General features: G+C 38.0%; 1 protein-coding gene and 1 pseudogene across 4 annotated transcripts; both read right to left on the reverse strand.

The window, feature by feature from the left end:
- Nucleotides 1–6,169: 6,169 nt before the first annotated feature.
- CDC7 (cell division cycle 7) lies at nucleotides 6,170–33,523 on the reverse strand. 4 transcript variants are annotated; one of them, XM_004473033.5, is made up of 12 exons: nucleotides 33,422–33,523; nucleotides 32,521–32,698; nucleotides 24,525–24,608; nucleotides 22,257–22,392; nucleotides 17,771–17,864; nucleotides 17,546–17,688; nucleotides 16,767–17,016; nucleotides 16,060–16,155; nucleotides 15,109–15,287; nucleotides 14,222–14,304; nucleotides 11,911–12,060; nucleotides 6,170–8,013 (listed from the first exon to the last, which is right to left on the reverse strand). In XM_004473033.5, the coding sequence occupies exons 2-12, from the start codon at nucleotides 32,636–32,638 to the stop codon at nucleotides 7,631–7,633; spliced, it is 1,716 nt and encodes a 571-aa protein (XP_004473090.1). In that variant the 5' UTR covers nucleotides 32,639–32,698; nucleotides 33,422–33,523; the 3' UTR covers nucleotides 6,170–7,630. The 4 variants fall into 4 exon arrangements, with proteins under 4 accessions (XP_004473090.1, XP_004473091.1, XP_004473092.1 ...); XM_004473034.5 differs by having other exon boundaries at nucleotides 32,521–32,715; nucleotides 33,422–33,517; XM_004473035.5 differs by lacking the exon at nucleotides 16,060–16,155 and having other exon boundaries at nucleotides 33,422–33,518.
- Nucleotides 26,563–26,679, reverse strand: LOC111759047 (small nucleolar RNA SNORA31; annotated as a pseudogene).
- Nucleotides 33,524–72,089: the final 38,566 nt, after the last annotated feature.

Raw genomic sequence — 72,089 nt, forward strand, 5'->3', positions numbered from 1 at the left:
GGTATTTATTTGAGGTAGGAGCTTACAGATACCAGGTCAAAAAGCATAAGATACTTCCCTCCAGAATCTATTTTCACATGTTGGAGCAAGATGGCTGCTGACATCTGCCAGGGTTCAGGCTTCCTGGGTTCCTCCTTTCCTGGCGCTTGCTTCTCTTTCCTCTGTGTGCTTACTTCTTGGGGCTCCAGCTTAAGGCTTCAGCATCAAACTCCAACGTCAAAAACCCCCAATTCTGTCCTTTGCCACCCCTTAGTGGGTGGGGACTCAACGCCCTAATGACATGGCCCAATCAAAGCCCTAATCATAACTTAATCATGTCCAGGTACAGATCAGATTACAAACATAATCCAAAACCTATTTTTGGATTTCATAACCATATCAAACTGCTACACATAGTATAATTTTTTCCATCCTTTTGCTTTCAACCTACTTATGTCTTTGAAATTAAGGTGAGTCTCTTATAGACATGATATAGTTGGGCCATGCTTTTCTATCCATTCTGTCAATCTACCTTTTGATTGGAGAGTTTAATACATTTAAAGTCATATTGATAATGCAGGATTTTCTTCTGCCATTTTACTGTTTAGTCTTTGTATTATACCTTTTTTGTCTATCAATTCTTCCACTAATCCCTACTTTCAAATTGATTTGATTTTTTGTATTGTACCATATGTAATTTCATTTCTATCTGCATTCGTTTTTTATATATTTTCCTTGTGGTTACCATGGGGTCGAAATTTAACATGCTAGATATATAAAATTATATTTGGTTTGATATCAACTTAAGGTCAATAGCATGCGCACATATACTTTTCCAATGCCCCTCTGCCCACCACCATTTTTTGTACTTGTTAGCCCTTAAATATTTCAGTACACTGTATGTCCAAAAACATAGATTTATCATTACTTTTTATGCATTTTAGCACTTGTAGGAAATAAGAAATGGAGTTACATACCAAAAACTACAATATAATAGTGCTGGTAATTATAAATACCCAAATGGTTACATTTACCAAGATCTTTTTGTCTTTATGCTGCTTTGAACTTCTGTCCAGTATCTTTTTCTTTTAGTCTGAAGGACTGCTTTGATTGTAGTGGTGACTAACTCCCTCAGCTTTTTTCTGGTAAGGTCTTAACCTCTCCCTCATTTTTGAAAGAAAGCCTCATTGGATATAAAATTCTTGATTGCCAACTGTTTTCTTTCCGCATGGCAATATTTCAACCCACCTGCCTTCTTGCCTCTGTAGTTTCTGATAAGTTGATACGTAATTGAATTGGGATTCCCTTGTTCATAACATGATTTTTTATTGCAGCCTTCAGGAATTTCTTCTTGTCCTTTGCATTCAAGTTTGATTAGTAAATGACAAGGTGTATATTTCTTTAAGTGTATCCTGTTTTGTGTTCTTTGGGCTTCTAGAATGTGTATATTCACATCATTTGCTAAGTTTGGTAAGTTTTCTGTCATTATTTCTTTGAATATTCCTTCTTCCCCTTTCTCTTTCTTCTCCTTCTGGGACTCCCATAACGCACATATTGGTATGCTTGATTGTGTCTCAGAGGTCTCTTAGGCAATTTTTGTTTTTTATATAACTCTGTTTCCATACAGCTCCTCAGCCTGACTCATTTTGTCTTATCCTCAAGTTCACTAATTCTTTCTTCTCCAAGTTCCAATCTGCTGTTGAAACCCGTAGGAATTTTTCACTTCACTTATTGTGATCTTCAACTCCAGTAGTTCTGTTTGGTTCCTTTTTAAATTTTCCATCTCTTTAACGAGGTTTTCAAATTGTTCATTCATTGTTTTCTGATATCCTTTAGTTCTTTCTATTTTCCTTCATCTCCTTGAGCTTATTAAAGTTCATTTTTAAAAAAGTCTTTGGTACATCTACAGTATGGTCTTCATTGATGTTTTTGGATTTTTATCCTTTTTCTTTGGATAGGTCATTATTTCCTATTCTTTGTCTTGTAATCTCCTGTTGTACGATGTGCATTTTAATATTTTATAATATTAACTTTGGGAATTTATTTCCCGAGGTGTCTGTTTCTTGAGTTTGTAACCACCTGGTGATAAGACAGATTTTATTGCCAGCCCTCCTAACAGGAAGCCAGTCCAAGCCAAACGCAAAGTGTAGAGCCCTCCCTGTCTTGTCTGTGTCTTGTTCTGGGCTTATGCTTGCTAGTGCCCTTAGAAGTTCCCCTATTTACGGGAGTTTGAATGCCCCTCTCCCCAGTGTTACACCACAGGACTAAAGCAAGTAAGACTTTGGCCCAAGCCATAGGCTTCATTTGTTTTACACTACTTTTGTTGAGTCAAGTTGCTAACGCCTAGAGGACATATTCTGGGAGGTGGTGGAGCATGCCAGAGCAATCTGTCTTTTGCAGATGGAACAAGGCCAGGGAGCAACAAGGGGAGGGCTGGCCAGCTCCAAACTGCCCTGGAGAGAGAATGAGGGAGAGGTCAAGAAGGCACCAGGGGCTTCTTCCATGGCTCCCCAAAGTTGCACTTTATTGGCCTACCCAGCAAATTTAGCCCTGTTCTCTGCAATCTGAGGAAATGTACCATCTTTTTGTCTTCTCTGTTGCCTTTGTCCCATGCAGGCTGGAATAATGGCCACCCTCAAGCTGGGCCCCCAACAATCCTAAGTAGCCAATGAAGCAGTCATCAGTAATCAGCTTGTGCTTTCCCTGAATGTTGGGGGAAGTGGATTTTTATGTCCCTCTCCGGCACCACCAAACTATGCCAGGGGCTGGACCTCACTGCTGCCTGCAATGAGAGTGTGCCTAAAGTGTGGGGGTAGAGTCTTGCCTTCATTTAAACTTCATTTTTTTGGGGGGGGGGGGAGGGGTAGGGTGCCTATTGGAAAGAGATTATGTGGGAGGAATGAAGTATTCTTTTTTTTACCATTTGTACCATTTGGTGTCATCCCCAAAGATACTGTAAACAATAAAGATGCTTTTTCATAGCACACAACAAAGAGCTGTGTTCTTTATATAATTTCTTACATTAAAGTGATGTTTCCTTTTCATGGGCACACACTTATACATGGCAATTTATCTGTGTAGTTTTAAAATAAATTAAAATGACAAAAAGGACACTCAGAACACTAGGTACCCAATTCAGAAATTTGAAGAACACTTCCAAAGAGCACTCCTAATACTTTAGATGTCTAAAGATTATTCATATACACACACATATAGTGTGACTGGTTTGTTTTTATCAGAACATTTGAGTGTAGGATGTTGATCAGCAACATGCCAGAAGAAACTTCTATTCGGTGAAAAGCACAAGATGAATATCTAGAGAAATTATAGGTGGCTGGATTCCCCACCCCCTGCACTTTTTTTTTTTTTAAAGATTTTTTCTCTCCCCTTCCCCCCTCCCTTGTCTGTTTTCTGTGTCCACTAGCTGTGTGTTCTTCTGTGACCGCTTCTATCCTTATCAGCAGCACAAGGAATCTGTTTCTTTTTGCTGCATCATCTTATTGTGTCAGCTCTCCATGTGTGTGGCACCATTCTTGGGCAGGCTGCACTTTCTTTCGTGCTGGGCATCTCTCCTTACGGGGCACATTCCTTGCGTGTGGGGCTCCCCTACACGGGGGACAACCCTGCATGGCAGGGCACTCCTTGCACGCATCAGTACTGCGCATGGACCAGCTCCACACGGGTGGAGGAGGCCCGGGGTTTGAACTGCGGACCTTCCATGTGGTAGGCAGACGCCCGATCTATTGGGTCAAGTCTGCTTCACTGCACCTTTTTCTTAAGGACAGAGCTAAAATAACAATGTGAGGCTACAGGGCCACACATCTGTTTCTGATTTCCTTTCTTGGTTTTGTCTTAGTTGAGTCATTTCTAGAGCATATACTACAGCCTTCAGAAAAAGTTACAGAAGGAATTTACATAAATACATAATTAAATTCACAAATATAAAGAACCTGCAACAATAGAATGTAGATAAAGAACGTATGCAACAATTCTGGTTACAAAGAAGAATAATCAGATTGTTCTTTAATTTTCTTCTTTACACTACTCATCCCCACAGCTGCTGGTGTTATTACTGCTCTTCTGATTTTAGGATGTCAGAAATGTTATTCCTTGAGTCATTTTCTTGGTTCTCAGAGTGAAATGACATTGGACTTCCTCGAATCTCTAATTAAAGATGACTCTAGAAGCTAAGTTCCCTTACCTATTTGCCTTCAGAAGATAATGTTAAATCTGTTACTTGCTGGAAAGAATTGCTTCGATAGGGTCCCAGTTGGAATCTGCTTAAAGGCTAGGGCAATGCAGTGTTAAACTCCAAAAGGTATTTTACAGATAGTGGAAGCCTACACAAGAATTATAAACCACTAACATCTATATATCCATGTTAGTCTTTCTAGTCATCTTTCTTTCCTTATTACAAATATGTACACACTCCCCAAGTTTTCATTTTGCTCATCCTTATGAATTTTTTCACATATATTAATTTTATAAAGCACTCAGTTCTAAAGTAAAGAGTAACATGATCCTGTATTTTGGTTCATTTTCTTTTATTGAGGAAAAAACAAGCAGCCCGTTGGTCAAATTGAACTCTTGAACTATTTTGCTATGACTTTCTGAATTTCACTTTTATACTTTTTTGCCCAATTTGTAATTGCTCTCCTTAAGATCATGCTTTTGCTTTAGTGCTCTAACATGTCATTATTTATTACTTGTGGTTACGTTGTTGAAAATCTTGCTGCAATTTAACAGTGTTAACTACTTCTGATTACTTATCTAGTACATGAGTGATAATATCCACCTTTTAGGAAAGGATGACAATTCAGATACATAATTTGACAAAATTAGGAAACAGCAATATTAGTTCTAAGAAATAGGAAAAATATCTGAACAGAGTTAACATTTCTGCCTGGTGTTAGTGTTTTTAAAGACTACAGACAGCATGCACAAATGTAGGTGGAAACAATACATCTGCAGATACTGGCAGACAGCATTATTCCCAAATTTGGCCACAGTTTCTTAGGATAAATAACTTTTTGGTGATGCATAGGGCTGAAATTACATAAACAGCAGAAATTACTAAGACCTAAACCCACAAGTTTTGTGGGTTTCAAGATTTTATGCAATCAATATTCTGACATCAGTGACACCATTTATTCCCTAAAATCCTGATGCCAGAAACATTAAGATATTAACATCACTTGATGACTTTTGTTCAGATTTTGAAATCTAAGTTTATTCTTTGGAATAATCATTCTTGAGCCACAGTTTTATTTAGGTCATTAAGGCAATCATAATCATCTCCTTATAAGGAAAAGTTTCATTAAAGGCTGGAGAGCTGCAGCCTGCTTCAAAAACCAGTATTGCAGCTTGTTATTAATAGTTCTAAATGTCTAGGCTTCTTAAATGAAAACACCCCTTACAGTTTTATCTCAAGAGTTGAAGTAACAATTTTTAAAAGCTAACAATAAAAAACAGATGAATATTACAGGAATTTCCATAATAACAGAAAGTGGCATTAACTACTTACCTGAGTTTTTAGAATATTTTGGGGAGACAGTTATCAATATAAAATGGTGTACAGAAGGCTTAAAAGTCTAAAGGATATGCATATGGGAGCTACTTGCTAATTTTGATCTGCATAGCTCCAAAAATTGAGGCAACATTCTCCAGTAGGATTGAAATTCCCTGAGAACTAATTTTTAACACTGGGTATTAATATCTTTTTAAACACTAGCTCCCTTGATCTCCCCCTGCAAATCAACTGATTTCTGTTCTCAGAAGTAACATTAATGGAAAGTGGAAACAACAGCCCTGAATTTTAAACTTTCTCAGAGAATGTCTCTCCCTGCTCTTTTGATAAATTTTTTGTCCTCTTAATTTTCTGAGAACATGTTAATTTGATTGAGTCACAAATCTGAAAAAATACTTCAGCTAAGTAAAAACTCCATTTTGTCATTTACTGAGATGGTCTGTTGTTTTACTACCATTTGTAACAAATATTCTTTAAAGTAAGCCAATGAGCACTTTTCTATAGAAAAATCTATTCCTTTCTTTTATATGGTATTTAAAGCCGGCCAATACTTGTTAACCTATTACTCACTATTTGTTTGAAGAAAGCATTCACCAATCTCAAAAGGAAAATATTCCTAGCAGTTAATATTTTTTGAAAAAAAATATCACTTCTCAAGAGTAGTTTGACATTATGAAAATGTAAAAGTATAACTTTATTAAACATACAAATTCAAAAACATTCAAATTTCTTTTTTTAAAGATTACAGCATGAGAAGACAGAGCAGATGAATGTTAATGGTTTATATACATAGTATTCTAACTTAAGTCACCTGTTTGAGAACATATTATTCAAATAGATTAGGTAGAAATACTGATTTAAAACGCTCAAAATAATATAATGAATATATGTTCTATGTCCCTAAGCTGTTTTTATACTTTATGACTACTACACAAGAAACTTCTCAGCAGATCCACTTACCAAACAGATTTATTTCCCACAGAAAGTTTGATAGCTGTCACTGATATTTATCATTTTGGAATGTAAATAATACTTACGCCTCCATCTTAAGTCCCTTTATATTTTGCCTACTTCATTATCTCCCGTCCCAACCCACCCAAGATTCCAGTAATCACCCTTCTCTGAGTCAAACAACTCAGCCAAAATAGGATATGGAGAACTGGATGGCTCTGGGCAGAGGAACAATCTCCAATTACAGGGTGAATTCTGTGTATCCTTTCCTTTTAGCAGGTACCTGATTACACCTAAGATGGTGTGAGAAAGCCACACTCAGAGAAAGAGAAAAGCATTTATACTATCAATATTCACGTTGGTCCTGTGGCTTCCCCTTATTGTACTCATCATATTATTAAGTTCCCAATTGTAAACACATAAAGCATTTAATAAAGCACTGAAAAACTTCATGGTAAGCACACCAGGTAGTTTCCAAAGAGAATGTATTTAGGGGTAGAGAGGGAAGAAAAAAAATCAAGAGAAATCATTCTAAGAAAAAACAAGGCAATTCACATAAAAATATTTTCATAAAATACTTTAAAAAAAGGATAAATCAAATTCAATTTTAAGTGATATGTCCTCCTAAGACCAATATTTTCTCATTAATTGTTTCAGTGTTTATAAACGGTATAACAGATACTTCTAAAAGGAAATTATCTTCTTTTCCTACAGAATTGTTAGAGTACCAGTATCAGGTTGAGCTTTCCATAAGTACATATAGCTCATCATTCAAGAAACCAGTAAACTAAGTCTTTGATTCATTTAATTCCTATCACATCTATTATTTTTAAAACTTGCACCTTGACCTCCTATGTACTATGCTTTAAAACTGTTCCTTCTGCATAAGATAGTGAAAAGCAATTATGGAAACTAGAGATCTGATTCTACTTGGGTAGATCTAAGACAAAGAACGTTGTTAGTTCAAAGAACTATTCTAAACATTTTCAGTAATCTTAAATCTGCAGCTGTTTTTATATGAAAGTTATTTTAGAACCTGCCAAGAGAGCAAATACTAAAATTTTAAAATAAATTACTGCTACTGCCCTGGTATCCAAAGAACATATGGCTATTGCAAAGAACTTTCCCCTATCTCACAATACACAACAGTAAACATTAAATGAAGGACCACAATCACAAATTCATATCTTTAAAAAATGGATGCAACAAAGCTGCTGCTGCTGTTATTCTTGAAGCTGGATTTAGATCTAGAAGTTTATCAAGCAGGTCATATGCATCATCAGGTACCTCATCCCAGCCTTCTAAATTAATAGTATCCTCATTAAAACAGCCATTACTGTCCCCTTTATGCAATGAACTCCCAGAGTGCTGTGCCTGAGGTGTATGTATGTGGGAAGCTTTATGGTCAATCTCTTCTGAAAGAGTTGGGTTATGAGAAGCAGGTCCTTGTATTTCACTTGTTAATTTGGAAGTCTTAGAGTCTATACCCCGGAGCCTCTCACAGAGTTTTCTCAAGTCTTGTGCTGGGACTTCTTTGCTACATAATATTGACTTACCTAAAATAAAAAACAAAATAAACAACAACAACAAAAAACACATTTTAAAAATGGTATTTGGAATATCAGAAGCCTGTCTTGTGGGAAACCTGCAAATTTAACCAGGTGCTTTATGGATACATCTGCACTGTGTACAATGAAACAGAGCGTACCATGCTATATGTGTGTTTGAACTGCATAGATGAAAGCCAAGTCATATGGTGGAAGATATAGTAAACAGAAAGCAGTAACTCACTGAGCTACATAAGAGACCTGCCTTAGTCCACCAACTTCTCTAGCTATCACTTTTGCTTCTATAATCTTTAACCAGCTGCAGTTCCCTTCACCTCCCTCTTCAGGCCCCTTGCCTGACTACATGGCTCCTACTTTTGCCTAGGATGCCTTGAACCCCTGTGCACCCAGAACTATCCTACTCATATCACCTACCCCAGTTCAAGAATCACCTCTGCCAAGGCCCTGACACTCTCAGAGTTAATCATTCCCATCTTCACTGTAGATTTCTATTATTACTTTTATTACCTCTATTAAAACTGGTAAGAGGTAAATCCATCTGGCCTACTAGACTGTGAACTCTTTTTTGTAATGGGGACTGTCTTATTCATCTTTAAACCCCTAAAACCTAGATAATGACTAGCACATATCAGGTGCTCAATTAATGTTTGCTGGACTGGACAAAAAAGGTATTATTCAGCCTCTCCACATGTCTCTATTCAAATGTCACTTCCTAAGAAATGTTGTCCCTAATTAACCTATTCAAAATAGCTGTGCCCTCTTCACTCCCTTCCCCCTTTTATCTTTCTTCCTAATAGTACTCTTTGACAGTATATATTTATTTTTTCTCCCCCTCTTGAATTTAAGCTCTTTGAAAGCAGAACTTAGAAAAGTATCTGGCACACATTAGATCTCAATACATTATTTTGAATGAATTAATGAACAAACCAGATCTGAGTATTTTAAAATGTAAATGTCTTTGAAACAACTTCCTGACCAGTTTATCATCAGACACCGGTAAAAATAAGTGAAGCATACAAATAGGCCATTGTGTATTATTTTTGCCTTTATATGTATATAATCTTATGTGGAGATAAAACAATGAGTAGCACAGCTTTAAATTCATTTCTGGGGAATGTGGATTGTCAACAGAGCAATTAATCTAGCTCTGGATGATAAAAAAGCTACCTTTAAATATTCTGATCAAACCACTAGACTGGTGTACTAAGAGAGAAGAAAAGGAAAGGCCAGAGAGGAGACAAACGGAACAAATTACCAAAAACTAAGTTTGCTGATACTATAGGCCTATCTTTTTTAAATTTTTAAACCTATTCTATTATTCTTGTTTTGTCCTGGAGAAAGTTATTGCCAGAACAGCCATAGTATCTTATTCCTTAATTTATTAGGCTACTCAGAAGTCATGAAATAATTTTAAAAACGTAGGTCACAACATCTCTTCAAGCTATACGATATTGCCTAAATTATTTGGTAGTTTGATATTTTTAAATGACCAAAGACAGGGCTCAGTTAAAATATTCAGGGAAAATAAATTTTTTTTTTAAAAGATTTATTTATTTATTTAATCCCCCCCCTCCCCCGGTTGTCTGTTCTTGGTGTCTATTTGCTGCGTCTTGTTTCTTTGTCCGCCTCTGTTGTCGTCAGCGGCACAGGAAGTGTGGGCGGCGCCATTCCTGGGCAGGCTGCACTTTCCTTTGCATGCTGGGCGGCTTTCCTCACGGGCGCACTCCTTGCGCGTGGGGCTCCCGCACGCGGGGGACACCCCTGTGTAGCAGGGCACTCCTTGCGCGCATCAGCACTGCGCATGGCCAGCTCCACACGGGTCAAGGAGGCCCGGGGTCTGAACCGCGGACCTCCCATGTGGTAGACGGACGCCCTAACCACTGGGCCAAAGTCCGTAGGGAAAATAATTTAAACTGACATATTAAAAAAAAAAATACTGTTATGGACTACGTGTTACAGTTCAAGATTTTTTTGAATTTATGCAACACAATTCAACAAGTACTTAATTGACAACCTATAATGGGGCCAACTGTAAGGTTTGAGGGTTGGGGCAGGGGCAGGTTAGACACATGGCAAGAGAAGAGAAGGAGAAACACTTGCACTGCTCTCATCTCAGGCAAGGCATTTCTTTGGGTTATAAAAGAGAGGAATTTGTGGTTGTTGAAATTGAGAGTTCTTACTTAACCTAAAATTATGGTTAAGAGCTATCTCATGTAACTATAGAAATCATACTGATAAAGTAGAGAAAAGTGCTATACAGCATTATTATTTCTTAAATATGAGGACAAGATTTACAATTAAAATTCTAAAAGCCCTTGTCTACTCTCCAGACTCAGGGCATTTTGTGTCTGATGCACTTCCACTGTTGACTCTTGTTACAACTTCAACTATATAGGTAGGGGAAGAGTCAAGTTCTTCAATAAAATTTTTCTGTGCTGGCTAATAAACTTCATGTTCACAAGCTTCTCATAAAGCGAGCCAGTAGTAGATAAAAGTATTCTCAGTTAGTTGAGAATAAAATGTACTCACACAACAATACTATTCCCAAGATATCAATTTTACTTTCCATTCATGGTCACTTTTCTCTTTTATGTATGGAATATTCATCCTATTAGCCTCAAATAAAATTTACTTATGATCAGTATGAGATAAACAAAAGCCTAAAGTGCAGCTGTGGGTTGACTATGTTGCAGAAACATTTTATGGATAAGCCTCCATTATGAGGCTCTTCCACAACTGCCACTAAGTGGATTATCTGGTGGATCAGAAAACAACACTGGTGCCTAAGCAACAGACAATCATTTTCCAGCAATAGTTCTTAACTGGAAGTAGGTTCTTGGTCAAAATCACCTTTTTTCCCCAAACTGAACTCTTTCTAAAATTCTTATCTTTCTCAATCATATGTTCCTGAAAGTGATAGGGTAGGGTGAAAGTTCCTCAGATAATTCTGTAACCCAATCCTAGTTAAGACCCACTGATCTTGGGGGCAGCTCAGTCACTTTTGATTAATTGAAACTTTAATTAGTGGGTTAATTGAAACTTTGTCCCAGAGGGATAATCCACATTGCATGATAGCAAGCTGACTCAATCATACCCACTCTCTGGAAAGCATTAATTTTAATTATGCTTGGAGAATAAACACGATATAGGCATTAAGTCAAGGTTGTTGGCAGGACCAGGGCTGAGATTAATCCACAGATGTCCTATGAAGTATACTGCATATCCCAGTCTTGAAGAACAAAAACTTGCGTGACTAAGGAGAAGACTTAACCTTGCCTAACATATTCTTAAAAATAATACTCCATCAGTAAAGATAATCTGTTCTTTTCTATTCTGCTACTTGTACCACAAGGAACCTGATGACTAACAAATATTCTACTCTTTTGTCTATTGAAGTCCTTATTACACTGTATTATAATGACCTGTATACCTGCTGATATAGACTAAGATCATTTAAGGCAGGGACTATTACATATTCAGTACCAAGCAGAGGTACTGGTACATGACACGCACTAAAAAAATTAAAAACATATGTTAAAATATGCCTGTCAGTAAAATCAAATCATAACTACAGAGTGTTAAATAAGGCTGTATTCTGTAGTCTTTTGTTCAAGATGATAAAGTGAAGTTTAAATACCGGAGAAGTATGGCACTTTGTGTTTAATAAGATTAAAATGATTATAAGTAGAAGAGACGATAAATTTCAAGTGATTTTAAATTGTTTCCCTACATGAATGCAGTTTTTCAACTAATTGAGAAATACTCTACCTAAGATTAGAGAACTTTATGAATATAGAATATGTTTATTTATAAAGAGAATTTTGTAATGATTTGTAGGAGATAATCAAAGGCATTTGTTTTGGTCTATATTTAAAAACTGCTTACCAAAAGTTTTAGCAGCCTGGATAGTTTCCCTGGATCCACGAATTGTCATAATTTGAGCCAAAGCAGTTAAATCATCAGTTGCTTTATAAAATGGATATCGTCCACTAAGCAAAGAAAGGAATATGACACCTGCAGACCACATGTCAATTGCTGCAACAGAAAACAAACTTAAAAATCCCAGATCCATAATTTTATTATCTAAGTCAATAGTTCTCCAACCTTACATGCATTAGAATCATTTGGGAGCCATAAAGAATTCTGATGTCCAGATCCAAGCCCTCAGAGATTCTGATTTAATTGTTCTGGAGATACAGCTATTTTTCAAATGTTCCACTGATGTTTTTGATGCACAGCTAGGATCACAAATCCCTCATCTACATCCTTAATATAAAATACAATGTCTTTCTTAAGCAACATATTATTAAGTTTGAGACTATTTCAACAATAGAAAACACAAAGTAAACGCACAGTTTAATAAGGTCAAAGGAAATTTAAAAAGAGCTATGTGGGCAAAACTCTGGGTCCTCCTCAGGAATGACATGCTCTAAGCAGTAAAAATATTTTCATTTTAGTGAAACGTATTGAACATTAGAAGCTTTTCTTCAGCCTAGTGCTAACTTGAACTATTTCTAAAAAATTCTAATCTCTAGAATTTTGGAAATTAAGATTAAGATCAAGCTCAGCCTCACATAAAGAAGCTCATTTTTGTTGTTCTTTCTCTTTTTTTTTTAAGGGGCACCTTCTCTCTCCTTGTTACAGACCTTCAAGTATCATGAAGTTATTTGCTCTAAGGCCATTGTATCACATGCCTTAGTTCCCTCTGTACCTCTTAAAGCTTCTTCATGTTTTTTCTACCTTAAGTGCTGAGGTTCCCCAGAGTTCTAACCTCTTACACTTCAAGTTTTCAACTACCTTTTACATAATGATCACACCCAACTGTATGTCCAGCCCAGACCCCTTCTCTTGAGCTTCACACATATAGCAGTTCTTTCTCCTTTATTTACCATCTTGGTTACTGGTGCCTACCTAAGTCTCTCAATTCACAAGTCTCGTAAACATCCTGAATACTTTTTTCCCTTACCAAATCGCACCCAAATCTCACAACCAATTACCCACCAGGCTCTGCCTTTCCAATTCTTCACCTTTCTTTCCATTCCTGTTATCAATGCCCTCATTCATCATCTCTCAATTGGATCACTGTAAAAAAAATATTCTCTCTGCATACCTCCCAGAATGATCCATCTCGAGTACAGTATTACTCTTTCTCTTCCATAACTTTCCAACACCTACAGGATACAGTCCAAGTTCTTTAACAAGTATGATCTGATCTTGTCTACCTCTGTCCAAGCTTACTTCTTACCATTTTTGGACTTAAATCTTACATTCTAGCAACACTAACCTTTCCTTGCTCATGCTTCAATGCCAACCTCCCATCCCAACTGACATTCTCATCTCAGAGGTAATCTCTTTCATGAACTTCCTCTTGTGATCTCTTCAGATTAGTCAGATACTCCTAGAATACCTTATATAAAGTTCTATCACAATACTCACAGGTAACAAAAATTTAGGGTATGTGCTCACTAGAGTGTGATTAAATTGTCTCATTTCACTAATTTTTTAGGAGGCACCAGGGATTGAACCCTCGTATATGTGAAGCAAGCACTTACCACTGAGCTATACCTACTCCCTCATTTCTTTTTGTATCATTAGCAAGCACACAGTATACATACAACAAATAAACTGAAAGCCCTTAATCTAAGTGCATAGCAGGAGTCATCTTCAACAAGATGTGTACTGTGCTCAGGCTAACATGATAATTTTTTAGATTATAATAGGCTTTTTATCCTTCAAAAAATTTTTTGATGCTATAATATTGTTTTCACCATAACAAAAATTAATTTTAATCAAACACACAATTATATCTGTATCACAGAACATTTTTGAAGTATCAAATAGATGAAATGTAGCAAGTCTTAAACAACAAAAAAACTGGCAAAAACTACTAAATATACAACTTTCTCCACTCAAAGGTGATGTTAACAAAATTTCTGGAAAAATCATTTTGTAAATAGATAAGCAAAATGCAATCTATAAAAAACAAAGGTAAACAAAGGCAACAGTCATTTTAGGATTTGAAAATTTCACAGAGATTAGCATTATCTCAGAAAACACGAATACTACACTACCAGTACTTGCATAATTTAATGAAAAAGGAGAAGAGCGCAAATATTAGTCATAAGAAGAAAAGATCATAAAATATATCTGGGACCATTAAATTTGAATTGCGTTCTCTATTTACAGTGCAACATACCAGTAGTTTGATTGGGGCACTTTGTCAAGACTTCTGGTGCTCTGAATCCTGGTGTACCTGCCCTAGGGGCAACTTGCTGCCGCCTTAAGATAAAGAAATGAGATTTTTCCAGTTATGTTAAAGTTTAACATTTAAGACTAAAAAAAAATTATTTAGTTTGCAGTAAATTTTTCCTTAATATCTATTTAAATAAAAGTCATCATAAAAAAAATTATAATCCAATACACTTAAACACCCTGAATTTTGCTTTCCTTCCCTGTTAGTTCCCTGGCCTTATTCCAGAAAAGTTTTAAGATAACTTCCAACCATAAAAAAGAGGCAGTACATGATAAGCACCTTAATAGAAAAATAAAATACAACAGGAATTCAGAGGTTATTAAAAAATTATTTGTTTGGGATGATTAATTATTGATATGCTTATTCACTTATGTACTTGAGTTAATTAGGAAAGGCTTCATGAAAGCCAAGTCTTGAAGGAAGAGGAATTTATAAGGCAAAAAGTTAGAGGTGGGAGTGAGAGAGGAACTTAATTATTTAGTTCTGGTTATTTCATACAGTTAGGAATAAAGAAGAAAACAGAAAATATTACATCAGCAAGCAAAATATGGTATTCTGTGGTTCCAAAAAAGCCATTACACCCTCTCAAAATTATTCGCACATAAGAACAAATGTGTTTTCCAAAGAGCATATGCATGTCAAAAGCAAAATATGAGATGACACTTATCATTTGCTCTTAGAGGTACTGTTCTGCACCAGTGCCTATGTAGTTCATAGAGTTGTGTTGTTCCTTTTCACTCACTAAATCAATAGCCCACCAAAATCTGTGTAACTTCTCGTCTTGTCTGACAGCATGCTGATGATTTTCTAGCACCATTAAAGCCCATTACCTTGAAAGGCAAATGCTGCAAACTTTATCTGTTGCAAAACAGTCACAGATCAGGCTAGATGGACAAGAACTGGCAGTTTTCCTCATCACACCACTGTTTATAACTTTTGTAGAAATAGTCTTCTTTTTTGTTGCTAACTTTCTAGATAGTACATCCACAGTCTTTGACTGCTTCATAAGCTGTAAAAGAAAAGTTGAATTTTCTATTTTCATGACATTTAACATGATGCCTTCAAAATGCTAGTACAGCAAAAAAGCAACAGTGGAAGCATGACTTTTAAACCTGCTGAATGTGCTACTGGATTTAAACAAACAGTTATCTATTTGAAATTTTAAGGTCTTTCTTGGTAGTTTCTCTGTGGAATAAATGTATATTAAAATCTACTTATTAGTCCTAATTTGGTAAATAGTTGATATACTTTTTATTAAAACTTTTCCTGATACATTATAAAAGGATAAAACAATTACGTCCTAGTGTCTAACTCCATTTCAGAACTGTAGTCTGCACAATTACATTGGCTAAATTCAAGTTTTAATTTGTTGCTCATTGCCTAGCTATCACAGGATAAGTCAATTTAAAAACATCTAACATCTAACGTTGATGACAATGTTAACAAACATACTTATGTTATCAACTGTGTGTCAGACCTATGTCAGGTGTTGGGAGTTCACATTCTGACCAGTAATAATCAGAAAGCCCTTACTGTTCTGAATGCTCCTCTAGAAAAAAAACATTAGTCAGCTAACCAAAAATGATGAAAATCTCCACTAGAAAAATTCAGACAAAAACTGGGACAAATAAAATTTTGACTGAAAACTCAAATGAGTAATACCTGTGTCAAAGCAAAGAATTTTTTTAAAATGCTGGTAATAAATGCTAATCTAGTCATTACCTAAATTGTCTTTAGTATATGACTGACTGATCATTGCACTATTAAGCTACATTACTTACTTTCACTGCAGGGCTCTCATGTGAAATGGAGCTGTGTATATTGAAATTTCTTTCTCCAAAAACAGAGCGCTGGGCAGAAAGGCCTACAGATCCCTCCTACAATACCAACAAAAACAAGGAAAATAAGGATTATATCTGTAACACTTTCTGCCAGCTGTACTCTGCCATAGTTTCGAAAGAGTTAAGTGACATAAAACAAAAACAGCTGCATCCAAGTCATTCTCCGGCACCAAAACACTTCTGTGAAAGGAGAAAATAATCTAGACAGAACTCTTTAACACTCATACAATGTTATTATATACAGCCCACAAAAATATATAACTAAAAAAAATTCCAAAACCACCTGCATGGATGTTTCATTTTGCTGTGCAGCTAAAATGGAGATAGACACTTCAGAGTTTTTCCCTTATAGCTAACACTTTCTTTTAAAAAAGATAATTAATCTGAACTTTATAACATGCAAGGAAAATTTACTATTTTCCATTTTGTCATATAATACTGTGATATATAATGACAAAGACATTATAAATCTACTAAGTATATTTCAGTTTTTAAATAATATGCAAAATGATTCAATTGAGCACATATAACATGTAAGAAAAATTTTTTTAATTGCAAATATTATCCTAGTATTATATCTCCCTCTGTTGGATAAAGGAGTACATTTCTGAAACATGTTAGAACTTAAAAAATAAAAGAAGTAGAACCTTTCCATCTTTTCCTTGTTTAATATGAATTTGTGCATTTGTGTAGGGCCTCTTAACAGATGCTTTTGTGATGGGCTGCTGATTCAGGTCTTTAGGTGCTGGGCCACTCAATGAAATCTTGTTTCCTGTGATAACGTGTGACTTATTTTGTGAAAAACTTTGCTGCTGAGCTTCAGACTGGACCAATTTGAGCAGCTCTATTTTCGTATCATGGGTTCCTTGGGCCAAACCAAAGTCTACCAAGGCGTACCTAAGAAACAAAATTAAGCATTTCAAATTTCTGTTAACAATTAAAGTTTTACTAACATTATAATACACTCAAATCATATTGACATAGAAACTGTCACTTTTGGGGGATCAATTAAGAATTTATCACATTATTGAAAAAAAAAGAAATATACATTTTCCAGACAAAGGATTTCATAGATAACTAAGATAGAAAAATACATAAGTGCAAAACTTTAATGCTGAAACAGGAAACTGGCTATCATGTGGCCCAATGCCCTCATTTACTATAAAAGGAAAATGAAGCCCAGAGATAAGAGACATGTATAAAGTCAAAACGGACTACACTTTTTCTAAGTCTCCTTTTAGCGCAATACTATTTGCACTGAACCATGGTATATTTAACGATATACACTGCTTTACTAAGACAAATTTTTCTTCTCCTTCACTATGTCTATGTATGACTGCTATAATATGTTCTATACCTATAAGATGGACTCCATAAAACAAATTCACTTAAGTGTAAATATTTTCAGGTAACATTTCATACTTACTTTTTCAGGCATCTATTATATAAAAAATTGCTGGGCTTAACATCACGGTGGACAATACCAAACTGATGAATGCGTTTCAAAGCTTTGAACAGATTAAACATATATTCCCGTACCTCTTGGAAGGAAAGAGAATTCAAAATGTCCTAAAATAAAATTATGAATATCATAAAATAGTTTTCAACGAAACATTTAGCTAATAAAAACTGAAGAAATATTAAAACCTACCAAAAAGGATTCATGTTCCAGATATGGCATAGCAATAACCACATGATCATTTTTCCTAAAGCAGTATTTAACTCCCATGACATTGTCTTGCCCCCTAGTAGAAAAATGCATAACGAACTTTAGAAGAAAGGTCAAATGAACTGAAACCTTATGCCTGTTTTTAAAAAATATATAATTTTAGCAATGTATAAATAATGCTAAAAAACTAACTTAAAATTATCATATTGGATATTAGACACATCTAACTGACTTATATAAGAGAAGATAAAATTTTCTTTTAAACAAAAAGTTATAAATTTACTACAATAATTCAAGCATGAAATAACCAAAGTTTTAACTGGGAAAGTGACAGTATGAAAAGGAAAGGATGAATAACAAGAATGAATTAAAAGGACTTAGTAGCAGATGAGGTGATAATAGTAAAAAAATAAATTTTAAAATAACAATAGTTAAGCATTTATTGGGCATTCACATTATGCCAAGCTTTATTCTAAGCATTTCAAAGGTATTAAGAAACTCAGGAAAACGGACTTTGGCCCAGTGGTTAGGGCGTCCGTCTACCATATGGGAGGTCCGCGGTTCAAACCCCAGGCCTCCTTGACCCGTGTGGAGCTGGCCATGCGCAGCGCTGATGCACGCAAGGGTGTCCCCCGCGTGGGGGAGCCCCACGCGCAAGGAGTGCGCCCGTGAGGAAAGCCGCCCAGCGTGAAAAGAAAGTGCAGCCTGCCCAGGAATGGCACCGCCCACACTTCCAGTGCCGCTGACGACAACAGAAGCGGACAAAGAAACAAGACAAAGAAACAAGATGCAGCAAACAGACACCAAGAACAGACAACCGGGGGGGGGGGGGGGAGGGGGGGAATTAAATAAATAAATAAATCTTTAAAAAAAAAAAAAAAAGAAACTCAATTTTCACAACTCCATAAAACTTCCCCAAGGACACTAAACCAAGTAGTCTACTCCAGAACTAAGCTCTTAACCACTGTGCTTGCTTTGTAAAAGATGAAGAAAATAGGTGAAATTAATTTCTGTGGTTCTGAGTCTGAGTGAGTAAAATAATGTGGATTGTGAATAAAGTTAAGTAGAGAAACCAGAAAAAAATACATCCAAAACCAAAATTTCATCATTTTGGTAGAGATATCAAGAAATGGGACTAAGCTTTAAAGGAAAAGTCAAGTGAGAAGACAGTACAAGTCCTTGCAGAGAAACTAACAACAGAAAACTAAGCCTTGGAAAAAATCTAAGTTGGAGAGTGAGAAAAAAACAATGGGCAGAAAATCCCAGAGAGTTGTGTCATCAAAGTAAGGAGTTTTGAAGGAAGAGGTGATTGACAAGGCAGATTGGAAATCCAAGCGAATAAGGACTAAGGGAAGGTGTTTGTTTCGGAAAGAGGAATTAACTGATAATTTTTCAAAGAGCAATTTAAGTGGAAAGGAAGAAGCAAAACAGGATTGAAGGAGGGAAAAAAGGATATAACGGAAGCAGAGCATAAATACAATTTGTCCAAAGTGTCTTGCAAAGAAAAAAAGAAAAACCAGTAGGAGAACTAGAAGGGCACTAAGATTAGATGAAGACTTTTTTAGTATGTACTTTTTTGGACCACAGAGAAAGGAAGAATAGCAGAGGGAGATACTGAAAGCATGGAAAAGAGGAAAGAATGATCTTCCTCATCCTCTTGTCTTCTATAATAAGAGGGGTAAAACAATTCAACAGTCTCATTCATTCATTAAGTATTTAGTAGGCACTGTTATTTGCCAGACATGATGGATGTAATTAATGGTGATAAAATCAATATGCTTTATGTCCTCATGAAATTTACTATTTAGTAGGCAAGGCAAATAATAAACAAGGTAACAAATAATGATAGATTAAGTTTAGGGTTTTGAAAAAAAAACAAAAGGTGATGTGACAATGGAAAATAAGAGGATCTAGTTTAATTCAGAGAAGACCTCTCTCAAGTATTGTCAGTCTTGCTCAGATCAGAAAAATGAGTTCAGCATGTAAATACTGGGAAGAGGTCTTCCTGAGTGGGAAAAATGCAAGGGCAGTGGCCCTGAGGTGAGAAAGAGAGACAAATTTGAGGAATCAAAAGAAACTGGGGCACAGTGTGGGAGGTGGGAAGAGTGGCAGGAAATGAGTGTGAGACAGAGAGGTAGGAAAGGCCTTGGTTAAACAGAAAGTTAAAAGGCCATGGTAGGGTTTGGATTCCCCACCTTCCTCCCCACCCCCCTCCCCCCCAAGAACAAAGGGAAACTGCTCAAGGATTTAAGTGGTAGAACTAACATTATCTAATTTTTACTATATATGTATATATTTTCTATTTTATTTTATTTTATTTTTTTTTAAAGATTTATTTATTTAATTTCCCCCCCTCCCCTGGTTGTCTGTTCTTGGTGTCTATTTGCTGCGTCTTGTTTCTTTGTCCGCTTCTGTTGTCGTCAGCGGCACGGGAAGTGTGGGCAGCGCCATTCCTGGGCAGGCTGCTCTTTCCTTTCACGCTGGGCGGCTTTCCTCATGGGCGCACTCCTTGCGCGTGGGCTCCCCCACGCGAGGGACACCCTTGCGTGGCAAGGCACTCCTTGCGCGCATCAGCACTGCGCATGGCCAGCTCCACACGGGTCAAGGAGGCCCGGGGTTTGAACCGCGGTCCTCCCATATGGTAGACGGACGCCCTAACCACTGGGCCAAAGTCCGTTTCCCTATATTTTCTATTTTAAAGAGCACTCTGGCTGCTGTGTGAAGATGGGATTAGAGGAAGGAAAAGGAGAAGCAGGCTATAATAGCAGGTTAGGCTTGGGCTGAGGTAGTGACAATAGAGACAGAAAGAAATGGATGGATTTTTAGATATATTTTGGAGGCAGAATAGCCAGGACTTGGTGATGGATGTGGTTTAGGAGAGAAATGGAGAAATTGAGGGTAATTCCTAGGTTTCTGGTTGAACAAGTGGGTAGACTATGGTGCCATTTGCTGAGCTGAGTAGATGAGTGAGAACAGGTTGTTGCTGAGAATTGTTTGTTTGTTTGTTTGTTTTGTGGGGAAGAGAATAGGATTAAGAATTTAATTTTGGGGAAGCAGACTTGGCCCATAGGATAGGGCGTTCACCTACCACATGGGAGGTCTGCGGTTCAAACCCTGGGCCTCCTTGACCTGTGTGGAGCTGGCCCATGCGCAGTGCTGATGAGCGCAAGGAGTGCCCTGCCATGCAAGGGTGTCCCCCGCGTAGGGGAACCCCACGTGCAAGGAGTGCGCCCCATAAGGAGAGCCGCCCAATGCGAAAGAAAGTGCAGCCTGTCCAAGAATGGCACCGCACACCCGGAAAGCTGACGCAACAAGACGAAGCAACAAAATAAACACAGATTCCCAGTGCCACTGATAAGGATAGAAGTGGTCACAGAAGAACATACAGCGAATGGACACTGAAAGCAGACAACTGGGAGGGGGAGGGGGACAGGGGAGAGAAATTTTAAAAAGATAATAAATCTTTAAAAAAAAAAGAAAAAGAATTTAATTTTGGGCATATTAGATTTGAGATGTTTATCAGATATCCAAGTGGACATGTCAAATAGGCAGGTGGATATATACAAATCCACAGTTAGAGAGGTTTGAGGCTAGATATATACTTCTAGGAACCATACTGGGTATTTAAAGTCATACTGAAATGCTTGATACTATGTAGGGAAGAATACAGAGACAGAAAGTCCAGGATCAAGATTGAGGAATTCCAACATTTAGGAATCAGGTAGAAGGGGACAAAGCTGGCAGAAGATACTGAAAATAAAAGGTCAAAAGAGGAAGGAAAACTAAGCAAGTGTAGCAGTACAGAAACCACAAGACAATAGCTCAAATCTTGAATGCTGCTGTGCGTGCAAGTGGACAGAAATAGGAACTAACAAAATGGAGGTCACAGGTGACTCTAGTTTCTCTTTAGCATAGAGGAGAACAGCTACACTGAGCATGTAGTGAAGGGGAGGTATATAAGCAAAAAGAGTATGTGTAGCCAAGTTTCAAGAAGTTGGATGTGAAGGCAAAGAAATGATGGAAGAAGGAGGGCATTTCAGGGGGGATGAACGATACTAGGTCTGTCAATATATTGACAGGAATGACCCAGCAGAGGGAGACCAATGAGAAAGACATGCCAGATGATTCTGTTGTTCTCAATAAAATATGAGATGAGGCTATCATTAGTTAGAGACATGCAATATTGTTCTCCACACTTTTTGTTAAATACCATGGAGGCCAAAGTTTACATTTGGCAGGAAGATTAAAAAAAGTGGTAGAAGAACAGGAAGTCAATCTGAGCCTCAAAGGAAAACCACACTAAGAGAATTAATATAAATTTAACTAACGATTCCAAGGACAGAGGAAACACCTGAATGAGAATATGTTTAATGCATGGAAAATTTCATCATCTCTGCAAAGTATCCACTTAAAAAATCTTATAAATTATATACAGCAAGTTCAATTCAAATATCTTTAAATTGCCTACCCAGCCACTGTCAAGCACTGCAGTTCAGCTGCAATTCTTATGGGATGACTTGTTGGAATTAAGTGTTTTAGAGCAATTTTCTCTTCAGGTCCTACTTCTAATTGTGCTGTGGCCAAATAAACAGAGCTGAAAGTGCCTGCAAAACAATTTTTCAGATGGTCTAACCTTTGGTTTTCAAAATGTTAATGAAGCAATGTTAACACAGATTGTAATAGCTATCTAGAAGCCATAAAAATTATAACCAATTATTAACATTTTAATGATATTGAACATGAAGCACAAATACACATGCAAATATAACTTATTTTCAACTTTTAATGAAGGCTTAACTATCCTCAGTTCAACATCTTTAGAGAATGCCTTAATTTATCAAAGCTCTATGCATTAATTTACTCAAACAAACAGCAAATCTGTTTGAGTTACCAAATATTTCTATGGTCATGACCTATTACCTATATTACTTTATACCTATATAGTAAATATTTTTCTATAATATTATCTTTCTATAATATTATCTATAATATTCTATAATATTATAATATCTATCTATAATATAGAATATAATATAATGTATTCTATAATATTATCTGTAACAAGTCTGTTACAACTAGAAATGATAATATTCTTGGGGGGGGTGGGAAACCTACAAAAAAACACATGAGTTTTAAATTTAAAATAAAACTAAACAGAAAAGGAAAAAAAATTTTGGTGGCCAAGTATGTTTAGGAACTACTGAGCTAAAACAAATTAAACAGATTTCTTAACTACAAAATTTTTCAGGGCCTTTAACGTGCTAAAATACATCATCCTGGGAGAGCGGACTTGGCCCAACGGATAGGGCATCTGCCTACCACATGGGAGGTCCGCGGTTCAAACCCCAGGCCTCCTTTACCCATGTGGAGCAATGCTGACGCGCGCGAGGAGTGCTGTGCCACACAGGGGTGTCCCCTGTAAGGAGAGTGCTCCCTGTAAGGAGAGCCTCATAGCGCGAAAGAAAGTGCAGCCTGCCCAAGAATGGCGCCGCACACACGGAGAGCTGACACAGCAAGATGACGCAACGAAGAGAAACACAGATTCCCAATGCCGCTGATAAAGACAGAAGCGGTCACAGAAGAACACAGAGAGCAGACAACTGGGGGGGAAAGGGAGAGAAATAAATAAAATAAATCTTTAAACAAACAAACAAAAAACAGATCATCCTTTATCAAGAGGGAGCTATAACATGCTACATTTCCTAAACTTATTTAGCCTTAAAACACGTTCCCCACCCCACAAATAGCTTTCAATTTGTTAAAGGACATCCATGCTTCAGAACAAAGTTTTTGAATGTAGACTTAAAGGGAGGCAAAAAGATATAAAGATCTGCTTCTTACCTCTGATGTGTCACAAATCCAAATCATCTTGTCTTACAATTTCTCTGTTCCCACTGACCCAGCCTTTTCCCATCTGATACTTTTTATTGTAAAAAACAATCAACCGGGGGAGCAGATATAGCTCAAGTGGTTGAATGCCTGCTTCCCATGTAAGAGGTCCTGGGTTTGATGCCCAGAACCTCCTAAAAACAAAGAAACAAAGAAACAAAAAAACCCACTCTCATTGGGGAGCAGATGTAGCTCAGTGGTTGAGCGCCTGCTTCCTATGTACAAAGTCCTGGGTTCAATCTCCAGTACCTTCCACCAACAAAGTAAATGGAAGTTTTCACTATTCAGGCATTTCTAAGCACAGCCACCAAAAAAGTTCTATTACCTTTTGTCTTCTCATTCCCCTTGCACCTGTCTACAATATTTGCCCTTCAATCAATCAGCACAGTTACCAGTCTCTTATTGGTATTTTTGTTAATACTGACCATCCTATAAAAATTGCACTATTTTATTTTCATTGTTGGGCTACCTTAGGCTTCACGTATGTTTCACTGTACTATTCTACCTAATTGCAATGGAGAAAGAAGAATAAGATTTGGCTTTCCTTCATCAAATCTCCCATTTGAATATTAAGCATTTCAATTTTAGTAATTAACATTAATAACATATTGCTAATATAGCAATCTTATAGTAGATTAAATAAGGCTTTCATTTTCTTATAAATATTTATTCCTTCATTCTTTAGGGGAAAAAAGAAAAGCTGTTACCACAGTTAGTAACATAACCATGGTCTTAATATTTTAAAAATAAAGGCATTTTTTTCAATAAGAAATAATGATGAAAATATTATGTAAGAAAAACAGAGGGAAAAAAACTTGTAAAGATAATAAAATATATCCAAAATTACCTTCGCCAATTTTGTCCTTAATTTTAAACACATTACCAAGTTGTGGTATAGCTTCATAAAGCTTTTCAATATCTCTTTTAACACCTATTAAGGAAACAAGCATTTGCAATTACACTCAAGTTTTTAAAAATTCAATGAAATAAATTCTAGAATATGATGAATTACACATAAAAATAATTATAACAAATCTTAACATTATGACAAAAGAATAATTAAAACCCCATCAAGCTGCTATAACTCAAACATACCTTTTAAAATGATGACAGGTAGTCTCAGAATTACACACAGTTTCTACTACGTTGGAATTACATACTAATGTATGTAATTGTCATCGTAGTGTATTGTCATCGCATAGTGTAAAACACAATGGAGCAGCAAAATTAAAAAAAAAAACTAAACAATTTGTGCTGTGATCACTAGATGGCATGACAAGGACACAATGCAATCTCCTTGAAAACTATTTCCTTCCCTAAAAGGTACAAAACCTTGTAAGCTTGCAAAAAGTTTTAATGCCTTAAAGAGTCACAGGATATCTCAGAGAAGGTCTACTAAAGCTTTCAGGAATGTTAACAAAATGTATATTAAAAAACTGCCCCAATTACTAATAGTACCCTCTACCCTTAACAAGCCAAATTGCTACTGTTAAGTAAATATAAGGACATTATAAAAATGGACATTGTTAAAATAAGGGTAGGCAATATTACTAAATACATAAAGTATTTGATAGAATAGAACTACAGAGAGTCTTCAGATTTTATTACAGTATCTAAACCAAGCATCAGTTATTTTATCATAATATCCTGCATAGTATGCAGTTTAAGATATTTTCAAAGTGCTTTTATAAGCATTATTTTTTCAAATCTTTACAATACCACTGTAATATTGGTAGGATAGGAACTGTTTTTCTTATTTTTCAGATAAGGAATTACTATTGTGGGAAGTTAAACGATTTACCCAATTTCGGAGGTAATTACTGATAAGTCTCTAAACTCATTCATTTAACAAACACTGTGTTTTAAAAAATGTTCAGCACTGGGCATATTTTTTTAAAAAATGAACAAATTCGGTGCAGCCCCTGATATTTAGGAGACAGATACTAAAAGTTCACTATTAATACAATGTGGTAATTGTAATACAGAGGAAAGCATATGTCACTAGGTAGAAAGTGAGGAAACCAATACTTCTGAAGGTACTGGGAAGCCTTCTTCAGGCCACTACTAAGCTGCTACCTAAAGAATTCACCAAGTAGAGAAGGTTGAGTAAGACATTTTAGAAAGATTATTATGCAAAGAAATGGAAGAGGTAAAAGGCATGAGTTACTCAATTACTGGTGGGGGGGGGGGGGAGAAAGTGACAAAGTTCTTTACGGCTGGGGAAGGGAAAAAAGAGTTTAAGTGAAACCCATGGAAGGTTTAACAGGAAAATGAAAAGTGGAGGAAAGATTTGAGGGGGAGGACGATTTAAGCTGAAGACCAACTAAGAAGCCTACGAAGATCTAGTCTAGTGTTCTTTACACTATATCAACTTATCTAAGGAAACGGGAAGAAGGGATTCAAGAAATTAAAAAGGCAAGAACTTCTTAAGTTACCATCACTTTCCCATTTGCTTCATAGATGGACTGGGAAAACATGGATTTTAATACAAGAGGTAATATAACAAAGTAAATTATGAGTACCAGTTGTGGAGATGGGAGCCCTAGGTTAGAATCCCAGCTCCACTATTTATCAGCCAGTATGATCTTCCTTGAGCACACAGCTTAATCTCTATGAGCCTCACAGTTTCCTTTGTCTATAAAAAAGGAGCAATAATAGTACCTATGTCATTGAGATACTGTGAGGATTAAATGAAATAATATACCTAAGTGAAGCTTTTAACAATGCCTGGCACATAGTCTTAAAGGAAGTGGTAACTGTTACTATTGTAGTTACTGTTACTAATGTTATTTCTTTAGCACTTTTGCTTTTTTAAAATATTTGCTGTTTTTAAGTTTATTTCTGAGTTACAAAGATTTTTTCCCTTTCCCCATGTTTCTGGAATTTCCTGTATTCCCCCATTCAATCTTGGCTGCCACAACCAGAGGATCTTCTTTTTCTTGCATCTATAATGGAAACCTTAGCAGCAGACATTAACTGCTTCAGGTCTGTCAGAGATGCATTTTTTAGCGCTTCTGCTCTTATTCTCTCTGCTTGAAATGCTCTTCCCTCAAACCTCCATGTGGCTGGCTTAACTGTCACATCCCATTTAAATTAGCACTCTTTCCATTACACACAGTACCCTGTTTATTGTCTTCAGAGTGCTTATCTACTACAAAATTATCCTGTTTACTTACTTGTTCATTTATTTATTCAATGCCTCTCCCAGTACTGATTTTTCCTTTATCTATATAATTCACTACAATATACTCTACTTCTAAGTAGAACACTGCCTGGCACAGTACGTTAAATAAATGAATTATCATTATTGGCCCACAGAGGTAGCTGCAGAAAAAGCAAAAGTTTAGAAGTTACAATAGAAAGAAGTCAAAGACAGTATCAGCTGCCTCATTATGAGCGTCCACATTACCTCACTCTAGAGTCAAAACGAAGGCCAAGGGGAAAGCTGGCTTTTGAGGAGTCACAGTTACCACAGCCAACTACAATCTCTCCTGATGTGTGTCAATTCCAAACAATTTCAAATTCCAATGTCACAAGAATGGCATCATGAATGTGCACTAAGTTGTTTTGTCCAATTTGATATTACATTTCTTTAATTCTAAGACAATTTTAACAACTCTGAATTTTGGGATACATCTTACAATTCCTGCCAGCCAGCATCAAAACTTGTAGAATAGGAGTCAGTGACTTAGAAGAAAATCCAGGAAACCAGAGAAGAGCATTCATTTAACCCTTAAGAGTAAAATGGCTGTAGGAGTGGTAAAGCAGAAAATCAAACATAGGCAAGCTCCTCACAGTTACACTCTTCTTAAGAGCCCATTAAAATGACTTTAAGGGAAACGGACTTTGGCCCAGTGGTTAGGGCGTCAGTCTACCACATGGGAGGTTCGCGGTTCAAACCCCGGGCCTCCTTGACCCGTGTGGAGCTGGCCATGCGCAGCGCTGATGCGCACAAGGAGTGCCGTGCCACGCAAGGGTGTCCCCCGCGTGGGGGAGCCCCACGCTCAAGGAGTGTGCCCCACAAGGAGAGCCGCCCAGCGTGAAAAGAAAGAGCAGCCTGCCCAGGAAAGGCGCCGCCCACACTTCCTGTGCCGCTGACGACAACAGAAGCGGACAAAGAAACAAGACGCAGCAAATAGACACCAAGAACAGACAACCAGGGGAGGGGGGGAAATTAAATAAATAAATAAATCTTAAAAAAAAAAAACTAGAAAAAAAAATAAAATAAAATGACTTTAAAAAAGGGATTCTTCAAAGAAATCCTGAGGACAATAAGGTGTGCGTTGGGAAATAGGTTATCCGTGATTTGAGTACAAAAAGTGAATCAGAAGAGACAGACTCTAAATCTTTACTTTCCTTTTTATGTATATACTAGAGATAAAAAAAATTATGTCTAATTACGTAAAAAAGAATTCTTTCAATAAGCATAAAACAAAACATTCTAGGTGACTAAAGAAAAAGTACTATTGTCATGGTATAATGGGCAAGATTTCTGAGAACATAAAATAATAGTGCTTTTTACAATCAATAGTATTTATATAATCATTTTGAACTTTCAAGTGAACGCATTTGTTGTGTGTATGTATTAATAATACTAAAAGTTTTGTAGTAGGATGATACAGAGTTGAGCTATTAACTAGTTTTATGTGGATATTTAAATTAATTAAAATTAAATAAAACAAAAAATTAATTTCTTCTGTTACACTAGCCACATGTGACAGTGCAGATACACAAACATTACCATTATCACAGAAAGTTCTACTGGACAGCACCAATATAGAAGAAAGTATGGAATTTAAAGATCTGGATTCAACTCCTGTCACTACCATTAATAACACTAGTCCTCCTTTTCCTCACCTGAAAAAACAAAGGGGTGATGGTAAAGGAATTTTAAAAAGCACCCTTCCAATTACAATAGTGTCAGATTCTCCTATGAATTTCATACTTGAGTGCTTCCCTTTGCCTATAAGCACAAGATGGCAGTCAGAAATACAGACACTGGTTAGCTGTTAGAAATCACCAGAAAGAAAATGTATGCTAGATGAAAATATTGTAATGCACAGGCTATGTGAATGACTGTAAGCTTAATGTGCTTTCAGCCACCACTACTCACTATATACTCACCCATCTTTACAAAATCCAAGGTATGTTTATATTAAGGTATCCTATTACCACAGAACAACCTTGACATTTCTAAAAAACTGTAAATCTCCCTGCCAACCAAAGTGAATGCAATATCCTCAAATTCTGTAGTGAAAGATCAGGGAAAAAGAGAATTCATGTCAAAAGCTACAAAATACTACTAAAGGCTCAGGTGAGTGGATATATCATTTGTGGATTTAAGGGAAGGTCATCACAAGCTTAAAAGTTTATTTAAATGCCCATGTTTTATACATGAGGGTTTAGGTTTCTACTTGGAAATTTTATGTGAATTGTCTTCTGCTGATACGTAACATATTCAAGTTGGTTTTAACATAAAAACAGCCTCCTAGCTGTTCTCCCTGCTTCCATCCTTGATTACCTACAGTCTATTCTCAACACAACGGCCAGAATGATCCTGTTAAAGCTAAGTCACCATGTCACAATTTGGCTCAAAGCCTGTTTTCCCATTTCAGTCCACACAAAGCCAAAAGAACCCTCCTCTGCATACCTCTTCGACGTCACTTCCTTCACTTTCTCCTTCCAGCCCAAGGACCTCCTCAGCTATTCCTCAATATTAGGCCTACTCACATCTCACATATCTGCTTTTCTGCAGATATCTGCATAGCTCACTCCTTCAGGACCTTCAAATCTTAACTCATCCGTCACCTCGCTTGAATCGTTCTCGAAGTACCATGATTAAAATCACAACTTTCAATTTCCCCTTATGTCTACATTTTCTCTATTGTACTAATCACTTCTGCTTATTGCTTATATCTTCCCACCAAACTGTAGTCATGAATTTTTGTGTTATATGCATTAATTTATCCCTAGGACCTAGAAAAGTGTATGCACATAACAAACATTTAATAAGTACTTGTCAAATGAGTGAAATGTTTCCATTTACTTACCATGGAGTACAACAGACACACCAGGAATATATGTCATGATTATTCTGGGGCTTTGTGTACTGTCTAATTTATACCTCTTATAACTAGGGATTCATATAACTTAGTTCAAACTGGGATACTCCTGAGAGTGAAAGGGGAGTATTAATAATAATTTATTAACACGAATAATTAGTGACAATAGGCTTAAACTGGATCTCTCCTAAGCAAACCAGGACAGATGTTCATTCACTTTCACCTACAAACCATTTTAGAAGCATGGCGTAAAGCCATCCATATAACCCACTGAAAGCAAGCCTTCTAGGACAGGTCAACAGTATGGAGAAGACACTTAACCGTATGTATAGTTTATATTTCATTCTTTCATTGAACATATCTTTATCACTCAATAAACTTAGAGCTTTGGGCATATAGTAGATACTACTACCAAAAAAAGAATAAAACATTTGATCCTATACTCTGCTGGATAATTTGCACATTGCAAGCATCTTTCTTAAAAGCAAAAAATGGATAACAATCTAAAGGCCCAACAATAAAAGGCCAAATAAATTATGGCATGCCCTGTAATGGAACATTAGGCAGTGATCTTAAAATACACTTATAGAATATTTAATTACATAAGAAATGCTCAAAATATATTGTTAAGCAAAATTGGAAATTAGAAATGATAGGCTATGATCCCAATTTAGTTTTTAAAAAATGTATCTCTGGGGAGTGAGTGTAGCTCAGTGGTTGAGCATCTACTTCCCAATTACTAGGTCCTGGGTTCAATCTCTGGTACTTAAAAAAAAAAGTATCTCTACATGTATGTATAGGAAGATTAAAGGAATATAACAAAATGTCAAGAGAGGCAATATTTGGAAAGTGGAATTAGATAAAATGTTTTATTGTGGCTTTCTATACTTTCTAAATTTTAATAATCATGCATAATTTTTATTAGGAAAAAGTTACTAAAATCTGACAAATATGCCAGAACAAAATGTCATGCTACTTACCTATGAGATATTTTACTTCATATCCTTATATTAAATCATATTTCAAATATTTTCAAACATCTATTATGTGCTGGACACTGTTAGGTTCTGAGAATATAAGGATACATAAAACAAGTCCCACCACGCAAGAGTTAGTTCATCAAGGGAAAGTAAATCAAATTAGATCATGAGACAGTTATGTGCCTGGACATCATCAGTTTTACTCTTTGTTGAACTTATCATTGAGTTGTGTTTTGAAATAACCTTAGCTTTTATTCAGGGTCAAATGAAAAAAAGATATGAATTAAATTTCAGTATGTTTTATAAATTATCAAAGTTCAATGTTCCTTTAGGTAAAAACCAAAGAAAGTATGAAACCTGCAATAGTATTTGCCCCACTCTGTATTTCCTAGCAGATTTTCAGAAGACTATGACATTCTCTTGAATATAATGCTAGAACCAAGTCAGAATTATCCAATGCACAAATGCATCAGAAGCTACAGGAGATACTGCCTTCAAGGTGCTTACAGTAAAAACTGCACAGACAAAATACACAGGGCACTAAATAATACAAGAATAATACCGCAAGGCACTACATGATGATATGCCAAATAACTAGTATGCGAAAGCTGAATCATGAAAAATAAGTGATTGCAAAAAAAAAAAAAAAAAAAAGGGAAGGGGGACAGTGTGGAAACTGAATGAAAGTGGAATTTTAAGATTATTCAAGTACTGTGTACACATTAACTGGGGAGTGGAAAGGAAGTGAAAGTAATTTAGAATTGTCATTTTAATTTCAGGAGTAAAGTGATAAGGGAATGAATTAATATGAAGTCAATGGGAAATGAAAGAAAAGCAATGCAACATATCTAAAACAGAAGATAAAACAAGGTGACTGGATAAAGGAAGCAAATACAAAGCAAAAATCTAGGACAATTATGAAGTTTTTAGCACACGTAACTGGGATAATAGTGGCTTTTATGACCAAAACTAGGAAGATCAGGAAGGGTATTCATTTTGAGACCAAAGATGAGTTTAGTTTTACTCAGAAAGCAAAAGTATCAAGGTCTTATTTTTCTAGGGTGGGATTCAAGTCTATTTTATAGTGTGTACAGTACTTATCTAACATGGACCATCAAAATTAATAGCTTTTGGACAAGCACTTATATTCACTTACAACGAAAAGGTAAAGGATTTTGCCACCAATTATGAACAAAAATACAGTCAACTGGAACTTTTCCATTTAACAAATACTTATTGAATGTCCATTATGTCCCAAACACTGGGCTAGAGCAGGAATGCAGGTGTACATTTTAGTGTACAAGATCAGGTACTGTTTGACTCTTTCTTTCTCTGTCCAAGGTTTCAGTGAAGAGTCAAACAACACTTCATAATGTACACTGAGATGTGGTTCTTAATTACTGTTACCAGAATTTCATTTAGTTGTGTCAGTAAATTCTGCCTTTAAATACTTTAGTGAAGACCCTTCCAGTGTCGATTTCTAAATGCAATATGGTAAAAGCAGAGATAAGAACACAGGTCTAAGAGATTTATGTTTTGACACAACTTGTATGTTCTTAGACAGTCACTCACGTTTTGACCTTACAATTTCATCTGTAAAATGATACGGTTGGACTACTATACTATCCTTTTTCTAAGATGCACGTCAATCCTAAATCTAGAACTTACGAATCTTTTACTGATTTGTAAAATGCTTGTATACAAACATACAATTTAAGATTCCAGTAGTTATTTAAAAAAACAAACAATTGAAAATAGAGAATTGTTGCCTCTAAGTTTATCTTTGGAATTAAACACATACCTGGAAGTTTAAAATTCTGTTCATATTTTTTTAAAGAGCCATCAGCCTGAGACCGGTCACAAAGGGGAGAAAAAGCCATTGGCTCATCCATCTGAATCCCCAAAGCTGCTTCCATCATAAAACAACTAGGATGCAAAATGCCAGCTAAGGGATCATGTCCACAGTGAAATCAAAGGAGCTGTGAAAATTAGAATACTGGAGAAGATGAGAAGTTTAAATCACTCACTCAACCAAGCACTAAAAAAAGTGCCACTACCCCCAAAGGGCGCAAACACTTTAAAATGCAACATACGCTCACATCCCTAAAGGAAGGAAAACTGCGGACCATTTCTAAGAATTCTATTTGCTTTATCTTCACTTCCAGGAATCTGGGGAAGGGGCTGAAGGGATCGTTTACTCGTCGGGATAGGCTCAGGAGCAGGGGGCGGGGGCTGTGTCGGGGGCTGGGGAAGGGGCTGGCGCAGCTCCTGGGAATCAGCTTGCTGGTGAAGGTGGCGTGTGTGGAGGAGAACGCGGAGCGGTCTGACCCGAGGACAGGGACTGGAAGAGGAAATAATTTGACTACTCAAAGGGAGAGCCAGGAGGCCCGTCCGGTACCCACGCGTGTTGGTGGAGAAATGATACGAGTCATGAGCACCTGGCGGAGGAAAAGGGGGAATGAACGGAACTCCTTAGGGAAGCACCAGGTCGCGAGCTCAGCGGTGTAGGACCTACTCGCCTCAGATGCGAGACCAGCGGCATGCTTACTGCGCAGGCGCGCGATTTTCCCGCCCCAGGTCAGTGGGATATAAGAGGATGAGGGTTTTGGAACTGCACTGCGACCAGACCGGAGTCACGAATTTTGAATTCATTTCTAACCCCTCACGATCCCGCGCCATGGAACAAACAGTCGGAAACTCACGGTTGAAGGGAGTACGACTTCTTCGGTGACTCCCCAAATGCCTGGGTCGCCGGCTCCAGAGCGCCCCACCTACCGAGTCTGCCAAACGCGCCTGCGCAACACTTCCCGCCTCTCTGCTTCTGATTGCTCATGCGCACATTAAAGCTCTAGGCGCCGTGGAATCCGCTGCTGGACGCCTGCGCAGAAGAGTTGGAGTTCTTCTGTAGGTGTTTACAGGCTGAAGGCTGGCGGAAAGAGCGATTTCAGAAATAAAACCCAGGAATAAGCCTTTATTGAAAAGTACGATAAGACATAAGGTTAAGGATCCAACATTGCATTTAGAAAAGAAGACAATTCAGAGAAACGAAAGCCTCAGGTCCTGGAGTCCTGGACACCTCCCATACACGAGATGTAGGGTGGACTGAAGGAAAGACAAGAACTTTCTTAACGCCTACTTTCACTTTCTTTCCTTTGAGTGCCCGGACTCAACGTTAAAACAAACAAAAAATACCAGTTGCTGATTTTTTATAGCTGAATTCACAGAAGTGAAAACAGTGGCATTCATTGTCATTCTCTCAATATATATTATTCAATGCTTGGCTGTGAGACGGGCACATTTGTAGGGGCTGGAGTTACAGCAGTAAGCCAGACAGACAAACGGCCTCCCTTTACGAAGCTAAACTGCAGTGAGGTGGTAACAATAAGCAAATGAATAAATAAACATTCTTTCAGATAGTGATTCGTGTTCCAAGGAAAATAAAGTGGAGGGATGTGATAAGAGACTGGGAAGGAGCCACCTTAGATGAGACGGTCGGGGAAGGCCCCTCACAGAAGAGACCTGGATGATGAGAAAGACTCAACAGGGAAAATGTTGCTAGGCGAAGGATAGAGCAAGTGCGAAGTTAGGAATGAACTTGGTGTGTTTGAGGGTTAAAAAGCTACTGTGGGTGAAGCATAGTGAGTGAGGGGTAATATATCTGAGATGAGGGTGGAGCATTAGGCAGCATTCAGAACATGTAGAATTCTGAAAGCCAAGTTAAAAATTTCAGCTTTTATTCTAAGTACAATGGTAAACATTTAAGAGTTTTAAAGCAAAGGAGTAATATGATCTTATTTATGTCTATTGTGAGGATGGAATGTATAGGAGCAAAGTGGAAGCAGAGAAAACAGTTCAGAGGCTACTGCATGAGTAAGAGAAAGAGTGGTGGTTTGGACCTGGATGAATAAATGAAGGAAATAAATAACGGATTTGGTGATTGATCAGCTGCGGGAGATGAGGAAAAGGATAGTGTCAAGGGTGAATCCTAGGTTCTTGAGTTGAGCACAGTTGTGAACAGTGGTGCCACATTATAGCAAAGACTGTAAGGGTAACCGTTTATGGTGGGGTGAAAGGATGCGATGTAAGTCAAGGGCTCCATTATGGATACTAAGGAAGAAAAAAGCAATTAATGATATACAAAAGCTGACCTGGTGCTATCAGCTCGGCTTGCTGTTGCTTCTAGCTGGCCTAGTAATCACAAATAGGCCTTGGTGTTTACTTTACATACCTATGTTGCTCAAGCAAACACCATGGATTGGATTGGCTTAAAGAATGGGAACCATATATTATGGTTATGAGACTAAACGAAGGTCCAAATCAAGGCATCATCAAGGTAATGCTTTTTCTCTGGAGACTGGCATTCTGGGACTGGCTGTTGGCAATCTTCTGTTCCTCATTTTGTCACATGGCTGTATCTCCTGGTCTCTCCCATCTTATCCAGGTTCTGCTGATTTCTGCTTCTGGCTGTTTCCTCTGTGGCTTCTTGTCCCTTCTGTCAATTTCCTCTATGGCTTTCTATCTCTGTCTGAATTTCATTATCTTATAAAGGATTCTAGTAATAGGATTAAGACCCATCCTGATTAAGGTTAGTCACCCTTAACTGAAGTAATGTCATCAAAACCCATTACAATGGGTTCATGCCCACAGGAATGGATTAGATTTAAAAACATGTTTTTCTGGGGTACATACAGCTTCAAACCACCAGAGTCTCTTCTGTTGAAAATAAATAGTTTCACAGAACATCAAATTCAGAGAAGGCCACTCTCTAACCGTGATGGATCAAGACAAAAATAAGATCCCTCAATAATCATGTCTGAACACAGACAAAACATGAATGTTTTTCAGAGACACAAAAATACCAAACATCTCCCTAACCTGACTAATATGAATAATTATGGCTTCTTTACAAAGAGCAGTTTTAGCTTCAGTTCAGTCTTCCCATCTTCTAAATAATATTTATTAAAATAACCAATCATAGAATTACCCCTGTCTGACAGCTTCCAATCCACAGCAAGTCCCTCTTCCTTGGACCGTTTATTAAATCACCTAACACAAATCCAAATCCCTTTGGTGTGCATTCTAATTTGCTGAAATGAGTAAAAAAAACCACAACTTTTCAATTGTATATGTGTTCCTGGTAGTCTTTGACTGAAAATCATTAAAAATAATCAAGTCTGAGATGCCTATTTGAAAACCACATAATGATGTCAAGTGAACAAAAGGATATTTTGATCTGGAACACAGCCCAAGTTGGAGATATAAATTTGTTAGTTATCAGCTTATAGATGAAACTTAAAGCCTTGGGACTGGATGAGATAATCTAGGCCAAGACTGTAGAAAGAGAATTGGGCCATGAAATCCTCTAACATTTCAAAATTAAGCAGAGGAGGAGGAAGAGCCAGCAAAAGAAACTGAGAGGGAGCAGCTGGTAAGGTAAGGAGGTAGTGTCAGAAGTCAAGAGAAGAAAGTTTTACAATTGAAAGGAAGTGGGCAACTGAAAGAAATGCTGCAGGAAAATCAAGTATGAGGAGTATGAGGACAAAGAAGTGAGTATGGATTTGGCAGCAAGGTGATTGTTAGAGCCTTTGCCAAGAGTAGTTTCAGAAGCAGAAAGAATAGAATGTATTGAAGAATGAAAGATATACAAGTGAAGATAATTCTTGAGGTTTTGTGCTTGTTAATTCTTAAGGCGCTTGTTTCATTTCTTGATTTTTGCAGGGAGGAGAAAAAGAGAAATAGGATGGTAGCAAGAGTGGGTCATATAGAGCATGGGAAGACTTCTGTTGTTAAGTTGTTGTACGGCATATAGATGTTTGTATGATGGTGGGAATGATCTAGTAGAGAAAGATAAATTGTTGATGTGGGAGAAAAAAGGAATACCTACAGGAATTAGGGTATGGAGAAAGGTGAAGGGATGGATCCAAAGCACAAGAAAGTGGGATGGGCTTTGAAAAGTACCTGGATTTCCATCTTTTTAATAGGATAAAAAGAGAAGATGAGTCCAAATGGAGGTGGTTTATGTATGGGTAGGAGGATATGGCACTTCCTATCTGATCACATCAATTTTCTTAACAAAATATGAGATGAGGTTTTCAGCTGAGAGTGAAGCAGAAAGGTGTTAGAGACTGGACTGAGAAGAAGGTCTCACTTCTGAGAGTGAGAATGTGAACTGGGAAAGACTGTGATATTTCCAGCAGGGCTGAGTCATGTATTGAAAGCATAGTGGTATGATTTTCTCAAGTAACCCTTCACTCAAGAGAGTGTAACATGGAAAAAGATTACTGGATTTAACCAAGGATGGATATCACACAGAAAGTCAAGTGAGAGTGTTTACAAAGAAGTAATTAATTGTAATGATACACCATGGAATCTTTGGGAGGCAAGAAAGATAGATAATTAGGAAGGTGATAGAGATAGATATGAGAGAGAGAAAGAGAAAGAGAGAGAGAGAGAGAGAGGGTGGTGGGAACAATGCATTGCGAATCTTGTAATCTAAGAATTTATGTGTGGGGGTACAAGAGTGAATTAGAAGGATAGAGTGGTAGATGGTACATGGAGTGGTGAAAATTGGTATTTTGGAGTTAAGACCATTGGATGGGGTAGCTAAATTTGCTGGAAGAAAATATCCATTTTGGTGTGAAAAGATCAGATTATCCTGACTTCAAAACCCATGCTCAGGCCAGGGAAATATTGGTTATTTTGTCTAATCCACTTTCTCCCCAAGCAGTAAGTGGTATCCCTTCCTCTGGGTCCCATTAGTACATTATGCATGCCTCCATTACAGCACACAGGTATAGAAAAGAAATGCAGAATCTCGGGGCCCAGGTCAAACCTATTGAATCAGAATCTACAGTAGAACCGGATTCTCAGGTGATTTGAATGAACTTTAAAATCTAAGAAGCACTGTTCCAGAACACTGGTTTTCAACCTTGTCTGCATATTAGAATCACCTGAGGAGCTATTAAAACTCCTAAGGACCAGGTGGTATTCCTCGTCAATTACAACAGAATTTCTGGAGGGTGGGACCCAAGCATCAGCATCTTTTAAAACTCATTTGGTTCCAACGTGCAGCCAAGGGTGAGAACTACTGGTTGAGAAGCTGGTTGCATTTATCTGTAAGGCCCAGATCATAATCCTTGCCAAAGGTACTCCCCACCCCAACCCCCATTTTATCATATAATTTCTCATTTACTTAGCAACCAGAAGTAAAAATTTTGTGAGTGTGTGGTTTGTTGAGGGGTAGAAGAATGAGTTCAGCAGACAACTGCTCCAGGACAAGGTAGGGCGTTTTTAAATAATTGGATAAATGCAGGAGGACTTGGGGTCACATGGTACCTGGGTCCCAGCCCAGGTTGAGAATGACTAATCATCCCTCTAACTCGCTCCCTCCTTCAATGCAAAGTGCACAGGTTTTGATTCATACAGACTAGAATTTAAAGAAAATTAGGAAGAAATTTTCATTTGAACAATAAAATAAAGAATAATTTAGGGCTGTCATCCCAAGTGGGTAAGAGTGAATACTGCAGTGTCACGTGGTATGGATAAAAGAATATACTTTATTGGGAAAGTTATTAACCGAGGGTTAACCAGAGAAGCCATGGATCTGTCGTTGCTGGTGACGCTGTGGGTCTGTGCTCCAGCAAGGGGATCCTGCCCTCCGATTGTTCTCTTTTTTTTTTTTTTTAGGTTTATTTATTTATTCCTCTCCCCTCCTCCCCGCCCCCCACCCTGTTGTCTGTTCTCTGTGTCCATCTGTTCTCTGTGTACATTTGCTGTTTCTTCTTTGTCCGCTTCTGTTGTTGTGAGCGGCATGGGAATCTGTGTCTCTTTTTGTTGAGTCATCTTGTTGTGTCAGCTCTCCATGTGGGTGGCACCATTCCTGGGCAGGCTGCACATTCTTTAGCGCTGGGTGGCTCTCCTTACGGGGGCATTCCTTGCGCGTTTGACTCCCCACACGGGGGACACCCCTGTGTGGCACGGCACTCCTACTCCTTGCGCGTATCAGCACTGCGCATGGGCCAGCCCCACACGGTTCAAGGAGGCCCGGGGTTTGAACTGTGGACCTCCCATGTGGTAGACAGACGCCTTAACCACTGGGCCAAGTCCGCCACCTGTTCGCCTGTCTTACAGGGAATGCCTGAGAACAACCTTATTAATGGGGTTCAAATATTTGGGTACCAGGTAACCTGCATTTTGATGCCAGCTGATTATGAGTTGTCTGGGAAAACCAACTCCCCAAAAACTATAGACGTTGGGAACTGGGTCCTGTGGAAGTTTGAGTTGGGTGCAGCTTCTCCCTCTGGGAGAAGTGGGGAGCTCTTGGTCCCAGGCAGCCAGTTATACAGTCAACTCAGAATAAGTTCCCAGCACAACTTGCAAATATTCTGCTCTCTCTTCATGGAGGCACCTTCTAAAGGACTAAAACAAAACAAAACAAAAAACCTAACCAAGCAAGCAAACAAACAAACAAAAAAGAATTTACTAAAGTACAAAAAAAAAAGCTGCTGGAAGTCTTCTCTCCTCCATCCCCACCCTTTTTTTTTTTTTTACCTCCATTATTTAGTTGAAACTAGTAGCTTATAACACTTGCTTAGAAACTCCTCAAAGGCAGACAACCTAGGACTGCAGCACAAATAAAAAAGAGATTGGTAGGAGAGGCATAGCTTTTAAATATGAGTAGTAGTTTTCTCTTAGGGATATAGTCAAATAAGTGGAACAAATCTCCAGGTTATAAAATTAAATATTAAAAGTTCATGATAAAATGTCCATAAGGAAAATCCTTACAATTTCGTGGGAAAAAACCTTTTATTTCAAAAATAAAGTTTTAAATTATTTAAAAGACAAAGAGCTTCCTGTGAGTCAATTTTGAAACTGCAGGTGAATGGCATGGACCTTTGAAATATACAAACGTCCACAAATGAACAATTTAGATCTCAATAAATAATTTGGAAAAGAAAAATAACTACCTTGCTTATGTAAAGATTAAATAAGAAAATATGTAAAGTTTCTGATAGAGCTCATAGAGGACATCTAACATTTTAATTTTTTATTCATTTGATAAATGGGCCTAGCAAGAGAATACCTACTTGAAATATGAAGATGACTAAGAAGGACTTTGCCCTCACGTAGCTTGAAGTCTATGTAGGGGTTGAAGCAAACAGTTTCCATTCTTATCCTTCATGATCCATCTTTGAGCATCTACCAGGGAGGCCTCACTAACAGAATAGATTTAGTCCCCAGGTGCACACTTCCATAGCACCCTGTCCTCCCCTCTTGTCACATTTTATTATAATTGTATATTTGCTGTAATTACTCCTTAATGAATTACTCCTTAATCTTTCTTATTAGACCTACCTTTATAAGGGTTGAGCATGTACTCTGAAGCTGGACTGCCTGGGTGTCCATGGGCAAGTTACTTGACCTCTCTGGGCTTCTGAGTGATCATAAAAGTACTAATTTCACCTACTCATTAGGTGAGTCAATAAATTAGTAGATGTGTACGCTTCATACAGTGCCTAATATACAGTGAGCTCTATGTTTTGTGTTAGCCATGATGACAACAATGATGCTGGGATTTTGTAAGACCTATTAAGTAGTCAGTAAATATTTGTCAAATGCTATTGAATGAATGAATGAATATAATGAACAGAAGAGGGAGTGATTAACTCTGGGGTCAGAGAACTTTTTCTGGGGAAATTGAAATCCAAGCTGGGCTTTGAAAAATTAATAGGAGCTCACCAAGTAAGTATGGAAGAAAGAGGCACTCTCGTAGGCATTCTATGAGTCCCGTAACAGATAAAAAGTGTTTTAAAAAAACTACGTTGTTTGGTATTACTGGAGCACAAATTGGTAGGAGATGAGCTAGATAGTAGACAAGGTCCCCACCATAAAACTTCTTGTGTATCCTTCTCAGAATGAGCATGCCAGGAAAACTAATGAAGGATATTAAATAAGTGAAAGAGAGAAATGGACTTGAGTGTTATTAAGATCACTTTGGAGAGAGTGTAGAAAATGAGTTATAGGAGAAAAAGGCCATAAATTGGATGAATCATTTGATAAATGTTTATTAGGGAGAGAGAAGAGAGAGAAAGAACTTGGAATAGATTACTTGATATGATCTCTTATCACTGCTTTTTGGAAAAGGTTCACTTTCTGTGGACTACTCCTATGTGAGGCCTTGTACAGCATAGAGGACATTTCTGTTTTGTTTGTGTTTATTACAGAAAGGAGAGCAAGCATATAGTTTATTTATGAACCACAAGTCTTACAAGAAAGCAAAAGCTGTGACCTTGTTCTCATTATTGCTGACTCGGCTATAAGAATGTTTTGTTTCTAGTGTTTGTGAGAAAGCTGCTGGAGCAATAATAACTAGGTCGGTGACTCTGAGTGGATAGTAGATACAATTAAGCCAATGAAAAATATGTCCCTTCTCATGTAGCCATTTTTCCAGGAGGTAGATTAGTGAGTCCCTATTGGGGGGGCAGGAAGGAGACGTCAGGGAGGGGGACTTGAGCCCTGGATGCAGAAGCGGCCTCTTGGGTACATCCTGCTTAGCTGGCTGATGAGCTGAGACTTGAGTACGCTGTTTTGGCTTCCCCTGAAGATGAGTCAGTAGTAGTCAAAGCCATGTTCCAAGAGGGGTCAGTTGCCTCCAGACACATCTCTCCTGTGAGAAAATACCCCAGACAAGAGAATATGCTGCTCTGGGGCCAATGGTGAAAGAGTGTGAACAAGCAGAGTTGATACTCCCTATACACAAGATGTGGAGTCAAAACAAGAACTAGGTGGCTGACAATGCCACTTTCTTTTTTTGCCTGCTGCCCTTTAATAAATAGGCTTTGCTTGTTTTTATTTTATTATTTTTAAAAGACCTATTTAATTTTTTTTATTTCTCCCTACTCCCTTGTTTTTCACTTGCTAAGTCTGTTCATCTTCCTTGTTTCTTTAGGAGGCACCAGGAGCCAACCCGGGACCTCTGCTGTGGGAGGGAGGTGTCTCGTTGTTTGAGCCACCTCCACTCCCTTGCTTATTTTTAAGAACCTGGTGGATAATTGAGAGAGAATTCGGATAAGGAGCACCCCCCTGTTTCTTTTATTCTCCAGCTTCCAACGTCCAGTTGGAGTTGAGGTAGGTAGATAATATTTAAGCTTAGTCCTGCATTAGAATAGTGGGGGAAAAGAGCATTTGTAGGTAAAGGACACAGAACTGGCACTGAGGAACTCTGTTCCCATGCATGCATCCTGAACAAAAATTAGGAAAGCTCAAAATTAGGACTATAAGGGAAAATTTCACAATTCCCTCTCAATCACATGTATATATTTGAATTATTGTATAAGGAGGAGGAGAGGGCAATACATTTAATGGGCACTGTGGTCAATCAATTTCAAGCACTATAGTAAGATCTTTAGGTGTATTATCTCATGAGCTCTTTAATTATTGGACCTATCTTACAGATCAAGAAAACTTGTTTTAGAAAATTCTGATAAATTGCTGATGACAACAAGCCAGTAAAAGGGCAAACGTGGAATTTGAATCCAGGACTCTGATTTTAAAAGGTCTTGATTTATATCATACTTTAACTATATTTTTTAAAAGTTTTTTCCCAACATGGCTAGCAAATAAATCACTCTGGCTAAGTTAAATATGAAACTCGGTTTGAAAGCACAGGTAAACTCATGCTTTGTTATTGGAAGGCAGATATTGATTTTTGTCGTATTGTTTTGTAGCACAGTTTAAAAAAGATAGATCAGGTAAAAACAGGATTGGGTGAAAACAATTAAAAAAAAAATCCAGGCTCTTTAGTTTAATAATTTTCTATTTATCTTGCTGTCTTGTCTATCTGTTCATCTATCCATCTATCCCCCTTTTTGGTATCTGCGAATAGTTATAACCCAGATTCAAAAATTAAAAACATGAAAAATGGGAAGCTCTATGAGGGATATCTGAAAATCTGTCAAGGGAGAAAAAATATTTATAGGATGAAATAATGTTCTGTACTTAAGAGATGATTGCAACATACAAAGATAACAAATAACATATTTTTCCCTAAAACATATGTATTTCAAACGCTCTGGAAAAATATTGTTATTATTACTAAAACTCAGAGAGACTCCTAGGACTAAATTCATATTTTTCTAATTTAAATGCAAACCTCCAAAAGCTGAGATTTTCTTTTTGTTCTCTGGGATCCAATATAAAATAAAATACTGTTAGGACTGGAAGGTCAAGGAGCAAGTACTGTGATGTGTCAAGTTTCATCTCCAGGGACAAAACTTGCTAGCATCTGGTACCGCTCTGAAATGAACTGACAATCTCAGCTCAGCCATTAATGGGAAAAATACCCACTACAATGAAGTCATAATGGTTTGAATTCCAAGTGTTCATTATCTTTAAAGAAGATGAGTTGAGTTTTGAAAATCATTAGAAATTCCAAATTCAAGGCCTTTGCCTTGTGCCCTTTTGCTGAAAAAAGAGATATGCTTGAAAGCACATTTTTAAAATGATATATCAATATTGTGTAGAAGTTTTCATATTCTTGTATTTTAAAGATTTATTTATTTTTAAAGTTTTTTTTTTTTTTTAAAGATTTATTTATTTATTTAATTTCCCCCCCTCCCCTGGTTGTCTGTTCTTGGTGTCTATTTGCTGCGTCTTGTTTCTTTGTCTGCTTCTGTTGTCGTCAGCGGCACGGGAAGGGTGGGCGGGGCCATTCCTGGGCAGGCTGCTCTTTTCACGCTGGGCGGCTTTCCTCACGGGCGCACTCCTTGCGCGTGGGGCTCCCCCACGCGGGGGACGCCCTTGCGTGGCACGGCACTCCTTGCGCGCATCAGCGCTGTGCATGGCCAGCTCCACACGGGTCAAGGAGGCCCAGGGTTTGAACCGCGGACCTCCCATATGGTAGACGGACACCCTAACCACTAGGCCAAAGTCCGTTTCCCTATTTTTAAAGTTTTATTCCCCTCCCCTCCCCCAGATGGTTCTCTCATCTGTCTGCTCATTGTCTACTCGCCTTCTCCAGAAGGCACTGGGAACAGAACCTGGGATGTCCCACATGGGAGGCAAGTGCCCAATGGCCTGAGTCACATCTGCTCCCTGTGGGCTGTGGTGTTTGCTGTCTGGTGGCATCTGCTCGTATGGGCATCTGTTCGTTACAGCAGGTATGGTGTCTACCTGATTGCGGCGGGTGCATCTAATTTACTGCAGTTGGTGTGGCATCTGCTAGTTTTCTTTAGGAGGCACTGGCACCCGAACCTGGAACCTTCCATGTGGTAGGCGGGTACCCAACTGGTTGAGCCACATCTTTTTCCCCTTGTATGTTTTTAAATCCTAGAATAAGATTGTAATTAATTAGCCTTAATTTAAAAAAATAAAGATGTGAATGTCTGTAATTTAAAACAATTTATTAAGATACTATTTTTAATACAGAAATGTTTAGTAGGTCTTTCAGATTTAGAACAAATATTGTCTCAGTTTTAGGTCTTTAAATACCAAGTTTTATTCCAAAGAAGAATTTTGCAGTTAGATTGTAAATCCTTGCCACTCCTCAAAATACCAAAATAGGGTTTAAAATGGAGGCACAGACATAATCTACTGTGACATTTTAAATGCAGTGATAGACTTGACTCTCATAAGTTTCATGTTGGAGCATTATGAGGCTCTGTAAACTACAGCCCGCAGGCCAAATCCAACCTGTTGCCTAATTTTATATAGGCTGCAAGCCTATATTTTTTAAATAATTGAAAAACAATTTTGTTAAAGAGTAATATTCTGTGGCACATTGAAAATTATATGCAAATCAATTTTCAGTGTCCAAAATACATTTTTTGGGGAACATAGCCATGCTCATTAATTTATGTATTGTTTATAGTTTCCTTTGGCTACAATGGCAGAATTGAGTAGTTACCACACTGATGTATGGCCCACAAAGCCTAAAATGTTTACTGTCTGGCCCTTTATGGGTAGAGTTTGCCATCCCCTGGAATACCACAGCAGTAGCTTGCAATAGGACATGGATGTGCAAATTAAACAAATGTCACTAAGGAGTATAGAAGAAATTTTGGCCTTACATTAAATCAGTTATTTAATATGGGGAAAGAACACAGATATTTACTTTAGTATTTATTAAGAATTATGACTAGCATTTTCCCATGGTAGCTTCTTTGTCTTAACAGAAGAACCCTAAGTCATCCTTGCCCTGTGAAAAAGTATGTTTATTTTCCCATGATCCTCCACAAGGCAGAGATGAAGAAGTACAGCACCAATCCGTATGCTGAAGTCTTCGTTAACAGCATGACTGGGGATGGACATTGATTTTGATGTTTAATTTTGACATGGCAAGAGAGGAGATAGAGGCAAAAACTCAGTTCCTCCATATGAATGAGGGCAAAGTTCCACCAAGACTCTCCTTTCTGTTGTTTGTATAGCTGGGAATAGGTTGTAGGAAAAATAGTAAAAGTATTTCAACATCCTTCAACAGCAGCAATTCTAATTCTTCTTAATGGGTCAAGCCCCCTTAGGTTTTTACTTATACGTTCTATCTAATACATTTTGTCTTCCTAGACATTTGAAAAGCATGGATTAGTATATGTCTTAAAATTTTGAGTAAATGAAGTTATATCACAAATTTTTTTAGAAAATTTTTATGTTACCTCTTGAGAAACCTGGAAGCTCCTCTGGGTGTTAAAAAACCAGGGTTATATCCGCACAGCTAGGAATACCTCCTGTGCTCATATCTCAAAGGAGGTAGCTATAGTTTCAGAGAATATGCTATATGGAGTTAAAAGGATCCCCTAGCCATGTAGCCATTCCTGAAGATAGTGAACTATATGCATGAAGAATGTGTAGTCACCATCCCTTTCAGTCATCACATAGCTGAGCACGGAGACCCAAAAATAAGAGAGGGGAAAACAGAGGCCCAGGAATTAGAATGATTGATGCCTTCTCACATGTGAATTGTAAAACATAACACTCTAAATAAACAGGAGTATAACCAAAAAATTTAAAACAAAAGCCCAAAATACAGTATTTTTAGATCCTGTAAACACATAACAATTGATTATATAACCACTCATCTTCATAACAAGAAATCACATTTCCATTATGCTAGGCTTCAGTGTCTCAATATTCTGTTCAGATGAAACACATCTGGAACTTGTCAAAGCAAGTAAACTTTTCAAGAAGCTCTTTGTAGCAAGACCTCAGGCCAATGAGTCCTTTCCAGCACATTTCCACTGCCGTTTACCCATGAATATTAAAAATGAAGGTTAAGTTCCCTTAAATGTTCATTTTACTTGAACAAAGGGATACTTTATCTAAAAATTAGTCTCACAACAACATTCCATGTTTTCTTGTTGTGTGTGTGTGTGTGTGTTTTTTTTTTAGTAAACCTTAAGGCAGTTTTAGAAGCTGAATGTGTTTCCGTGATTTGCCTGCTTCCCTATTTCATGCCATTTTGTGTTTAGCCTTTTATAATTGCTATTATCAAAACGAAGTTAGGAATTCTTATAACAGTAACTAGCAGAGAAACTTACTAAACATTTCTCCTTATGGCACCTGCAGAGTGTTGACATTCTGTTAGAACCCAGGCTCCCAGGCTCTTTGCCCTCAACAGCTTAGTCCCAATAATGATGCAACAGTAACTCTTCAATCAATTAGAACATTAACTTATGGGAAAATAGTAACAATGGCTAAAGCCAAGATTTATAAGCTGGTGTCCTAGTCTGGGTTCCCTGCAGGCCAGTAAAATTTATTTGAGACTGTGACCCCAGGGAGCAGGCATGCAGAGAAGGAATGAGGTAACTCCAAGGCAGGGATGAGTTAATAAGGAGGTGGCCATCCCTGTGGGTGACAGTTACATGGTCCTGCAGGATCTTCTGAGGAGGCTTTTGAAATATGTCACAAAAAACTTTCCAGTTGAAGATTGAAAGAGAAAAGTAGGTGTTTGCCCACTGGCTTCTGTTCCAAATTGGTCAAGTCCCTCCCTGCTTCCAGGTTGCAGATGCTGGAGTGCTGAGTGGGTTCTTTGGGCATTCCACACAGAGGCAAAAAGCTAGAAGTGTTTTGCAGGTTGAAATAAGTGTACTATCAAATTAATTCCAAACAAAATTAGCTGAGGTCTGTATGAAACAGGTTGTAGCAACAGCAGCTGAAATGAAAGGTAGGACTGATAGGACTTGAAGTGGTACATTGTAAAGAACAGTGAAGGGTCTGAATACCCTATATTCAATTGAATGTGAGCCTGTCATAGTTTTGGATGCAGATAGTACTTACAACACAGCAGGTAGAATGACCTTCATGCTCATCTTAGTTTCTCTTGCCCCCAATTCTCAAGGTCATACCACAGAGATGGGCCCAGGTGGATGTGGCACACATAGTGGATTTGTATCATAGTTTAGAAATTCCAAGGTTAAGACTCCTCTATATATATATTTTATTTTTAAAGAGGCTTTAGATTACATAAATGTTATATCAAAAATAATATGGGGGATTCTCATTTATATATGCTACCCCCTCTCCATCCCACATTTTCCCCCAATAACATCTTTCATTAGTGTGGTACATTTGTTACAATTCCTGAACTCATACTGAAGCATTGCTTCTAAGCATGGTCTATAGTGTACATTATGGCTTACACTTTGCACTGCACAATTTTATAGGTTTTGTCAAATATATATCAGCTCGTATTCATCACCGCAATATCATGCAGAACAACTCCAATGCCCCAATAATGCCCCATGTTACTATTCTTCCCTTTCCCTCCCCTCAGAACCTCTGATGACCACTGTCTTTATATCAATAATACAAGTTCTTCCACCACTAGGATAATAATCAGTCTACTTTAGTCCATAATTGCATTCCCCCCTTATGTTTGTTCATTCCTAAATATTGAGGATTTGGGGAAGGTGATGTCCACTCTGCTTCCAGTTGAGAGGGGACTTAGATCCCATGAGGCAGATGAATGAAACTGTCTTGCTTGCAGTTGTAGATACTCTGTTTTTTGGGAAAGGCATTGTCCATCATCATCTTTTTGTTGTCCCGGGTGAGTCCGATGAACTGGAGTGTAGGTGTTGGCTGCAACTCTGCTGGCTCGGGGTTCAACTGGCATATGAACAGCACGAAGATATGAGTCTCTGGGACATATGTTTAATGGGTATAGTGCTAATTATAGGTTCAAATAAAGGGAGCATAAGAACCATTGTAGGAAAATTATAAATGAGTCCAACTCTGATACATTGGCGGGGGGGAGGTTATCATATATTTTAAGGTAAGGCCACTGACAGGGTGCCAAATTCCTGGGGTTGTCTGCCTTGGCTATAGTATCCAGATGTCTCTAGAGCCCTTAGGAACTCCCCTGCTTGAGGCACTGTTTACTCTGGCAGTCAGGGAGATCTTCCTGAGACATGCATAACTATAACCTCTGGAATGACCACATGACTCACTCTGAAATCTCTTAGTCATAAGAACTCATTTGTGTTTAATATTTCCCCTTTTTGGTCAAGGTCTTCTTCCAAATGCATTGCTAGTTGGCACTTACTAATAATCCCTCAGTGCCAGGGAGGCTCATCCCTGGGAGTCATGTCCCATGCCAGGGGGAAGGTATGAGTTTATATGCCGAGCAACACTTAGAAAGAGGCCACATTTTGAGCAACAAGAAGGTTTTCAGGAGGTAACTCTTAGGCAATATATAATACTAGGCTAAGTTTCAATTTTACAAGAACAAAATTCATAAGTATAAGCATCAATATCAAGGACCTGGTGTATTGGTCTGTCCTCCTTTGTTAGGCACTGCCCATGTACTCCAGGGATTCTTGCCACTCTCTTAATGAATGTAGAGGATTCCTATCCCAAGGATGGGAATTCAATATTCTTTCAGTTACTGTGTGGGTCTCCACGCACCAAGGCAACACCCCATTACCACTTGAACACATTCATATTCCATAGGGTATACTCCAGGTACACCCCTCCCACATGTCCCCCCGCTACTGACACCCCACACCAGTGGTCCTCCCCCACCACAGTTGTGACTTCTGCAATCCAAAATGTCCCCCAAAATGAAACCAAAAATAAATTAATTAAAAATTTTCCCTTGTTTTTGATCACCATAAGATCTGTTATAAATAATCTTTTGAAAATTCTGATTCAGTAGGCCTAGGGTGGGGCCTGAGAGCCTGCATTTCTAACCAGTTCCCAAGCAGTACTTATGTTACTGGTCCCTGTTCCACATTTAGTAGCTAGCCTATATTAATCGGGTAGAATCTCAGGATCCCTGCAAGTAGCAGATGGGTGATGGAGGAAGATACAATATTTTGGGAACTAGTAGAGACCCCAGTGAACTGGAGCATGCATGTCCTACCTTTCAGCATTCAAGCCACATTTTGCTCATCTAACAAAAACATATCTGCCACTGATTTCCACCTCCCCCCCCCCCCCCCCCCCAATTATCAGCTGCTGCTCAGGAGGCAGGCAGACCTACTTGGTCTAGAAGCAAAACCTCAATGATCAACTGGAAGGCTAATTCTTGGCTTGCTCAGGATTTTCTCTCAGTTTAGCATTCTTCACAGACTCATGTGTAAGCGTTATAGAGAACAAGAAGCTTTAGCTAAATTGTAATGAGCTATTGAACTTAAAATTCTATAAGATATTTGGACGTATGCTGAGATCAGCTCAGCAATAGGTCTGCATGAAGGGAAGGTGATGCAGAACTGAAGAAATAAAAGGACAGAAAGAAAGATACAAGAGAGAAAACAAAGATGGGACCAGGGGCTTCACAGTTTCTGAAACTGAGAGCCTCAATCCTAGTTTCCACATTGTATTTATTTGAAAGCTAAGCAGCAGCTGTTTGCTACAGGAAGCAACTTGAAACATATTCTACAATAGCAGGAAGCAACTTGTAACATCTTTTACAATAGCGGGAAGCAACTGCAACATCTACAATAAGGTAATATTTAGCTTAACAGGGAGCAATTGCAACATTATCAATAATAACGGGAAGCAACAAATAGGTAAGCCAGTTTCCCTTAACAGTCATAGGCAATATACATCTTTTTTTAAGATTTATTTTATTTATTTCTCTCCCCCTCCCCACTGTTAACTGCTCTCTGTGTCCATTCACTGTGTGTTCTTCTGTGTTCACTTACATTCTTGTCAGGTGGCACCGGCAATCTGTGTCTCTTTTTGTTGCATCATCTTGCTGCATCAGTTCTCCATGTATGCAGCGTGACTCCTGGGCGGGCTGTGTTTTTTCATGCAGGGCGGCTCTCCTTGCGGGGTGCATTCCTTGCATGTGGCAGCACTGTGCTTGGGCCAGCTCACCACTCGGGCCAGGAGGCCCTGGGTATCAAACCCTGGACCTCCCATATGGTAGACAGATGCTCAATCAGCTGAGCCACGTCTGCTTCCCAGCAAGATACTTCTGCTTTCTCTCGTCAATTTAAGCCATGCAAGAGTCAGCGTGTCATTCTCCCCCATCTGCAATGAAGTGATTTTGGCACCTTAGGGTTCCTCTAAATTATCAAAAGTGGCCATATCAGGTAGATGCAATGGCCCCCAGTGGAAGCAGCAACCACGGTGCCAGGCAAACAAGGGGATGCCGCCAAAGTAGGGACTGGAGCAGGAGAAATAAAAGTATTTTTAAAAGGCACATAGCAACTGATAAGATTTCTTCCTGAGAACACTCAGAAATACCATTGGCAGATGGGACAAGAGTCAGCCAAACATAGGTTACATTAGTATCACCAGGGAATGGTTCAATTGTCTTTTGTGCCCATAATGTTTTATATTCCATCTTCATTTCCATCTTTTCAAACAGATTAGACCAGCACAGTCTAATAGAGATACAATATGAGCCACATATGTTTGTAAAAGTTCTAGTAATCACACTAAAAAAAAAGCAAAAAGAAACCAGAGAAATTCATTTTAATATTTTAATCTAGTAGATCAAAATATCATTTTTTCAACATATATTAAAAATTAAGACGAGGTTTTTTTACACTTTTTTTTTACATACGTCTTTGAAAACCAGAGTCTCTTTTAGCTCATGGCACATCTCCGTTTGGACAGCCACACTTCAAGTGCTCTGTAGCCATGTGTAGTGTAGGAGGCAACATTTCCTTCCACAGAGCCAGTTTAGGTCCAAGAGCTCTACGTGTTCTCATCTCTGCCACTTTTGGGGGGATAAAGAAAATAAGAACCCTCTCCTGATACCCTGAGGTGCAGGGAAACTCAGTGAGTCTGTTTCAAGATCATCAGTCTAGACTCACTACTAATCCAATGCTCCTCAGTCAATCTAGACTCACTACTCAGTCAATGCCGTGTGTAGGAGGCTCTAGGGTCTGGTCACCGACCTGGGATCTCCTAAAGAAAGGAGACCATAGGCAATCTTGCTCCTAGATCCCTCAATCTCTTGTCAACACAGCCCCCCACACCACCATCATACACACACACCTTTCTAGTTTTTGGCCTTGGGGGAGGGGTTCCAGGGCCCTATCTCAGACTCCACTTACATCTAGAACTTTTCTTCATTTCTGACTCTCTTCTTTTCCCCCTAGTCCCAGGAGAAACCCTGTCCTTACTCAGCCCTCTCCATCTCTTGATTTATGCAATATAACAATACAGTATAGGGGACAGGAACCCAGCCTCTGGAACCCAACTGCCCTTTTTAAATTTTGCCTTTATTACTTACAGGCTATGTGACCTTAGGAAAATTATTTAGCCTCTTGTGCCTGTTTTATTAATGGGGGTAACAATGGTACCTACCTGTATTAGTTTTCTATAGCTGCTGTAACAAATTGCCACAAACTGAATGGGTTAAAACAGCACAAATTTATTATTCTACAGTTCTGGAGTTTAGAAATCCTAAAATCAAGATATCAGCAGGGACTAGTGGTTTGGGTGACTCCACCTCAACTCCCTGCAAGCCAGTGTCCTTTTGAACAATTTCCAGATGGGTTTCTATAGCTATACCAAAGCCAGGATGTTTTCATTCATTTGGATACCAGTATTTATGGAGTCTATCTAACTTACCGTTTTTTTCTTTTTAAATTTCTAACTGAGGAGTGCAAGATCACAGAGGCTGATTTGCAAACCAGGCTAAATGTATTTGTGTGCAAGACTGTTCAGGACTAGGTGGCTTTTCTAAGAGAAATACAGTGGGGGTTGATTGCATTTTTTACCCAGTTCTTGGGGAAAAATCCTATTTCTTACAATGATTTTGTTTTGTGAGGACTAAACAAGAGTACACACGTAAACTGCATAGCTTAATACAATATTATCGTTAAACCTATGAGGTTGGCTTTTAAAATTCATAAGCTGAGAATTACTATCATCTCTCTTTCTCTTTTTTTTTTTTTTCAGGCAATGCATGCCTCATATACTGTCTGCCACCTGAGTAAAGAGAAGAGCTGTGGGGTGTGAGGAAATGTGGGGTAAAATGTCCACTAAATTGTAAATATTCATTCATGCATGCCGTGCCTGTAAACATTTTCTTTTTTCCTTAATTAGCCCTTGTGCAAAGAAGTCTACACAACAGTGAACTAAATGGCCTCTAAGATTCATTCTGACTCTATGCTTAGATCCCATTTCTGAATGAGTGTAAAGCTTGTCTAGAACTCCCTCCTAGATTCTTTCCACTTTCCTTTCCTTTCTTCCTCTCCTGTCTCACAAACCCTAAGCAGTCGTATAAATGCCAGGAAGGAGTGTGCAGTCAGGGGTAGTGCACAGTTGGGGCTGGCATCCTAAAAGGGACTGTTCATTTGTGTTGGGCAGCACCAGTTCTACTTCCCAGCTGGAAGCAAATATTAAATAGTACTCCATTAGCATTAGAGAACACGAAAACTTCCAGGTGACAGTGAGATGAAGTCTGGAGTCTTGCTCTGTTCGTCTGAGTAGAGCCATCTGGTTCTTTCACAGTCCTCAATAGATGCGCTAGCTTGACTGTTCTTAGGCAAGGCTGCAACTCATCAACTCTAAAAATGACAAGAAGCGGGCAGGATTCAGTTTCTTAAATCCAGGAAGGAAATTCTTTTAAAATGCTGGGAAAATGTAAGAATGTCTTCCCCAAAGTGGGGTCAGGAAGTCCCCAGAGGGGAGCTATGTCTCATTTTGTGAAGTGATCTCTAGAAATTACAAGTGTGGATCTTGTGGGAACTGAGGGATAGCACCAAGGATTAGAATCAACACTGAAAAAAGGAAGTTTTAGGAAAAGAAGACGTCCATTAATTTTTAATTATGAGCAGCTGTATTACATCTGGATTGGCAGTGACATAGGAGACAAGGGATAGAATCTGGTCTGCCATATAGTCTTGGCAGTTATTACTGATCAGTAATTGTAAGGATTACCAGTTACTGAGTTCTCACTATGTTTAGAACCCCATACTTGGAAAATATTTACATTTTCTTTAATTCTCAAAAAACTCTGCAAAGTAATAGATTACTTTCTTGTTTTATTCTACACATTCTCAGTTTGGTTTTCTATATCTTTAAGACTAGAATGAAAATGTCTATCTTACAATATTTCTGGGAGAGCTGAATATAAAATTATACATCAAAGTTCCTGACATTTCACAGGCGCCCAATTTATATCTATGAAATTAGTGTTGAATAAGGCAGAAAAGAAGAGGATATGAAAGATAATTTGCTTGATTACTTCATTTGGCAGCGGTATTGGGTACTAATATATTCTAGGCCCAATACAAAATCAAAATATAACCCTGATCTCAGGATGCTCATAGTCTAGTGGGGAAGATAGGTAAAAAAAGCTGACTAGACAGGACAGTTACTGATTAGAATTTTTTTTTTTTTAAGATTTATTTATTTCTCTCCCCTTCCCCCCCACCCCGACCCCACCCCACCCCACCCCGGTTGTCTGTTCTCTGTGTCTATTTGCTGCATCTTCTTTGTCTGCTTCTGTTGTTGTCAGCGGCACAGGAATCTGTGTTTCTTTTTGTTGCAGCATCGTGTTGTGTCAGTTCTCCGTGTGTGCGGCGCCATTCCTGGGCAGGCTGCACTTTCTTTCACGCTGGGCAGCTCTCCTTACGGGTGCACTCCTTGCACATTGGGCTACCCTACATGGGGGACAACCCTGTGTGGCACAGCACTCCTTGCGCACATCAGCACTGCGCATGGGCCAGCTCTACATGGGTCAAGGAGGCCCGGGGTTTGAACCACTGACCTCCCGTGTGGTAGATGGACGCCCTTACCACTGGGCCAAGTCCGCCGCCCACTGATTCTAATTTAATATTGCATATTTTAGGATAGAGGTTTATACAGAATGCTAAAACAGTGCTTCCAAAATCAGGAGGCATACAAGTGGACCCTTAAAAAGAGTGAATAGAAATTAGGGTTTATGTGTGTATTTGTGTGACCTGTCAATTCTTTGGGCAGAGAGTAACTGCCAGTAGTTGCCAATAGTTTTATAGTGTCAGAAAAAATGTGCCCATAGGAGTGGGCAGGTAGGAAGGAGTTGAATCATGCCAGCTCTTGTACAAGTCTCTAAGTATAAACTGAATGCTAAAAGTGATGGGGAGCCATTGAAGGATTTTATGAAAGGTATAATCTGTTAGACTAATGGTTTAGAAAGATTACGTAGGTAATTGTGTGAAGAGAGGAGTACTGTACTACATGCAGGGAGAGTTAAGAAACTAAAAAGAGGCAGTAGTATAGTGGTTTAAAATGTGAGGTCTAGAGGCAGACAGTTTGGGTCCAGATTTTCTGACTTCATCATTTTCTAGCTGTATGAACATGGACAATTTACTTAACTTCTTTATGCCTTAGTTTCCTCTTCTGTGAAATGGTGATAAAAAATAGTACCTATTTCATAGGATTAATGTGATAATTTAAAGAGTTAATATATATACAGCAAACAGTATACTTCCTGCCATCTAATGAGGTACAAATAAATGTTAGTTATTTTATTATTTTTTTTAATATAGTAGTGTAGAGGAGATATGATGAGAGGCTGTGATAGGTGATGGCAGTGGGGATAGAAAGAAGGGCATGGGGTCAAAGAAGTAGAATGGAACTCCTTTAGGTTCATGTCCCTCTCTTGGGCATACAGCAGTCATTATGCTTCTGAGTCAGTGGCCCCCATGACATGCTGGGCAGTGGGAAACTCTGTAAGGGTGTTAGGGCCATTCACCTCTTCTGTGCCACTCCTAGGCTCATAGCAGCCATTCCACCGTTTTTTTTTTCACCACCCTGGGGCATGTCTGTAAGGTTCTCTAAGTGATACATTCTGAGAGGCTATCTGAGGTGCCAGTTCTTCTCCAAAGTCTTGCCCCCTGTGGGATTTTATCTCTGTTCTTGGATTTCCTAAGCCCATCTAAGGTTTATGTAGACTCCCCCAGCTCTCAACTCGCCTTTATAGATGGGAAGAGGATGTACAGATGCAAAGCAAAGCCCTTTTTTTAAGGACCCCAAGCATCTAAGCTTCTGTTTTCCCTCTCTGAACTATCCAGACTTAAAGCCAATTCTTATCTTTCTTTCTTTTTAAAAACCACCCAAGTCTGCTCTGTTCCTCTCAGGGCCTAGTTTTTGAAACTCAAAAGCTAGGAAGAGAGTCTTTTTTTAATCTGCTTTTCTCTCTGAAACATGGCTTCCCTGAGGCAATGAAGGAAGGGAAATGCTAAAAGAGGAGGACCTGTCAGAGAAAAATAATCCATTAATACTTCATAGATATTATCCCACCACATGTAAACAGCCATCAGGCTATAACCTACAATCCCTTTCCCCGTTAGTCTTTGAAAGTTTTTTCTCTCTCCCCTAGTTGACAGATATGATCTATGTAATTTTAATAATAAAAATGTGACCAGATGCTGACATCTTTCAAAGAAAAAGATGAAGCCAGCGTCTTTGAATTGGGCGGAAAGTTAGGGGAGGAATGAAAGATGGGCTTCTCCCTCAATAGTACCTTCATTGCCATGGGGTGGGCGGGGGCTGAGTAGTGGTCCTTCACATTCAAAACTGTCTGATTCAGACACTAAATTTGTGTATATATTTATCAGATCCTGAAGACAAAAACAAACAGGCCTGAAGCCATAGCGATTTCCTGTAAACACAAAGTCCCTGTGGCTGTCTACGATCCTGAGCCCTGAAGTCCTTCTCTTCCTTAAGGGTTAGGAGATAAGGTTGTCAAGTGTGGACAGAAAGTCAGCAGATAAACTGAGTAGCCTAGAACCTGATTGACTAACTCTAGAGTCTAGAGCAACCCTTTGCCTTCTTTCATTCTTTCTTTTTGCTAGAGGATTCCAATGATTGTCCACATTGGAAACCCTCAGTTTTGTGTGGGAATGCAGTTCTTCAGCTCTGTGTTACTAGGAAATGTAGTTATTTTGTTTTGTTTTGTTTTTTGTTAATTTAGATAAGTTGTTTGGTATACATGGCATTATGGCTCCTCTTTAAATGTCCCAACCTACCTTTACAGCATATTCAAAGGTCACTTCTAATATGGAAAAATATATTGACTCCATATCTGTCATATTTATAGAGTCCTATTATTCAAACAATTTTAAGAGATTCCATAAGCATAATATAATACTTTTTATAATTTATAACATTTCAAAAATAAAATTTGTTATTTGCTTTGAGGAATTTGTAGAACCTGGCAAAGTTGATAAATATTTTTAAATTGTAATCAATATTTACAGTGAAACAGGATAATATAACTTGTAATCCAAATGTTATCAATATAAGCATATAAAATAATATAGAACAGTTGTGTTGTAAATACTGCATACTTCTGTAACATGTTAGCTTTTGGTTATTGAGCATGTGAGTTATCATTAAAGACTATTAGAAACATGAAGAAGCTGAATTATTTCTTCAGGTCATATGTGGAGAAGATAAAATACTTCAGTTCTTGTGAAGAGACTGGAAAACTGAAGATCCTCTGGGCTCTCTTGTCTTTTACCAGTATTTCAAAGATTTGGGGGAAATTCTCAGAAGATTATAGACTCTGCCTGGTATAAAAGGGTGGGAAGTTAGAACAGATGGTATATTTCCAATTGCAAATAAAACCAGAAGATACGATTTATTGGTTAAGTGAAGTGAAATCTGTTAGACCTCTTTGACACTTTGCAACACTGGAGTTAAATCAGTTCTTTCCTCTCAAAGATAGAAAAAGAACAAAATAGGAAGTAGGTTGTATTAGTCAGGGTTCTCTAGGGAAACAGAATCAACAGGAGATAACTGACAATAGTACACGATTTTATCAGAAACTATGACTATGAGGATGCACAAGTCCAGGTTCCGCAGGCAGGCTGCAACCAGGGGCTCCGACGAAAGTCCAATGAAGGTCCTTGATGAGTTTCTGGGAGACGTTGGCTGTCCAAAGATGAGCTGGGAAATTCTCTCTGCTGAAATCACTTCCCCTTTTAAGACATTCAACTGATTGGATAAAGCATCACTTATTGGTGATGGCAATCTCCCTGATTGATGTAGATGTAATTAGCTAGCTATGCAGTAAACTCACAGGTGACTAAAGTCCGTAAATGTCCTGGTATTACAATTAGCCCAGTGCTTGCTTGACCAAACAGTTGGGCACAATTACCTAGTTGAGTTGACACATTAACCTAACTATCACACAGATGGAGTAAAAAGATGGAGCAGGTGTGGGGAAGAAGTCTGGCCTTTCATTGGAAATTTTCATGTGATGTGAACATAGTGAGAAAAGATGAAAGTGCTGTAAAAAGTCAAGTGGAAGGTAAATTATGTGATGAGTTTATCCTGATGATTTATCATTCACTCTTCTTATAATGATAACTGCAAAACAAGCCATCTTTTCTGAGCCCCTACAATGTGCCAGGTGCACTGCAGGTGCTTTTGCATGCATTATCGCGAATCCTCACACTTGTGCATGGTAACATAACCTGAGTAATGCTGGCTGTTGCCCTACCTATCAACGTTTTCAAACTCCTTTCTTACCCCAAAATATTTCTAATAGTCCCCAAACTGCCTCACATGTAATATTAGACAAGTTCAGCCAGTGACCTTTGCAAAGATCAGCCAGTGATCTTTGCTGGGTACCACTGTGTCTGACACTCACACATTGCTAAAGCTTGCTGGACACTAGTCTTGCTTTCTTGAGGCACCAATGCCTTTGATGGACATCATCATTGCCCTCCACTGTTGCTCCTAATAAGTACCATTATTTCTGCTAGGCATCACTGTCAGTTCCCTTGGCTACCACTGTCAATGACCATAAGTCCCATGGGTTCCAAAGTTACATGGTATTTTTTTTTTTGCATCTTTTAAACTTTATTTTGTACATTTAATAATTGAAAATACAAACATTTAAAAACTAAAAAGAAAACACTGTTGAATAAAAACATTCATTTCTCAAATGTACTGGATGCATATAATTTTTTTTGAATCATGCAATATGTTACACAATATATTTGGGTCATAGTAATGCAATCATACAGTATTTGTTCTTTGGTGTCTGGCTTGCTTTGCTCAACATAATGTCCTCCAGGTTCACCCATGTTGTCATTATGTTTTACGACTTCATTTCTTCTTACAGCTGCATAATAGTCTATCATGTGAATATGCCATAGTTTGTTTATTCATTCATCAGTTGATGGACGCCTGGGTTGTTTCCAACTTGCACAATCATGAATAATGCCACTATGAACATTGGTGTGCAGATGTCTGTTCATGTCACTGCTCTCAATTCTTCATGATATATACCTGGTAGTAGTATTGCAGGGTCACGTGGCAAGTCTATATTAGGCTTCTTTAGTAACTGCCAAACAGTCCCCCACAGTGGCTGTACCATTCTGCATTCCCACCAACAGAGAATAAGTGTTCCAATCTCTCCACAGCCTCTCCAACATCTATAGCTCTCTGTCCCTTTAATAGTGTCCATTCTGATAGATGTGAAATGATATCTCATTAGTGATGTTGATCATTTTTTCTTTTTTTTTTTTTGCCATTTGTATTTCTTCTTTGGACAAATGTCTATTCAAGTCTTTTGCCCATTTCTTAATTGGGTTGTGTGTCTTTCTAGTCTGCTATCTTCCCAGAAGTCCCCGGAAAGACTCTTGAGTATTAAGATAAAGAGATCTAACTATTAAACACTGTGGGAGGTCACTGAATATTTTAAAGTGGGTATTGGGCCGTGTGCGTCCGCCCTTGACACCGCCCGCTGGCCGCCCTGCGCCCTCATATTGGCATGACCAGACTTGTGTTTTACAAAATTACCAGTTATTTGAAATAAGTATGGAAGCTGGATTGGAGTGGGGCAAGACTGGGAGCATGGTTACTTGCTAGATATATATGGCAGGAACCCACATTGGTAGCCAAGAGAGAAAAGCAATGGGGATGGAGAAAAGGGGAAGATAAAAGGAATGTATGGAATCTGCAGGGCTTGGAACTGATTAATTTTCAGGGCTAAAGAGAGGGAAGGGCCAGAAAAATGTCCTTGTTCTGTGGGTAAATAGTTTTCTAGAAGCCCAGAAACATTTCTCTTTTGAAAAAAGTTTTGCAGCACAGATAAATGTTCCAGACAGTCAAGTCAATCCTGGTTATGATGAAAGGAAACGCAAGGAGTGTATCTATGAATGTGTTTTATGGACTCCATCCAGAGATCATTTTGCTAGCCCATGCACTCCCCAGAAAGATCACACAGCACAGATTGCCCAAATCAGTGTGGATGGGCAATTTTCCACTTCAACATTCTCCTTTCAGAATGACTCTTTCTTATAGCAACCGATTTAGTTCTTATTCTTAGGGCTTAATGCCCTGGTTATTATCATAGACACCTGCCTTGTCTTCCATATTCTGAGTCTCCATTCTGCAATTTGTCCTCAAGATGCAACCTCTTTCCAACCACATCAAGATTAAACTCTTCCTGGGTTTCAAGGCCTTCCAAAATTTGGCACCGAACTACCACTAGTACTATATTCCTAACTATGGCCTGATTTGTAGGTTGGTCTCCTTAAAGCTCATTTTTACCTTCAACACTTGACTCCCTCTGGAATGCCCTACGTTTTCCCATTTTATTCAGAATGCTGCTTTCTCTACAAACTTCTTTATTTTGGCCTCAATGTGCCTCCACTTCCAAATTCTGAAACCAGTTTATGCCCTCTACTAGAGGAGTCCCAAAAGAATTAATTAAAATGTCTGTCACAAACAGGAAAGTGTACAGAACTGGTTCTTCCTTGTGTAAGCTGCAATGACTCTAGCAGGCTACTTTCAGTGAGCCAACTTTGCCTCCTGGCATTGGTGGACTGGGCTGAACAGGCAGTGTATGTAAAAAGGGTAAATGTATCTGGAATCATCTCTGAGGTGACTTGTCACAAATCCAACCTCAAAGGCATGTTCCATCTGGTGCTAAGTCCTCTTGTGAGGAAAGATAAAATATTAGACGAACAAAGTTACTCGTATTAAGTTCGCATCTTGGGAAATACCACATTCCCAATTCTCTGTGTAAACATTACATCTACCAACATAGGAGAAATCCCACATCCAGGCTTTCTGAATGGTTTGTTAGGCAACTTTCTTGCTACCTCAAATTCCTGCATATTTTTGCAAACAAGCCCCATCCTAAAGGAGGTCTGTGCACATCTTATACTAAATCGAACTGTTTTGTATTTTTCTAAAATTATTGTTTCATGGGCTTTAGGCACCTTCCCAAGAAGACCTCAGAGACATTTCAAATTGAAAGCACGTGGGTATCTCCAGGGAAGATCAACTGGCAACCTTTCAAGAGGCCCCACAGGATGGATTATCTCAGTGACTTTACCACAGCCTATGATCTGGCTCTCAGTCCCATAGATTTAGAAACTGGATTTTGTCAACACTTACAACATAAGTCTTGTTGTCATTATTAGCTCACATTAATCAACCCACAAAGATTGGTGGAAAAAACCAGATTGTCTATACATTAGTCACTGTCCCAAGGACTGTAATGTTTGCTTGGAACATGAAATCATGTAAGGGTTAAAGTAAGGAGAGTTCTATGTGTCATAACAATTGTGAGAGGAAAATGGGTAGAGTTGGTATTAGTGCCAGGATGCACATAACCCACAGCTGATATTATTGCTGGACCACCTGGAAGTGAACTAGCATCACTGATGGATGTTTGTCACAGATTTGATAGTTTCTCTTCAATTCAGTATTTGGCAATGGATGATTCATAATTGAGATATATCCTTCCAAGAGACTTGGGTATTTGCACATTTACTGAAAGATGGCAAATATATAAGCCCTATTCAAGAAGCTGGTTGATTGACTGGATGTGAGGGATGAAGAAAAAGTAGGGGTAATGGATGATCCCCAAGTTTATGACTTGAGGAACTGGATGAAGAATAGAATCATTACTGAGATAAGGAACACTAAATTGTGAGCTCAGGTTTGGACATATGGCATTTGGGTTGCCTTTGAGACAGCCAAATTGAAATGTATACAGTTCCATATTCAGAAGTGTGTTCTATTCCAGAGATAGAAATTAAGATTGGTCATTGTATAGATAAGTCATGAAAATTGAGGACATTTCCTCAGGGGAAAGTATAGATAGCAAAGAGTGGAGGCATAAGACAGAATTCTGAGGAATACTAGCACTTAACTATTGAATAGAGGGGAAGAAGCTGACATAAGAGACTAGGAAAGAATATGAAAAAGTAGAAAGAAAATCAGGAGTGTGCTAACATAGAAACAAAGACCAAAGACATTTGAAAGAAGCCTGACTGTTGATGTAAATTCCAAGTATAAAATGGGTGTAGCACAGTGTTGTCAAAGCAAAATTTGCACTGGGTTTTGTTAAATGCAAGGATGACTTTATTCAAATCTTTATACTATACGGAAGAGTTCAGACGTCTAGTGCACTAGGAGAGAGAGAGAGACCAGAAGGCTATCATGATAGGAAAGAGAGACCAAAACCAAATATGAACTCAACTCTACTGAAGCAGAGGACAGAAGGGTTTTTAAGGACTGGAATAAGAGAGTTACAAAGTACTAGAGCAATGGAGTGGGTCCATCACCTGGATTTATTGCCTGAGTTTACTCTTTAGGGCAGGTGAAATACATTCTATCTGGATACTGTAAGGGACCTAAGGTTAGGGAGAAGCCTGTCTAAAGTTCAGCCAAGATAAGGGGAAGCTAGGACTGCCTTGTTTCATGACACAGAAGGTGGAACATATCTTAACCTTTGCTGTTTTCCAGAATCACAGGGTTCAGGTAAATTCAATATTGTCAGTGTCTTGGTTTAAGAAGATTCTCTCGGGTAGACATTGTCATTGGCAGCAGTATGCCTTCTTAGGGACTTTGAGGAGTTCTGAAAAGATCCTCTGTATCATGTGGTATCTGTTTAAGCTTAATTTCTGTATCCTTTGCTACATAAATAAGGAGATGAGGATCTTGATAGGTTTAACAATGACCAAAAAAGAACTAAAAAGTCTTGGTATTAAGCAAAATGATGGGGGTGGAATAGTGATCAAAGTAGGCTGAGGAACCAGAGGACTTAACATGGGGAGAAGTGGATCAGATTATTTTAAAATACCTTAAAAAATGTTATCGTATACTTAGTCTTAGAAATTCCACTTATGCAAGTTTGGTCTTTCCAAGAGCCATAGATGACGGCAGTTTTAAAAAAAATCTGGACATGCTAGGCTGTTTCTGGGGAAATTTTTTTCAGTGGTAAACTTTCTATCTTGAAATACTTTCAAATTTACAGGAGAGTTACAAAAATAATACAAACCCCATACAGAGAACTCCGATATACTCCTACACCCCAGATATCCAGATCCACCAATTTTAACATTTTGACACATTTGCTATATCATTCTATCAATCCATCTACTTATCTTTTTATCAATCCATTTTCTGAGCATAAGTATAGGTTATATACATAATGCTCCTTGAAAACTTAATACTGCCATGTACCTTTCCTAAGTACAAGAATACTCACTTATGTATCCACCTTAAGTGCAGTTACCAAGTTCAAGAAATTTAACACTGATATAAAACTAACAGTCTATATTCCAATTTTTCATATGTTACAACAATGTCCTTTTGAGCCTTCACTCCTTGTTAGACTCTGTCTAGGATCAGGTATTACCTTTAACTGTCATTGTCTCTTCGGTTCTTTTTTTCTGTTATTGTGGGAACATATATATGATATAAACTGTACCATCTCAACCCCTCCCAAGCATACCATTCAGTGGGGTTAATCACATTCACTATGTTGCAGTACCCTCATCTCCTTCCATTATTAAAACTTTCCCATTTTCCCAAACACCACATACATTGTACATTAGTTTCCCATTCCCCCCTGCTCCTGGCAACCTGTATTACAACTTCTGTCTCTATGACCTTGCACATGTTCCAATATTTTCTTTGTAGTTACCATAGGACATAAATATAATATCCTAAGTCTGTAACAGTCTCATTTGCTTTGAAAGCAACTTAACTTCGAAAGTATACAAAGTATTTTCCTGTACATGTCTGTCTTCTCACCTTTATGTAATTCTTGTCACAAATTACATGTTTATATGTTATGAGTCCAATACCACAGATTTCTCTTTACATTTTATGCATTTTACTTTTAGATTCTATAGGAAGCAAAAAGTGGAATTACAAATCAAAAATACAGTAGTACTGGCATTTATATTTACCCCTATTATTATTATCCTTACTGGAGATTTATCTTTATTTCTTCATGTGGCTTTGATCTCTTGGATATTGTCCTTTTCTTTCAACCTCCAGAACTTTCTTAAGCATCTCTTGTGGTGCTGGTCTAGTGGCAATGAACTCCCTCAGTTTTTGCTTATCTGGAAATGTCTCTCCCTTAGTTTTGAAAGACAGTTTGCTGGATATAGAGTTCTTGGATAGCAATTTTTAGCTTTTAGCACTTTAAATATGTCATTCCACTGCCTTCTTGCCTCCATGTTTTCCAATGAGAAAATGGCACATCTTATTTAGACTCTTTTGTATATAAAATGTTGCTTCTCTCTTGCAGCTTTCAGAATTCTCTCTGTCTTTGGCATTCAACAGTTTGATCATAATATGCCACAGTGTGGGTCTATTTGGGTTTATCCTGATTGGAGTTTATTACACATCTCAGATGTGTATATTTATTTCTTTTGTTAAATTTGGGTTTTCAGCCATTATTTCTTTGAACATTTTCTCTGCCTCATTCTCTCTTTTTTCTTCTTGGGCTCCCACAATGCATACATTGGTATGCTTTATCAAATGTCTTTATCCTCAAGTTACTGATTCTTTCTTCTGTCAACTCTAATCTGCTGTTGATCCCCTCTAGGGAATTTTACTTTCTGTTATTGTGGTCTTCAGTTCTGTTCGGTTCCTTTTCATGATTTCTATCTCTCTATTTATATTCTCTTTGTGTTCATCTATCATTTTCCTGATTTCCTGTAGTTCTTTGAGCATACTTAGGATCATTAAAAATTTTTTTTGGTCTGTCCCCAGGTCTGATCCTCCTCATTGATGGTTTCTAATGCTTTAATTTTCTCCTTTGCCTGAACCATCATTTCCTGTTTCATTGTATGTTTTGCAATCTTTTGTTGAAACCTGGACATTTTGATATTTTGATATGTTATCACTGGAATTTAGACACTAAGGCCTCTGTCCCTTAAACTTGCATCCAGCTATTGTTATGACATAGCTTTTCTTGAATTCTAGGAGCTAACAACAACAACAACAACAACAACAACAACAACAACAACAAAAAGCAGGTAAAAAAGGAGAGTACTTTTCCTTGTCTTTGCAGATTGACCTGTGCAGGGCTCCCCTTAAGGGCTTATCTATGCAATGTGTTTAGAGAATAGCATGATTTGTCTTTTTGAAAAGTCATAATCATTGTGTTTAAAGGTTCTTTTCTTTTTAGAAGGGGATCTCTATTATACCTGAGGTTCATTGTTTGCTACCTCATAGTCAAATTCCACTAGGTACACAATCCCTCTGGGAGCATTTCAGAAAGGCAAAACATTAAGGCAGGTTGATCCACATGGCATAGCTTCCAGGTCTTAAGTTTAGATTAGTATTTGCCTGCTTGCCAGAGGCAAATGGAAACTGTACACAGAAAAATTAGTTGATTTCAAATCCAGATCCTACCATTTACAAGCTGTGTGAACTTGTGCATGTTGCTTTGCTTCTTGACCTAAGTTTTCTTATCTGTATAAACTAAGGTTCTTGTGAAGATAAAGTCAGATAATTTATGTAAACCCCAACACAGTATCTGACATAGATAATGGATCCCCAAATAAATGTTAATTGTTAGTATTCCTAATTAAACATATTAAAAGAACTTGAAAATATTATCATAAATTTAACATAATTGAGAATATTAATTCAATTGAAAAGTTATTGGAATCACAAGTTTCATCAAACAATGAACCACAGATATAATAAAAATCCTCTTCTAAAAATAAAAGAACCTTTACAGACAATGATTATGACTTTTCAAAAAGACAAAGATTGTACAACCTTTTCATAAGACAGTCCTTTACCACTTAAAAACTAGCCTGAGAAAGTTCTACCTCAAAATTGCTGCAGCACCAACTATAGAAACTCAGTTTAGGTTTTGACACCATACCTCCCCTTCCCTAATCTTACTTTATATACATGATGGTTATAAAACAGAATAAAATAATTTAATGATCAAAATACTGTTTAAAACCTGTACAGAAGATGTACAGAAGAAGTAAACTGACTTTAAAAGTTTATGTGGTAATAGGAAATAAGTGATGATACTGAAATTCTTAAGATCAAAAATTTTAAAGTACCAATTTCAATTTTTAGAGAAGAGAAAAAATAAAAAGGAGAAAAATGGGTATGACACAAATAAAAGAGAATTAATTGAGTTAACTTTAATATATACTTTGTTTTCTTTAGAGACTTTTAAAATTAATTGACCTATATCTAACTCCATTTAATGTAACTACCATGGACTATGGTATGCCTAATTCACTTACTGTTCATTTTTATTTATTCATTCATTCATTTATGTAATATTTTTGATACCTACATGAAAGCTTGGATTGTTTGGTGAATAAAATAGACACAGGCTGCTTAAGAGTAACACATCTATTTGACAATACGGTAACTTCATGCACTGACAATGTTTATGCTTAAATCATTTTTCAGTATTTGTGATTCATTATGACCTTCCAAAAGGAAGATTTTAGAGAACAAAGGTCGAGGTGTTTTGTATCTGTGACACAAAATAATGTGAGACCAGACTCTAAAGAATTTAGCTTGAAGTGTAAGCTCTCAAAGCATATAAAACATGCTTTGTCTCATTTTACTTGGCTGAGGATGATAAAGGGAATAAGCAACAGTATTGTCCAGAGGCCAAAAGATGCTAGAGGCAAAAAATTACAGATGGCTTCACCACACAGCCCAATTACTGGAATCTTTGAAAAGATAGATTTAGAAATACAGTAAACTTTTGTTTATCTTGGAATTTAAACAACTGGCATATTCAAATAACTAGAATGTTTTTCCTTCCTATTCTGCTCTCGGTTCTTATGAAACAAGACAAAGAGGATATATGCTGTTGCCAGAATTTTAGTTTGAAAACTCAAACCAGGGTATGCTATAGGGTTGAAACAAGTTTAGTGTAATTTCTCAAGTATTCCATAGAGTTGTTCAGGGTCAAATAAGTCAAATCACACCAAATCAACATTTACTGTGCATTCATTCCTTCAGGCAACAAGTTATGTATTGATCTCCCATGCCCCAGGTAAATAGCAGGCCTACAACACAATTCTATGCAAAGCATTCAGAGAACATGTGTGGACTAGAACCTTCATGTTAGGAAATAGTGAGAGACGAGTCTGTGAAGGTAGTTTGGAGCTTGACTTTAAAAGACCTTGACTATCAGGCTAAAGAATGATGGGAGAATTTTGAGGCAAGGAAAGATATAATAAAAACAGGGTTATACTCATTCAGCAACAGTTTGTAGGCTACTGTTCTGATTCTCCTTCTCCCTTTTGACAGGAACATTGCTAAATGTGCAGAGTAATGGGGCATGGGGTTTGGAGAAATAAGCCAAGTCAGAAATTATACAGCAGATTTGAAGTTCAGTGTGCTAGGGGAGTGGTCAGGAAGAGATCAGGTGCTGAAAGAGAAACTGGCCAAGAATTCAAAACTGGGGCGGTGAAAATAAATTAAAGAAGCCAGAGATGGAAGAGAAAGGAGGAGGATGGGTTTGGAAAGAAGTGAATGGGCAAGTCTGTCTGGCTTGAAGGGCCAGAAATTGTAGTAATGGGAATGGAGAAGGAGGGAGAAATGCCATGTAGGGGGCACCATTCAGTGTGTTTGACCACACATCACTTTCTGAGAACACAAAAGTAGACCCTGGGTTGCCATGTTTGCATTACATGAGTTATCACTTGGCCATAGCTGATTGGACTCGTGTGGACACCTGATCTAAACTGGACCTATCAGATCCTCTCCTAAGACTCTGAAATTTAGATTGAAACATCTACTAAGTCTGAAATATTCCTATAAATGAAGACAGCATTAATTTGGAAGCTATCTTAGCCAGGTAGAAATCAAAACAAGTGAGGGAAGCGGATTTGGCCCAATGGATAGGACATCTGCCTACCATATGGGAGGTCCAAGGTTCAAACCCAGGGCCTCCTGACCCATGCAATGAGCTGACCCATGCACAGTGCTGATGTGTGCAAGGAGTGCCGTGCCACGCAGGGGTGTCCGCCGCATAGGGGAGTGCAAGGAGTGCACCCTGTAAGAAGAGCTGCCCAATGCAAAAAAAGTGCAGCCTGCCCAGGAATGGCGCCACACACAGAGAGCTGACACAGCAAGATGATGCAACAAAATGAGACACAGATTCCGGGTGCCACTAACAAGAATACAAGGGGACACAGAAGAACATCCAGCAAATGGACAGAGAGAACAGACAGCTGGGGAGGGAGGGGGTTGGGGAAGGGGAGAGAAATAAATATAAAAAATACATCTTAAAAAAAAACAGCAAAATAAGTGAGAGTAACTTTGGAGCCAAAGAGACAGATAGAGATGATAACCTAACTTCTTTGATGGCTTTCTAGTCCCAGGTCCCAGTCATTCTTATGCCTTGTTTCAGTTCTTACCCTTTGAGTCTGTAAAATATCACAATTTCCAATAAATTCCCTTTTTGCTGAAACTAATTTTGAAAGGTTGGATCACCTATATTTTCTTTACTGTCAGACAAGTTTTCAGGCAAGAGTGGACATGATCAATGCATTTTTATCTTTGCAGAGATTCCAGAAATTGTACCCTAATAGGATGCCAGTATTAGAGTCAGAGCAAAGACCAAAATTAGGGCTACCAATCCATGGGGCAGAGTGAGCTGTGCAGAATCAAGATATGGAGGGGAAACAAAAAGACATGAGAGTGGGCAGACTAAATCCAGAAAAAATTTTAAGGGAACTTGGATAGGGTTTGGTGCCACATTTGTGCTGATCTATATAGGACCCCAGTGTGTTTTAAAGCTGCAGTGGATAATGGTGACAGATTGGATGTGAAGGACAAGGACCCTGAGATCCTGCTTGGTTCTGAAGTACCTTTTGAATTGTCTAATAATGATCTAAATTTGTTAGTAAGTACTGTAAAAAATTAAATACTTAAGACTACTGTTGTTTGTGAACATATTTTATTATAGTCTAATAGTGACAATAAACAATCGTTTCTTGAACATCTATTACATATCAGACATTATGTTAAGTACATTATCCATATCTGTAGTCCTCTCATAACTCTGCAAGGTAAGTGCTATTATATTCATCTAATATATTTGTGTCTGATAGGTTAATTAGAAATATTTCAGTAAATCTGAATTTTATTTTGTGAATGAAGCCAGGATGGCCTTAACTTTCTACCTACTTTTTATGAAGCAAGTGCAAGCACAGGACTATATAACAAAATGGAGGTTTTACAGAAATGTGTAGTTTGTCTGTGTACATATGGTGTCACCTTTCTGGGCTCACAAAAGGGAAGTATGGAGAAGCTCAAGGGTGAGGCAGTTCTAATTTTGCTCACAAATACGAATGAAGGGTAATTCCAAAAACTTGGACTAGAAACACTATAGTTCTGCTTTTTAAAAGTAGGTCTTGTCTAAGCCTTGATATGCCCAGGAGGCTTGGTACAGAAAGCTGGGCCTGACATATCTCATCTTTAATTCTTTTCTATCTACTTTCTTTCTAAATAAAGGATATAAGTTATTGCAGCATTAGTCATTTATATTCCAGGAGTGCTTTTCAAAAAGCCTTGTCCATCCTATGGTCTAGGAACTAATGAGCAGGAAAACAACCTAAAGGCAAGTTGCACTTAAGAGGGTAATAGGGATTTCATGTCCCCGAATTAGCCCCAGAAATAATGCTCAGGCCCCTAATAATTGCAAGTTCTCTGAAAATAAAAGGAAATACAATTATACCTGAAGTATTTATTAAAGAATTTTAATGCTTTACGAACTCCAAAGGTTTTTATGAAAATTTTTATTTACTATGAATCCTTTTTTTTTTAATGAAACATTTCAAAGGCATCATCTCTCTGATGATGAAACTATAGTTATGTAGTTTGGGAAGATATATGATAATGGGAATTAGAGAACTTATTCCTAATCATTACCATAGCAAGACATTCTGAGAATTTTAAATGATAATGTTATAAATAGCATATACCATGTGGAAAAATATAAAATGGAGAGCAATTAAAATACATTAGTAGAAGTGGGAAAAATCTTTAAAAAAAAAAGATGTTAGGAAAAGTCATTTAAAATTTACATATTATAGTGAAAATATTTTGGTTCCATTCCCTTACTTGAACCATTCTCTTTACTTTTAGGGCAATTAATGTGAGAATCAACAATATTAAATTGTTCTCGTTTATTTTTTTTGAGAGAATCAGGCCATCTAGTGGCAAGGACATCATTGTGGATTATATAGAAGGCTAAGTGAGGCTGGGGTTATTTTGAGTGTGTCACTTCTACAACAAAAAACTGTCTCACAGTTATACCTTAAACCCATATAGTATTTCATAAAAGCACACTGATTTTCCTAATATAGAAAAGAGAGAAATTCATCACAGGTACTGAAAAACAATACAAAGGAAATAGCTGATTTGATAGCAGAAAGATAATTTTAACAATCATTACTTTTATATTCAAGAATCAATGTTAGATGGTTAGATTTATTAGATCAAGCCTAAGTGGTAGAGCATCTAGGCTTCCTAACAGCTGAACTTTAGTCTTGATAGATATTTACACTTGAATTATTTACCCATATTGCCTAAAAATGACAATTCCAAATAAGGTTTAAAATGGATTAATTTAGCAAATAATTATTCTGTATTAGGAACTCTGTGCTTGGGGTAGAAATGTGACTAATTTATCTAGGAGTTTGAACTCATTGGGGAATAAACATGAAATTCTTATTATTTTTTTTCCCCAGTCATTGCTCTCTCAGCACAATTTTAGGCAGATGGCTTAACTTTCCAGTCACTGTCAGCTATTAGGCAATTTAGTCAGTTTAAAACTCTAATCTCATCTCCTCTCCTCCCTCAACCCTGGATTAATTTTTGCTCAAGGGACAAAAGCTGACTTTCCTTTTTTTTTCTGCTCTCCCCTCCCTTTTCAGCTTTTAAAGCTTGAAGGCAGGAAGGAGGAGTCAAAGGCTAAGGGCACAAGTCTTTTCACTTTCTTCCACCCATTACTGAAATTGCTGTGCATCACTGCTTCTCTGGTTAATGTTGACCTGGCATTTCACCTGTGTGGCAGGTGTCTCATTGCTGGTTCTGAGGGCACTAATGGGGTTCTCTAGAAGAACCACTTCCTTGACAATGCTTTATCCTTTTCACCCACCCCTTTGGGTGGTACATCCCATTGTCTCTTGATGTCCCCTCACCCTGCAGAACACTTGCACCAGCAAGATGGCTAAAGCCCTCCACCCACCTGATATTTGACTCACAGGAAACTCATGCATTTTTGCTATCCCTGCTCCCAACCATGCCTACTCTTTTCCCCCTCCAATTGCCTTTTCCCTTATGTAGTTGTGAGACAGGTCAATAAGACCACAGCTCAGAGAGGTGCCCTCCTAGAGAATAAGATTCCAATATACCTGCATTGCCCACCCTCCTTGCCCCCATTCTCTATAAGCTCTTTTCTTGATGCCCTTTTCTTGGGTTGTGAGTGGGAGGAGCACCTCCCACCAAAGAGGGGAGGCAAAAGCCACATCACTTCTCATTAGGCTAACAGTGCTTGACTCAAAAAAAAAATCTATCCCTGTTTTCAGCCTAGATTTAGTTACCAATTCTAGGGAATAAGAAAAGTCTCACTAGACATCCTGCTTCACAGAGATAAAGATACAGTCCCTATCCCTGCACAGTTTCAATACAATATGGTAAGTGCCAGGAGAAGAGGTCCTCTATGGTCATTTATATCAGACTTGTGTTTGGTATCTTTTTTCAGTTATGCTTTAAACCTTAAATTATACCTTACTTGAAATATTGTTACTCTTTTTATTTTTGTTTTCATTAGCCCAATAAATCATTAGATATTCGATTTGTAAATTTTCTTTGTTATTTTCGTTCAGCATCTTTCTCGTATGATTTGTTTTACATTATAGTTTGTAATTACATACTTCCCTTTCCCTGTAAGAGTATTATATAGTCCCACCCATTTCCATGTGACTTACCAAGCCTTCTGTGGGAGAACAATTTAGGTCCCTGCCATATTAACTTCGGGCTTGGTCATGGTATGTGTTTGGCCATTGGAAAGTGGCAAATGCAAAGTAGGCCATGTCTAAGCAGAAGCTTAAAGAGGTGTCACCATTTTCTGAAAACCCACTTGTTCTTTCCCATTGTCACAGAAGAGAAATGTTTCATATAGGGACTGCTCTTTTAGCCTGGGACCATGAAAGAGAAGGCAGGTGAAACAGAGTCTCTGGCTGGATTAAAGCTACAGTCAACCTATAGGCTACATGTAACTGAGGTGAGAAATAAACCTATGTTGTTTGAATCACTGAGATTTGAAGTTGTTTGTTACTGCAGCAAAGCTGATTAATTCAGATGCATATAGCTAGATTGTGTTTTAAAGATTTATTTTATTTATTTATTTCTCCCACCTGCTTCTCATCATTTGTGCTATCTGCTGTCAGTTGTGTGCTTGTCTTCTTTTTTTTAGGAGGCACATGGAATTGAACCTTGGACCTCCCATGTGAAAGGGAGGTGCCCAATGACTTGAGCCACCTCCACTCCCTAGATTATGTTTTATAATAATAATAAATCATAAGAAAACAATAGTAGCTAACAGTATTAACGATTTTCTAAAAAAAGTTATTGTGCTAACAACTTTACATGGATTGTTTTATTTAATTCTCACACAACAACCCCAGTTTGGAAGCTTCTATTACTATTTTCCCATTA

This window comes from Dasypus novemcinctus, chromosome 9 (genome assembly GCF_030445035.2).
Source record: "Dasypus novemcinctus isolate mDasNov1 chromosome 9, mDasNov1.1.hap2, whole genome shotgun sequence".
Lineage (NCBI taxonomy): Eukaryota > Metazoa > Chordata > Mammalia > Cingulata > Dasypodidae > Dasypus > Dasypus novemcinctus.

Coding starts and splice junctions, on each gene's coding strand:
- CDC7 (XM_004473033.5), bottom strand. CDS start 32,638: ATGATGGAAGCAGCTTTGGGGATTCAGATGGATGAGCCAATGGCTTTT. Junction 17,017..17,545: donor TATAATAGATGCCTGAAAAA/GTAAGTATGAAA, acceptor TTTGTTTCTTAG/GTACGCCTTGGTAGACTTTG. Junction 8,014..11,910: donor CCAGGCTGCTAAAACTTTTG/GTAAGCAGTTTT, acceptor TTTTTATTTTAG/GTAAGTCAATATTATGTAGC.